General features: G+C 48.4%; 2 protein-coding genes and 1 long non-coding RNA gene across 4 annotated transcripts; 1 reads left to right on the top strand and 2 right to left on the bottom strand.

Annotated features, from left to right (window-relative positions):
- Positions 1-10,355: 10,355 nt before the first annotated feature.
- Positions 10,356-40,889, bottom strand: miso1 (mitochondrial inner membrane subdomain organizer 1). Of its 2 annotated transcripts, XM_090218959.1 has the most exons (5): positions 40,731-40,889; positions 40,516-40,575; positions 39,764-39,917; positions 13,902-14,065; positions 10,356-12,324 (listed from the first exon to the last, which is right to left on the bottom strand). In XM_090218959.1, exons 1-5 carry the CDS (start codon positions 40,839-40,841, stop codon positions 12,070-12,072), a joined length of 744 nt encoding a protein of 247 aa, XP_090075085.1. In that variant the 5' UTR covers positions 40,842-40,889; the 3' UTR covers positions 10,356-12,069. The 2 variants fall into 2 exon arrangements, with proteins under 2 accessions (XP_090075085.1, XP_090075086.1); XM_090218960.1 differs by lacking the exon at positions 40,516-40,575 and having other exon boundaries at positions 40,731-40,880.
- A 3,666-nt stretch (positions 40,890-44,555) lies between these two features.
- On the top strand, positions 44,556-45,369 carry LOC149972431 (uncharacterized). Its single transcript, XR_016491435.1, has 2 exons — positions 44,556-44,674; positions 44,722-45,369. It is a non-coding gene; the product is annotated as an uncharacterized LOC149972431 (long non-coding RNA).
- Positions 45,370-45,463: 94 nt separating this feature from the next.
- Positions 45,464-60,558, bottom strand: slc33a1 (solute carrier family 33 member 1). Its single transcript, XM_036962138.2, has 9 exons — positions 60,464-60,558; positions 59,164-59,612; positions 57,765-57,924; positions 57,415-57,610; positions 55,549-55,751; positions 47,977-48,161; positions 47,411-47,528; positions 45,908-46,123; positions 45,464-45,768 (listed from the first exon to the last, which is right to left on the bottom strand). Exons 2-9 carry the CDS (start codon positions 59,568-59,570, stop codon positions 45,580-45,582), a joined length of 1,674 nt encoding a protein of 557 aa, XP_036818033.2. The 5' UTR covers positions 59,571-59,612; positions 60,464-60,558; the 3' UTR covers positions 45,464-45,579.
- Between the last annotated feature and the right edge of the window lie 5,270 nt (positions 60,559-65,828).

Below are 65,828 nucleotides of genomic sequence, written 5' to 3'. Positions count from 1 at the left end.
TGTTATTATCTAGTGTAGTGTGTTATTATCTAGTGTAGTGTGTTATTATCTAGTGAAGTGTGTTATTATATAGGGCAGTGTGTTATAATCTAGTGCAGTGTGTTATCTAGTGCTGTGTGTTATTATCTAGTGCAGTGTGTTATTATCTAGTGCAGTGTGTTATTATCTAGTGCAGTGTGTTATTATATAGGGCAGTGTGTTATTATATAGGGCAGTGTGTTATTATATAGGGCAGTGTGTTATTATCTAGGGCAGTGTGTTATTATCTAGTGCAGTGTGTTATTATATAGGGCAGTGTGTTATTATCTAGGGCAGTGTGTTATTATATAGGGCAGTGTGTTATTATCAAGCACAGTGTGTTATTATCTAGTGCAGTGTGTTATTATATAGGGCAGTGTGTTATTATATAGGGCAGTGTGTTATCTAGTGCTGTCTGTTATTATCTAGTGCAGTGTGTTATTATTTAGGGCAGTGTGTTATTATCTAGTGCTGTGTGTTATTATCTATTGCCGTGTGTTATTATATAGGGCAGTGTGTTATTATCTAGGGCAGTGTGTTATTATCTAGTGCTGTGTGTTATTATCTAGTGCTGTGTGTTATTATCTAGTGCTGTGTGTTATTATATAGGGCAGTGTGTTATTATCTAGGGCAGTGTGTTATTATATAGTGCAGTGTGTTATTATATAGGGCAGTGTGTTATTATATAGGGCAGTGTGTTATTATATAGGGCAGTGTGTTACTATATAGGGCTGTGTGTTATTATATAGGGCAGTGTGTTATTATCTAGTGCTGTGTGTTATTATCTAGGGCCGTGGGAATCAGACAGGCTTGTAGTGATGGTGCTTCTACAGTTAACATACACAAATGGTTCTGGAATATTCTCTCCGTGGTTTCCTTCCCACAATCCCCCAGTGGCAGTTTAAAGTCTGCCAGCACAATTCATCAGTGCTCCATGCAATTTACAATTCAAACCAGCCAACCAGAGTCCACAAACAACCGCTAGTGACATTTACACAACAAAGGACACACAGGCCCCTGTCCCCCCCTCACCCCTTCTTCCTCCTCCCCCCTGGTTACAAAATCCCCTTCTGCCCCTCTCCTCCTCTCTGCGACTCCCCCTCTCTGCGAATCCCCCCCTCTGCAACTCCCCCTCTCCTCCTCTCTGCGACTCCCCCTCTCTGCGAATCCCCCTCTCCTCCTCTCTGCGAATCCCCCTCTCCTCCTCTCTGTGACTCCCCCTCTCCTCCTCTCTGTGACTCCCCCTCTCCTCCTCTCTGTGACTCCCCCTCTCCCCCTCTCTGCGAATCCCCCTCTCCTCCTCTCTGTGACTCCCCCTCTCCTCCTCTCTGTGACTTCCCCTCTCTGCGACTCCCCCTCTCTGTGACTCCCCCTCTCCCCTCTCGGTGACTCCTCCTCTCTGTGACTCCCCCTCTCCTCCTCTCTGCGACTCCCCCTCTCCCCCTCTCTGTGACTCCCCCTCTCCTCCTCTCTGTGACTCCCCCTCTCCTCCTCTCTGTGACTCCCCCTTTCCTCCTCTCTGTGACTCCCCCTCTCCTCCTCTCTGTGACTCCCCCTCTCCTCCTCTCTGCGACTCCCCCTCTCCTCCTCTCCTCCTCTCTGCGAATCCCCCTCTCCTCCTCTCTGTGACTCCCCCTCTCCCCCTCTCTGCGAATCCCCCTCTCCTCCTCTCTGTGACTCCCCCTCTCCTCCTCTCTGTGACACCCCCTCTCCTCCTCTCTGCGACTCCCCCTCTCCTCCTCTCTGTGACTCCCCCTCTCCTCCACTCTGCGACTCCCCCCCTCTGCGACTCCCCCTCTCCTCCTCTCTGCGACTCCCCCTCTCTGCGACTCCCCCTCTCCTCCTCTCTGTGACTCCCCCTCTCCTCCTCTCTGTGACTCCCCCTCTCCTCCGCTCTGTGACTCCCCCTCTCCTCCTCTCTGTGACTCCCCCTCTCCCCCGTCGCTGCGAATCCCCCTCTCCTCCTCTCTGTGACTCCCCCTCTCCTCCTCTCTGTGACTCCCCCTCTCCTCCTCTCTGTGACTCCCCCTCTCCTCCTCTCTGCAACTCCCCCTCTCCCCCTCTCTGCGACTCCCCCTCTCCCCCTCTCTGCGACTCCCCCTCTCCTCCTCTCTGCGACTCCCCCTCTCTGCGACACCCCTTATCCTCATCTCTGCGACTCCCCCTCTCTGCGACTCCCCCTCTCCTCCTCTCTGCGACTCCCCCTCTCTGACTCCCCCTCTCCTCCTCTCTGTGAGTCCCCCTCTCCTCCTCTCTACGACTCCCCCTCTCTGTGACTCCCCCTCTCCTCCTCTCTGTGACTCCCCCGCTCCTCCTCTCTGTGACTCCCCCTCTCCCCCTCTCTGCGAATCCCCCTCTCCTCCTCTCTGTGACTCCCCCTCTCTCCTCCTCTCTGCGACTCCCTCTCTGCGACTCCCCCTCTCTGCGACTCCCCCTCTCTGTGACTCCCCCTCTCCCCCTCTCTGTGACTCCCCCTCTCCTCCTCTCTGTGACTCCCCCTCTCCCCCTCTCCCCCTCTCCTCCTCTCGGTGACTCCCCCTCTCCTCCTCTCTGCGACTCCCCCTCACCTCCTCTCTGCGACTCCCCCTCTCCTCCTCTCTGCGACTCCCCCTCTCCTCCTCTCTGTGACTCCCCCTCTCCTCCTCTCTGCGACTCCCCCTCTCCTCCTCTCTGCGACTCCCCCTCTCTGCGACTCCCCCTCTCTGCGACTCCCCCTCTCCCCCTCTCTGTGACTCCCCCTCTCCCCCTCTCTGTGACTCCCCCTCTCCTCCTCTCGGTGACTCCCCCTCTCCTCTCTAATCCCCTGGTGCCCTGTAAAATTGACGATCCCTTGAATTTCACTGCCGAGCCTCACACACACACCCACGCACGCACACACACGCACACACACACACCCACGCACGCACACACACGCACACCCACAACACACACTCTTCACTGTACTTGTGCACGTGGCCATCACATCAAGCATGCTGGGAAAACACATGGTTAACACTGTCAACTGCAAGCCCATGATGGGGGAAGGTACTGGAGCAGTCTAATACATAGAGAGGAGAGAGACTGGAGCAGTCTAATACACAGAGAGGAGAGAGACTGGAGCAGTCTACTACACAGAGAGGAGAGAGACTGGAGCAGTCTACTACACAGAGAGGAGAGAGACTGGAGCAGTCTACTACACAGAGAGGAGAGAGACTGGAGACAGACACTGGAGCAGTCTAATACACAGAGAGGAGAGAGACTGGAGCAGTCTACTACACAGAGAGGAGAGAGACTGGAGCAGTCTACTACACAGAGAGGAGAGAGACTGGAGCAGTCTACTACACAGAGAGGAGAGAGACTGGAGCAGTCTACTACACAGAGAGGAGAGAGACTGGAGCAGTCTACTACACAGAGAGGAGAGAGACTGGAGCAGTCTACTACACAGAGAGGAGAGAGACTGTAGACAGACACTGGAGCAGTCTACTACACAGAGAGGAGAGAGACACACTGGAGCAGTCTAATACACAGAGAGGAGAGAGACTGGAGACAGACACTGGACAGCAAGCCCATGATGGGGGAAGGGTGGTACTTTCAAATAGTGTCTTTCCCCATCATAGATACTATCAAAAACACAGACCCACTAAAAGAGTCAAGTGCATGTTAGCAGAGTGAAGAAACTATAAAGCCTATTTGAAAAGCAGCCATACTGTAAGACTATCTCCTCTGTATGAGACTACTCCGGTGTCTGTCTCCAGTCTCTCTGTGTATGAGACTGCTCCAGTGTCTGTCTCCAGTCTCTCTGTGTATGAGACTGCTCCAGTGTCTGTCTCCAGCCTCTCTCCTCTCTGTGTAGTAGACTGCTACAGTGTCTGTCTCCAGTCTCTCTCCTCTCTGTGTATTAGACTGCTCGTGTCTCTCCTCTCTGTGTATTAGACTGCTCCAGTGTCTGTCTCCAGCCTCTCTCCTCTCTGTGTAGTAGACTGCTCCAGTGTCTGTCTCCAGTCTCTCTCCTCTCTGTGTTTTAGACTGCTCCAGTGTCTCTCCTCTCTGTGTATTAGACTGCTCCAGTGTCTGTCTCCAGCCTCTCTCCTCTCTGTGTAGTAGACTGCTCCAGTGTCTGTCTCCAGCGTCTCTCCTCTCTGTGTATTAGACTGCTCCAGTGTCTGTCTCCAGTCTCTCTCCTCTCTGTGTAGGAGACTGCTCCAGTGTCTGTCTCCAGCCTCTCTCCTCTCTGTGTATTAGACTGCTCCAGTGTCTGTCTCCAGTCTCTCTGTGTATGAGACTGCTCCAGTGTCTGTCTCCAGTCTCTCTGTGTATGAGACTGCTCCAGTGTCTGTCTCCAGCCTCTCTCCTCTCTGTGTAGTAGACTGCTACAGTGTCTGTCTCCAGTCTCTCTCCTCTCTGTGTATTAGACTGCTCGTGTCTCTCCTCTCTGTGTATTAGACTGCTCCAGTGTCTGTCTCCAGCCTCTCTCCTCTCTGTGTAGTAGACTGCTCCAGTGTCTGTCTCCAGTCTCTCTCCTCTCTGTGTTTTAGACTGCTCCAGTGTCTCTCCTCTCTGTGTATTAGACTGCTCCAGTGTCTGTCTCCAGCCTCTCTCCTCTCTGTGTAGTAGACTGCTCCAGTGTCTGTCTCCAGCGTCTCTCCTCTCTGTGTATTAGACTGCTCCAGTGTCTGTCTCCAGTCTCTCTCCTCTCTGTGTAGGAGACTGCTCCAGTGTCTGTCTCCAGCCTCTCTCCTCTCTGTGTAGTAGACTGCTCCAGTGTCTGTCTCCAGCCTCTCTCCTCTCTGTGTTTTAGACTGCTCCAGTGTCTCTCCTCTCTGTGTATTAGACTGCTCCAGTGTCTCTCCTCTCTGTGTATTAGACTGCTCCAGTGTCTCTCCTCTCTGTGTATTAGACTGCTCCAGTGTCTCTCCTCTCTGTGTTTTAGACTGCTCCAGCCTCTCTCCTCTCTGTGTAGTAGACTGCTCCAGTGTCTGTCTCCAGCGTCTCTCCTCTCTGTGTATTAGACTGCTCCAGTGTCTGTCTCCAGCCTCTCTCCTCTCTGTGTAGGAGACTGCTCCAGTGTCTGTCTCCAGTCTCTCTCCTCTCTGTGTATTAGACTGCTCCAGTGTCTGTCTCCAGTCTCTCTCCTCTCTGTGTAGGAGACTGCTCCAGTGTCTGTCTCCAGTCTCTCTCCTCTCTGTGTATTAGACTGCTCCAGTGTCTGTCTCCAGTCTCTCTCCTCTCTGTGTAGGAGACTGCTCCAGTGTCTGTCTCCAGTCTCTCTGTGTATTAGACTGCTCCAATGTCTGTCTCCAGCCTCTCTCTTCTCTGTGTATTAGACTGCTCCAGTCTCTCTCCTCTCTGTGTATTAGACTGCTCCAGTGTCTGTCTCCAGCCTCTCTCCTCTCTGTGTAGTAGACTGCCCCAGTGTCTCTCCTCTTTGTGCATTAGACTTCTCCAATGTCTGTCTCCAGCCTCTGTCTCCAGCCTCTCTCCTCTCTGTGTATTAGACTGCTCCAGTGTCTGTCTCCAGCCTCTCTCCTCTCTGTGTAGTAGACTGCCCCAGTGTCTCTCCTCTTTGTGCATTAGACTTCTCCAATGTCTGTCTCCAGCCTCTCTCCTCTCTGTGTATTAGACTGCTCCAGTGCCTGCCTCTCATTGGGTGATAGAGGGCCATAGACCAGGTTCCAGTCTTTACATTATGTGAGTGAGTACTCTAATATCTGAGTCATGTTAGCTCTAGAGACCCCTTTAATGAGCTATTCAACCCCTCTGCTCTCACCCTCTCTCACACCCTCCTGTGGTTTGCAGGGGCCCAACTACGGTCTCACCTCTCAGATTTGGTTTTACCATGGCAATGGTGATCTCAGAAGGGGGGGGGGGGGCAGTAGACCCTCACAACTCTATCGCTGGGACAATCGAAAGCCCCCCATTTCCCCCTCTCTAACACAAACACTCCTCTGGGGAAAGGGGAACAGAGGGATTTGGGGTTTAAAAGGGAAGTGAAAGCCAAGGGATTAGCATAAGGGCTTCAGACTAGTGGCGATAACGGTTCAATGTCCCCGATCCCAGAGAGACCAAGTTTACCATGGGTACATTAGAGGCCAACATAATGAATGGAAACCAGTGGTCTGTAACTGTCAATGGATGGAAACCAGTGGTCTGTAACTGTCAATGGATGGAAACCAGTGGTCTGTAACTGTCAATGGATGGAAACCAGTGGTCTGTAACTGTCAATGGATGGAAACCAGTGGTCTGTAACTGTCAATGGATGGAAACCAGTGGTCTGTAACTGTCAATGGATGGAAACCAGTGGTCTGTAACTGTCACTGGATGGAAACCAGTGGTCTGTAACTGTCAATGGATGGAAACCAGTGGTCTGTAACTGTCAATGGATGGAAACCAGTGGTCTGTAACTGTCAATGGATGGAAACCAGTGGTCTGTAACTGTCAATGGATGGAAACCAGTGGTCTGTAACTGTCAATGGATGGAAACCAGGGGTCTGTAACTGTCAATGGATGGAAACCAGTGGTCTGTAACTGTCAATGGATGGAAACCAGTGGTCTGTAACTGTCAATGGATGGAAACCAGTGGTCTGTAACTGTCACTGGATGGAAACCAGTGGTCTGTAACTGTCAATGGATGGAAACCAGTGGTCTGTAACTGTCAATGGATGGAAACCAGTGGTCTGTAACTGTCAATGGATGGAAACCAGTGGTCTGTAACTGTCAATGGATGGAAACCAGTGGTCTGTAACTGTCAATGGATGGAAACCAGTGGTCTGTAACTGTCAATGGATGGAAACCAGTGGTCTGTAACTGTCAATGGATGGAAACCAGTGGTCTGTAACTGTCAATGGATGGAAACCAGTGGTCTGTAACTGTCAATGGATGGAAACCAGTGGTCTGTAACTGTCAATGGATGGAAACCAGTGGTCTGTAACTGTCAATGGATGGAAACCAGTGGTCTGTAACTGTCAATGGATGGAAACCAGTGGTCTGTAACTGTCAATGGATGGAAACCAGTGGTCTGTAACTGTCACTGGATGGAAACCAGTGGTCTGTAACTGTCAATGGATGGAAACCAGTGGTCTGTAACTGTCAATGGATGGAAACCAGTGGTCTGTAACTGTCAATGGATGGAAACCAGTGGTCTGTAACTGTCAATGGATGGAAACCAGTGGTCTGTAACTGTCAATGGATGGAAACCAGTGGTCTGTAACTGTCAATGGATGGAAACCAGTGGTCTGTAACTGTCAATGGATGGAAACCAGTGGTCTGTAACTGTCAATGGATGGAAACCAGTGGTCTGTAACTGTCAATGGATGGAAACCAGGGGTCTGTAACTGTCAATGGATGGAAACCAGTGGTCTGTAACTGTCAATGGATGGAAACCAGTGGTCTGTAACTGTCAATGGATGGAAACCAGTGGTCTGTAACTGTCAATGGATGGAAACCAGTGGTCTGTAACTGTCAATGGATGGAAACCAGTGGTCTGTAACTGTCAATGGATGGAAACCAGTGGTCTGTAACTGTCAATGGATGGAAACCAGTGGTCTGTAACTGTCAATGGATGGAAACCAGTGGTCTGTAACTGTCAATGGATGGAAACCAGTGGTCTGTAACTGTCAATGGATGGAAACCAGTGGTCTGTAACTGTCAATGGATGGAAACCAGTGGTCTGTAACTGTCAATGGATGGAAACCAGTGGTCTGTAACTGTCAATGGATGGAAACCAGTGGTCTGTAACTGTCAATGGATGGAAACCAGTGGTCTGTAACTGTCAATGGATGGAAACCAGTGGTCTGTAACTGTCAATGGATGGAGCTGGATTGAGCTTGAACTAAAATCAAGAGTCAGACAAGGAATGGGAGACAGACAACACAGGAGTCAGACAAGGAATGGGAGACAGACAACACAGGAGTCAGACAAGGAATGGGAGACAGACAACACAGGAAGGTAAAAGTGATTTATTAGTTTAAATGTACATGTGGAAACCTTTCAGTTATAAACACTTAGAAAATCTGTCTATGCCGCTTTTCTTTGTCAGATAAAATAGATGAGTATTTTGACTCCAAAAAATAATGCCCATTTAACTATTGATTATGTTCTTGAGATGAAATAAAAATAAGTTGTTTTATTTATTTATCTAGATAAGACAGTGGGAGTTAAATAAGGCTGTTTTTTTCTCCTGCTAAAAACATCTGGACTTCTGAAACATCAAAACATGCCTCTTCAGACCGGTGAAAACAACCAATAATATTTAGACAGGAGAAAACATTATTTAGACAGGTGAAAACAACCAATAATATTTAGACAGGAGAAAACATTAATTAGACAGGAGAAAACATTAATTAGACAGGAGAAAACATTATTTAGACAGGATAAAACATTAATTAGACAGGAGAAAACATTATTTAGACAGGAGAAAACATTATTTAGACAGGAGAAAACATTATTTAGACAAGATAAAACATTATTTAGACAGAAGAAAACATTATTTAGACAGGTGAAAACCACAGATATTATTTCCTTATCCGTTATCTATAGTCCTCCATCTCTCTGTCCACCATGGCCCAGCTAAAGCCTTCTGAATATTCTGGTTTCTAGCTACAGCTCAGTCTAGTACAGGAAGACCTGGCTGACTGTTCTAGTCCACGTCGCTCTAGTCCACGCCGCTCTGGTCCACGTCGCTCTGGTCCACGCCGCTCTGGTCCACGTCGCTCTGGTCCACGTCGCTCTGGTCCACGTCGCTCTGGTCCACGCCGCTCTGGTCCACGCCGCTCTGGTCCACGCCGCTCTGGTCCACGTCGCTCTGGTCCACGTCGCTCTGGTCCACGTCGCTCTGGTCCACGCCGCTCTGGTCCACGCCGCTCTGGTCCACGCCGCTCTGGTCCACGCCGCTCTGGTCCACGTCGCTCTGGTCCACGCCGCTCTGGTCCACGCCGCTCTGGTCCACGCCGCTCTGGTCCACGCCGCTCTGGTCCACGCCGCTCTGGTCCACGTCGCTCTGGTCCACGCCGCTCTGGTCCACGTCGCTCTGGTCCACGCCGCTCTGGTCCACGCCGCTCTGGTCCACGTCGCTCTGGTCCACGCCACTCTGGTCCACGTCACTCTGGTCCATGTCAGAAGTTGTCTACCTCTTTAGCTGAACATGAGCTGGATATGAGAACCATTCAATAGTCTTCAATATTTCCATCAATCATCTGCAGAATGGAGAACAATCTACTCTGTTTTTAATAATAACAACAACAACAAATCAAATACTGACTGTACTATAGCACATAAACAATTGTTTAGAGACTGGAAATCAATAGAAGAGGGATATTTTGGTGGGACTTCAGGTATTCAATTTGAATGTGAAATATTTAAAAATACATATTCTTCGAAATTATACGTCAATGTTATTATATTGATTGAATAACTTAGAAAATAACAACTCATTTCTATTTCCAGATGGGCATAATTTAAATATATTAGCATGAAATTACCCTCTATCCAACCAGTGCTTTCTGAGGTACCTCTACAAAGAGAATTTGTAAATCGCCCCCATCACATTCTCCCATCACATTCTCCCATCACAATCCCCCATCACAATCCCCCATCACATTCTCCCATCACAATCCCCCATCACAATCCCCCATCACAATCCCCCATCACAATCCCCCATCACAATCTCCCATCACAATCTCCCATCACAATCCCCCATCACAATCCCCCATCACAATCCCCCATCACAATCTCCCATCACAATCCCCCATCACAATCTCCCATCACAATCCCCCATCACAATCCCCCATCACAATCTCCCATCACAATCCCCCATCACAATCCCCCATCACAATCCCCCATCACAATCTCCCATCACAATCCCCCATCACAATCTCCCATCACAATCCCCCATCACAATCCCCCATCACAATCCCCCATCACAATCCCCCATCACAATCTCCCATCACAATCTCCCATCACAATCCCCCATCACAATCCCCCATCACAATCCCCCATCACAATCTCCCATCACAATCCCCCATCACATTCCCCCATCACAATCTCCCATCACAATCTCCCATCACAATCCCCCATCACAATCCCCCATCACAATCCCCCATCACAATCTCCCATCACAATCCCCCATCACAATCCCCCATCACAATCCCCCATCACAATCCCCCATCACAATCCCCCATCACAATCCCCCATCACAATCCCCCATCACAATCCCCCATCACAATCTCCCATCACAATCCCCCATCACAATCCCCCATCACAATCCCCCATCACAATCTCCCATCAAATTTCACAATGGCTTTTACATGCAGCACTACTTATTCATGATTGAACATCTAGAATATAAAACACAATTGCAGAAATGAATTAACCAAATGCATATTTATTTCACAAATCAAAATACGTTTGATGTAGATATGTGGATTTCTGACAGCCACGTTTCTTTAAATGATCTAATGGAAACATCAACATATTCTGACCCCCACGAAGGGGAACACCAACTGTAAGTAGACTGGTTTCTATTCTGTCTTGTCATTGCCGTGTCAGTGCGTCTAATCTCCACCGATATATATATATCAACTTTAATAAGCAGGTGGGTCAAAAACAAATTTGTCCCATGTCTACGATTTTGTCGATACCCCCATTCGTCTGAGACATCGTTTCACACTTTTCCCCGATAGTAAAGAACAGGAGAAAAGATTGTTTGTACAGATAATCGTGTGAATATGGTCCTTTTTCTATTTAGAGAGCAATCTCTGGGCAATCAGTTGACAAATAGATGACCCACTTCACAAACACAGACACATAATGACACAGCTGTATTCTGAGACGGGCCTCATCTACTTCACAAACACAGACACATAATGACACAGCTGTATTCTGAGACGGGCCTGATCTACTTCACAAACACAGACACATAATGACACAGCTGTATTCTGAGACGGGCCTGATCTACTTCACAAACACAGACACATAATGACACAGCTGTATTCTGAGACGGGCCTGATCTACTTCTCAAACACAGACACATAATGACACAGCTGTATTCTGAGACGGGCCTGATCTACTTCACAAACACAGACACATAATGACACAGCTGTATTCTGAGACGGGCCTGATCTACTTCACAAACACAGACACATAATGACACAGCTGTATTCTGAGACGGGCCTGATCTACTTCTCAAACACAGACACATAATGACACAGCTGTATTCTGAGACGGGCCTGATCTACTTCACAAACACAGACACATAATGACACAGCTGTATCCTGAGACGGGCCTGATCTACTTCTCAAACACAGACACATAATGACACAGCTGTATTCTGAGACGGGCCTGATCTACTTCACAAACACAGACACATAATGACACAGCTGTATCCTGAGACGGGCCTGATCTACTTCTCAAACACAGACACATAATGACACAGCTGTATTCTGAGACGGGCCTGATCTACTTCTCAAACACAGACACATAATGACACAGCTGTATTCTGAGACGGGCCTGATCTACTTCACAGACACATAATGACACAGCTGTATCCTGAGACGGGCCTGATCTACTTCACAGACACATAATGACACAGCTGTATTCTGAGACGGGCCTGATCTACTTCACAGACACAGACACATAATGACACAGCTGTATTCTGAGACGGGCCTGATCTACTTCTCAAACACAGACACATAATGACACAGCTGTATCCTGAGACGGGCCTGATCTACTTCACAGACACAGACACATAATGACACAGCTGTATTCTGAGACGGGCCTGATCTACTTCTCAAACACAGACACATAATGACACAGCTGTATCCTGAGACGGGCCTGATCTACTTCTCAAACACAGACAAATAATGACACAGCTGTATTCTGAGACGGGCCTGAGCCTTGCAACATTCATGAACTTACTTTCAAGCCTAATTGAAGTCAGTCAGTCAGTCAGTCAAGCAGTCAAGCAATCAGTCAGTCAAGTAATCAGTCAGCCAGTCAAGCAAGCAATCAGTCAGTCAGTCAGTCAAGCAATCCGTCAGTCAGTCAAGCAATCAGTCAGTCAACCAACCAACCAACCAATCACGTCCACTTGAAGATCCTCCTGATGAGTCTGACCAGTGAGTTGTCCCAAACAGCCTGTGAGGTCCTCTCCCATAGGCTATCCTCTTTCCACATGCCCCGCCCCTTCCGCTCGGCCTTGACCTCTGCCTTGAGCAGCCGTTGGTGGAGCCGCAGGTAAAGGTGGGACTGAGGGTGGAGTCCAGAGACTGGGACAGTGCGTGCCAGACCCAACCTCAACACCTCCTCATTCAGACACAGACTCCTCAATGACCCCTGAGGGAGAGAGAACAGAGGGAGGTTAATAACACATCTGTAGGTTGACCACACAGCAACTGACCCAGTTACCAGAGACCAGACCGCAACTGACCCCGTTACCAGAAACCAGACAGCAACTGACCCCGTTACCAGAAAACAGACAGCAACTGACCCCGTTACCAGAAACCAGACAGCAACTGACCCCGTTACCAGAGACCAGACAGCAACTGACCCCGTTACCAGAGACCAGACAGCAACTGACCCCGTTACCAGAGACCAGACAGCAGCAAAACCTGTTACCAGAGACCAGACAGCAGCTAAACCTGTTACCAGAGACCAGACAGCAACTGACCCTGTGTTTTCCAGAAATCCTGGTGAATGACAGATTTCCTGGTTATCCTGGGAAATCTCCAACCGGAACTTTGAGAAAACCATGGAATTTATTGCAAATTCCCTGAATTTTGAAACCCTGCTGACAAACGCAGACAGCAACTGACCGCGCAGACAGACACAGACAGTAACTGACCCGGCCGACAGACACCAGACAGCTATTGACCCGACTGACAGACACCAGACAGTAACTGACCCGGCCGACAGACACCAGACAGTAACTGACCCGGCCAACAGACACCAGACAGTAACTGACCCGGCCGACAGACACAGACAGCTATTGACCCGACTGACAGACACCAGACAGTAACTGACCCGGCCGACAGACACCAGACAGTAACTGACCCGGCCGACAGACACCAGACAGCTATTGACCCGACTGACAGACACCAGACAGTAACTGACCCGGCCGACAGACACCAGACAGTAACTGACCCGGCCGACAGACACCAGACAGTAACTGACCCGGCCGACAGACACAGACAGCTATTGACCCGACTGACAGACACCAGACATTAACTGACCCGGCCGACAGACACCAGACAGTAACTGACCCGGCCGACAGACACCAGACAGTAACTGACCCGGCCGACAGACACAGACAGCTACTGACCCGACTGACAGACACCAGACAGTAACTGACCCGGCCGACAGACACCAGACAGTAACTGACCCGGCCGACAGACACCAGACAGTAACTGACCCGGCCGACAGACACAGACAGCTATTGACCCGACTGACAGACAACAGACAGTAACTGACCCGGCCGACAGACACCAGACAGTAACTGACCCGGCCGACAGACACCAGACAGTAACTGACCCGGCCGACAGACACCAGACAGTAACTGACCCGGCCGACAGACACCAGACAGTAACTGACCCGGCCGACAGACACCAGACAGCTATTGACCCGACTGACAGACACCAGACAGTAACTGACCCGGCCGACAGACACCAGACAGTAACTGACCCGGCCGACAGACACAGACAGCTATTGACCCGACTGACAGACACCAGACAGTAACTGACCCGGCCGACAGACACCAGACAGTAACTGACCAGGCCGACAGACACCAGACAGTAACTGACCCGGCCGAAAGACACCAGACAGTAACTGACCCGGCCAACAGACACCAGACAGTAACTGACCCGACCAACAGACAGACAGTAACTGACCCGGCCAACAGACAGACAGTAACTGACCCGGCTAACAGACACCAGACAGTGCAGTGTCTCCTCCTCTCTGCTGACCAGTTTGAGCCACACCGTCTGGGCCGGGCTCAGGTGCTGCTCCAGCCACACCCTCCCCTCTGGGGTCAGCTCCACCCCCGCCAGGCGCACAGCCAGTGGATACACACGACCACCACCTGAGGAGAGAAGACCTGCCAGGTGAGACACATACGGTACACCTGAGGAGAGAAGACCTGCCAGGTGAGACACACATACGGTACACCTGAGGAGAGAAGACCTGTCAGGTGAGACACACGACCACCACCTGAGGAGAGAAGACCTGCCAGGTGAGACACACATACGGTACACCTGAGGAGAGAAGACCTGTCAGGTGAGACACACATACAGTACACCTGAGGAGAGAAGACCTGTCAGGTGAGACACACATACGGTACACCTGAGGAGAGAAGACCTGCCAGGTGAGACACACATACGGTACACCTGAGGAGAGAAGACCTGCCAGGTGAGACACACATACAGTACACCGGAGGAGAGAAGACCTGTCAGGTGAGACACACATACGGTACACCTGAGGAGAGAAGACCTGTTAGGTGAGACACACGACCACCACCTGAGGAGAGAAGACCTGCCAGGTGAGACACACATACAGTACACCTGAGGAGAGAAGACCTGTCAGGTGAGACACACATACGGTACACCTGAGGAGAGAAGACCTGCCAGGTGAGACACACATACAGTACACCTGAGGAGAGAAGACCTGTCAGGTGAGACACACGACCACCACCTGAGGAGAGAAGACCTGCCAGGTGAGACACACATACAGTACACCTGAGGAGAGAAGACCTGCCAGGTGAGACACACATACAGTACACCTGAGGAGAGAAGACCTGCCAGGTGAGACACACATACGGTACACCTGAGCTAAGGAATTCCTAGCCATGGCTGTGGTCTATTGCATAGACCTGAAGGTGGCACAGTCAGGAGCTTGACAAACTGAAAGACAGACGGTTGTAAGATATAGTATCAGACATGCACTATGCAAAGATGTACAACCACAGCAGTAGAGATACTGTATTACTGAAGGCACAGGCAAGGAAACACATGCCAAAACATTATTTTTTTTAAATAACTGTGGCCAGAGGTCAAGCCTGTGTCGTAAAACTACAGCAGGTCAAAGAGACAAAGCGATAGAGAGAGTCTACTAATCTCTTTAACTAGAGGAGAGCTTTCGTCTCCCTGGTCTCAGACGGAGCTGTAAGAGCACTTTCTAATACCCTCTAAGTCAGTTTGACTGCAGGGCAGAAGCATAACGTAATACTGCAGCTAGCCCTCTTCTCTAACAGGCTTACTATGCTAACTCCGTCCGATGAAGGGAGCTAAACTAAGTCTTGTACACGTTTATGGTCCAGTGCCCTTGAAAGCGGGCAGAAGGCATGACACTCACGTCTAGAAAAAATACATGTTGGTCTAAATTAGATAAAGATGAAAAAGATGTTGACGTTTCAGTCACAATGACCTTCATCAGACATCAAGCCATGATCCAATACCTATCAAATCAAATGAATTGGATTAAAATAGTGTTTACTTTGATTTTAGGAAACTATATATAAAACTGTCTCTACAGGAGAGAACAAACATTAGGTTGACTACGACACTTCATCAAAGCCAACCGTCTCTTCCACTAAATCAAACACTAAGCACAGTTAGAGACCAGCAGACAGTCTACGGCTGACAGTTATGTTAAAGAGACCAGCCGACACAGTTATGTTAAAGAGACCAGCTGACACAGTTATGTTGAAGAGACCAGCAGACACAGTTATGTTGAAGAGACCAGCAGACACAGTTATGTTGAAGAGACCAGCAGACACAGTTATGTTAAAGAGACCAGCTGACACAGTTATGTTGAAGAGACCAGCAGACACAGTTATGTTAAAGAGACCAGCTGACACAGTTATGTTGAAGAGACCAGCAGACACAGTTATGTTAAAGAGACCAGCAGACACAGTTATGTTAAAGAGACCAGCAGACACAGTTATGTTAGAGAGACCAGCAGACACAGTTATGTTAGAGAGACCAGCAGACACAGTTATGTTGAAGAGACCAGCAGACACAGTTATGTTAGAGAGACCAGCAGACACAGTTATGTTGAAGAGACCAGCAGACACAGTTATGTTAGAGAGACCAGCAGACACAGTTATGTTAGAGAGACCAGCAGACACAGTTATGTTAGAGACCAGCAGACACAGTTATGTTAGAGAGACCAGCAGACACAGTTATGTTGAAGAGACCAGCAGACACAGTTATGTTAAAGAGACCAGCAGACACAGTTATGTTAGAGAGACCAGCAGACACAGTTATGTTAGAGAGACCAGCAGACACAGTTATGTTAGAGAGACCAGCAGACACAGTTATGTTGAAGAGACCAGCAGACACAGTTATGTTAAAGAGACCAGCAGACACAGTTATGTTAGAGAGACCAGCAGACACAGTTATGTTAGAGAGACCAGCAGACACAGTTATGTTAGAGACCAGCAGACACAGTTATGTTGAAGAGACCAGCAGACACAGTTATGTTAAAGAGACCAGCAGACACAGTTATGTTAGAGACCAGCAGACACAGTTATGTTAGAGAGACCAGCAGACACAGTTATGTTAAAGAGACCAGCAGACACAGTTATGTTAGAGACCAGCAGACACAGTTATGTTAAAGAGACCAGCAGACACAGTTATGTTAGAGACCAGCAGACACAGTTATGTTAGAGAGACCAGCAGACACAGTTATGTTGAAGAGACCAGCAGACACAGTTATGTTAAAGAGACCAGCAGACACAGTTATGTTAAAGAGACCAGCCGACAGTCTACAGCAGACACAGTTATGTTAAAGAGACCAACAGACACAGTTATGTTAGAGACCAGCAGACACAGTTATGTTAGAGACCAGCAGACACAGTTATGTTAAAGAGACCAGCAGACACAGTTATGTTAAAGAGACCAGCAGACACAGTTATGTTAAAGAGACCAGCAGACACAGTTATGTTAGAGACCAGCAGACACAGTTATGTTAGAGACCAGCAGACACAGTTATGTTAAAGAGACCAACAGACACAGTTATGTTAGAGACCAGCAGACACAGTTATGTTAAAGAGACCAGCAGACACAGTTATGTTAAAGAGACCAGCAGACACAGTTATGTTAGAGACCAGCAGACACAGTTATGTTAGAGACCAGCCGACACAGTTATGTTAAAGAGACCAACAGACACAGTTATGTTAGAGACCAGCAGACACAGTTATGTTAAAGAGACCAACAGACACAGTTATGTTAAAGAGACCAACAGACACAGTTATGTTAGAGACCAGCAGACACAGTTATGTTAAAGAGACCAGCAGACACAGTTATGTTAGAGACCAGCAGACACAGTTATGTTAAAGAGACCAGCAGACACAGTTATGTTAAAGAGACCAGCAGACACAGTTATGTTAGAGACCAGCAGACACAGTTATGTTAGAGAGACCAGCAGACACAGTTATGTTGAAGAGACCAGCAGACACAGTTATGTTAGAGACCAGCAGACACAGTTATGTTAGAGACCAGCAGACACAGTTATGTTAAAGAGACCAGCAGACACAGTTATGTTAAAGAGACCAGCAGACACAGTTATGTTAGAGACCAGCAGACACAGTTATGTTAAAGAGACCAACAGACACAGTTATGTTAGAGACCAGCAGACACAGTTATGTTAAAGAGACCAGCAGACACAGTTATGTTAAAGAGACCAGCAGACACAGTTATGTTAGAGACCAGCAGACACAGTTATGTTAGAGACCAGCCGACACAGTTATGTTAAAGAGACCAACAGACACAGTTATGTTAGAGACCAGCAGACACAGTTATGTTAAAGAGACCAACAGACACAGTTATGTTAAAGAGACCAACAGACACAGTTATGTTAGAGACCAGCAGACACAGTTATGTTAAAGAGACCAGCAGACACAGTTATGTTAGAGACCAGCAGACACAGTTATGTTAAAGAGACCAGCAGACACAGTTATGTTAAAGAGACCAGCAGACACAGTTATGTTAGAGACCAGCAGACACAGTTATGTTAGAGAGACCAGCAGACACAGTTATGTTGAAGAGACCAGCAGACACAGTTATGTTAGAGACCAGCAGACACAGTTATGTTAGAGACCAGCAGACACAGTTATGTTAAAGAGACCAGCAGACACAGTTATGTTAAAGAGACCAGCAGACACAGTTATGTTAGAGACCAGCAGACACAGTTATGTTAAAGAGACCAGCAGACACAGTTATGTTAAAGACCACCTGACAGTCTACGGCTGACACAATCGGGCTCCTGAGTGGCACAGCGGTCTAAGGCACTGCATCTCAGTGCAAGAGGCGTCACTACAGACCCTGGTTCGAAAAAAGGCTGTATTACATCCGGCCGTGATTGGGAGTCCCATAGGGCGGCGCACAACTGGCCCAGCATCGACCGTCATTGTAAATAAGAATTTGATCTTAACTGACTTGCCTCGTTAAATCTAAATAAATACATTGAAATGTTAGAGACGGTTACGTAAGAGTGCAGCAGACGGTCTATGGGCAACAGTTATGACGCTCTAATAGGGATTAGTATAGATTTAAATGACTAATTGGGGACAGCTGAGTGAATGATGAGACTAGACTTTTCAACAGCTGGGAGGTGAATTCTAATCCTCATTATCATACTGTAATTGGCCTTTACCCTGTGGGCTCTGAGTGTGTTGGTAAACTTGAAGGGCATGTGACTCCATCCATTCTTCCCATACCTTTAGCCAGTAGGGGGTCTACCATACCTTTAGCCAGTAGGGGTCTACCATACCTTTAGCCAGTAGGGGGTCTTCCATACCTTTAGCCAGTAGGGGGTCTACCATACCTTTAGCCAGTAGGGGTCTACCATACCTTTAGCCAGAGGGAGTCTACCATACCTTTAGCCAGTAGGGGTCTACCATACATTTAGCCAGAGGGAGTCTACCATACCTTTAGCCAACAGGGGTCTACCATACCTTTAGCCAACAGGGGTCTACCATACCTTTAGCCAACAGGGGTCTACCATACCTTTAGCCAACAGGAGTCTACCATACCTTTAGCCAACAGGGGTCTACCATACCTTTAGCCAACAGGGGTCTACCATACCTTTAGCCAGTAGGGGTCTACCATACCTTTAGCCAGAGGGGGTCTACCATACCTTTAGCCAACAGGGGTCTACCATACCTTTAGCCAGAGGGGGTCTACCATACCTTTAGCCAGTAGGGGTCTACCATACCTTTAGCCAACAGGGGTCTACCATACCTTTAGCCAACAGGGGTCTACCATACCTTTAGCCAGTAAGGGTCTACCATACCTTTAGCCAACAGGGGTCTACCATACCTTTAGCCAGTAGGGGGTCTACCATACCTTTAGCCAGTAGGGGTCTACCATACCTTTAGCCAGTAGGGGTCTACCATACCTTTAGCCAGAGGGAGTCTACCATACCTTTAGCCAGTAGGGGTCTACCATACATTTAGCCAGAGGGAGTCTACCATACCTTTAGCCAACAGGGGTCTACCATACCTTTAGCCAACAGGGGTCTACCATACCTTTAGCCAACAGGGGTCTACCATACCTTTAGCCAACAGGAGTCTACCATACCTTTAGCCAACAGGGGTCTACCATACCTTTAGCCAACAGGGGTCTACCATACCTTTAGCCAGTAGGGGTCTACCATACCTTTAGCCAGAGGGGGTCTACCATACCTTTAGCCAACAGGGGTCTACCATACCTTTAGCCAGAGGGGGTCTACCATACCTTTAGCCAGTAGGGGTCTACCATACCTTTAGCCAACAGGGGTCTACCATACCTTTAGCCAACAGGGGTCTACCATACCTTTAGCCAGTAAGGGTCTACCATACCTTTAGCCAACAGGGGTCTACCATACCTTTAGCCAGTAGGGGGTCTACCATACCTTTAGCCAGTAGGGGTCTACCATACCTTTAGCCAGTAGGGGGTCTTCCATACCTTTAGCCAGTAGGGGGTCTACCATACCTTTAGCCAGTAGGGGTCTACCATACCTTTAGCCAGAGGGAGTCTACCATACCTTTAGCCAGTAGGGGTCTACCATACATTTAGCCAGAGGGAGTCTACCATACCTTTAGCCAACAGGGGTCTACCATACCTTTAGCCAACAGGGGTCTACCATACCTTTAGCCAACAGGGGTCTACCATACCTTTAGCCAACAGGAGTCTACCATACCTTTAGCCAACAGGGGTCTACCATACCTTTAGCCAACAGGGGTCTACCATACCTTTAGCCAGTAGGGGTCTACCATACCTTTAGCCAGAGAGGGTCTACCATACCTTTAGCCAACAGGGGTCTACCATACCTTTAGCCAGAGGGGGTCTACCATACCTTTAGCCAGTAGGGGTCTACCATACCTTTAGCCAACAGGGGTCTACCATACCTTTAGCCAACAGGGGTCTACCATACCTTTAGCCAGTAAGGGTCTACCATACCTTTAGCCAACAGGGGTCTACCATACCTTTAGCCAGTAGGGGGTCTACCATACCTTTAGCCAACAGGGGTCTACCATACCTTTAGCCAGTAGGGGTCTACCATACCTTTAGCCAACAGGGGTCTACCATACCTTTAGCCAACAGGGTCTACCATACCTTTAGCCAACAGGGGTCTACCATACCTTTAGCCAACAGGGGTCTACCATACCTTTAGCCAACAGGGGTCTACCATACCTTTAGCCAGTAGGGGTCTACCATACCTTTAGCTAACAGGGGTCTACCATACCTTTAGCCAGAGGGAGGTCTACCATACCTTTAGCCAGTAGGGGGTCTACCATACCTTTAGCCAGTAGGGGTCTACCATACCTTTAGCCAGTAGGGGTCTACCATACCTTTAGCCAACAGGGGTCTACCATACCTTTAGCCAACAGGGGTCTACCATACCTTTAGCCAGTAAGGGTCTACCATACCTTTAGCCAGTAGGGGTCTACCATACCTTTAGCCAGTAGGGGTCTACCATACCTTTAGCCAACAGGGGTCTACCATACCTTTAGCCAGTAGGGGTCTACCATACCTTTAGCCAGAGGGAGGTCTACCATACCTTTAGCCAGTAGGGGGTCTACCATACCTTTAGCCAGTAGGGGGTCTACCATACCTTTAGCCAACAGGGGTCTACCATACCTTTAGCCAACAGGGGTCTACCATACCTTTAGCCAGTAGGGGTCTACCATACCTTTAGCCAACAGGGGTCTACCATACCTTTAGCCAACAGGGGTCTACCATACCTTTAGCCAGTAAGGGTCTACCATACCTTTAGCCAGTAGGGGTCTACCATACCTTTAGCCAGTAGGGGGTCTACCATACCTTTAGCCAGTAGGGGTCTACCATACCTTTAGCCAACAGGGGGTCTACCATACCTTTAGCCAGTAGGGGTCTACCATACCTTTAGCCAGTAGGGGTCTACCATACCTTTAGCCAGTAGGGGTCTACCATACCTTTAGCCAGTAGGGGGTCTACCATACCTTTAGCCAACAGGGGTCTACCATACATTTAGCCAGTAGCGGTCTACCATACCTTTAGCCAGCAGGGGTCTACCATACCTTTAGCCAGCAGGGGTCTACCATACCTTTAGCCAGTAGGGGTCTACCATACCTTTAGCCAGTAGGGGTCTACCATACCTTTAGCCAGAGGGGGTCTACCATACCTTTAGCCAACAGGGGTCTACCATACCTTTAGCCAGTAGGGGTCTACCATACCTTTAGCCAGTAGGGGTCTACCATACCTTTAGCCAGAGGGGGTCTACCATACCTTTAGCCAACAGGTGTCTACCATACCTTTAGCCAGTAGGGGTCTACCATAACTTTAGCCAACAGGGGTCTACCATACCTTTAGCCAACAGGGGTCTACCATACATTTAGCCAGTAGCGGTCTACCATACCTTTAGCCAGCAGGGGTCTACCATACCTTTAGCCAGTAGGGGTCTACCATAACTTTAGCCAACAGGGGTCTACCATACCTTTAGCCAACAGGGGGTCTACCATACCTTTAGCCAGTAGGGGTCTACCATACCTTTAGCCAGTAGGGGTCTACCATACCTTTAGCCAGTAGGGGTCTACCATACCTTTAGCCAGTAGGGGGTCTACCATACCTTTAGCCAACAGGTGTCTACCATACCTTTAGCCAGTAGGGGTCTACCATAACTTTAGCCAACAGGGGTCTACCATGCCTTTAGCCAACAGGGGGTCTACCATACCTTTAGCCAGTAGGGGTCTACCATACCTTTAGCCAGTAGGGGTCTACCATACCTTTAGCCAGTAGGGGTCTACCATACCTTTAGCCAGTAGGGGTCTACCATACCTTTAGCCAGTAGGGGGTCTACCATACCTTTAGCCAACAGGGGTCTAACATACCTTTAGCCAACAGGGGTCTACCATACCTTTAGCCAGTAGGGGTCTACCATACCTTTAGCCAACAGGGGTCTACCATACCTTTAGCCAGTAGGGGGTCTTCCATACCTTTAGCCAACAGGGGTCTACCATACCTTTAGCCAGTAGGGGGTCTTCCATACCTTTAGCCAACAGGGGGTCTTCCATACCTTTAGCCAGTAGGGGGTCTTCCATACCTTTAGCCAACAGGGGTCTTCCATACCTTTAGCCAGTAGGGGGTCTACCATACCTTTAGCCAGTAGGGGGGTCTACCATACCTTTAGCCAACAGGGGTCTACCATACCTTTAGCCAATAGGGGGGTCTACCATACCTTTAGCCAGCAGGGGTCTACCATACCTTTAGCCAGTAGGGGTCTACCATACCTTTAGCCAGTAGGGGTCTACCATACCTTTAGCCAGAGGGGGTCTACCATACCTTTAGCCAACAGGGGTCTACCATACCTTTAGCCAGTAGGGGTCTACCATACCTTTAGCCAGTAGGGGTCTACCATACCTTTAGCCAGAGGGGGTCTACCATACCTTTAGCCAACAGGTGTCTACCATACCTTTAGCCAGTAGGGGTCTACCATAACTTTAGCCAACAGGGGTCTACCATACCTTTAGCCAACAGGGGGTCTACCATACCTTTAGCCAGTAGGGGTCTACCATACCTTTAGCCAGTAGGGGTCTACCATACCTTTAGCCAGTAGGGGTCTACCATACCTTTAGCCAGTAGGGGGTCTACCATACCTTTAGCCAACAGGTGTCTACCATACCTTTAGCCAGTAGGGGTCTACCATAACTTTAGCCAACAGGGGTCTACCATACCTTTAGCCAACAGGGGGTCTACCATACCTTTAGCCAGTAGGGGTCTACCATACCTTTAGCCAGTAGGGGTCTACCATACCTTTAGCCAGTAGGGGTCTACCATACCTTTAGCCAGTAGGGGGTCTACCATACCTTTAGCCAACAGGGGTCTAACATACCTTTAGCCAACAGGGGTCTACCATACCTTTAGCCAGTAGGGGTCTACCATACCTTTAGCCAACAGGGGTCTACCATACCTTTAGCCAGTAGGGGGTCTTCCATACCTTTAGCCAACAGGGGTCTACCATACCTTTAGCCAGTAGGGGGTCTTCCATACCTTTAGCCAACAGGGGGTCTTCCATACCTTTAGCCAGTAGGGGGTCTTCCATACCTTTAGCCAACAGGGGTCTTCCATACCTTTAGCCAGTAGGGGGTCTACCATACCTTTAGCCAGTAGGGGGGTCTACCATACCTTTAGCCAACAGGGGTCTACCATACCTTTAGCCAATAGGGGGGTCTACCATACCTTTAGCCAGTAGGGGTCTACCATACCTTTAGCCAGTAGGGGGTCTTCCATACCTTTAGCCAGTAGGGGGTCTTCCATACCTTTAGCCAACAGGGGGTCTACCATACCTTTAGCCAGTAGGGGGTCTTCCATACCTTTAGCCAGTAGGGGTCTTCTGTACCTTTAGCCAGTAGGGGTCTTCTGTACCTTTAGCCAGTAGGGGGTCTTCCATACCTTTAGCCAGTAGGGGGTCTTCCATACCTTTAGCCAGTAGGGGGTCTTCCATACCTTTAGCCAACAGGGGGTCTACCATACCTTTAGCCAGTAGGGGGTCTTCCATACCTTTAGCCAACAGGGGTCTTCCATACCTTTAGCCAGTAGGGGGTCTACCATACCTTTAGCCAGTAGGGGGGTCTACCATACCTTTAGCCAACAGGGGTCTACCATACCTTTAGCCAGTAGGGGTCTTCCATACCTTTAGCCAGTAGGGGTCTACCATACCTTTAGCCAGTAGGGGGTCTTCCATACCTTTAGCCAGTAGGGGGTCTTCCATACCTTTAGCCAACAGGGGGTCTACCATACCTTTAGCCAGTAGGGGGTCTTCCATACCTTTAGCCAGTAGGGGTCTTCTGTACCTTTAGCCAGTAGGGGTCTTCTGTACCTTTAGCCAGTAGGGGGTCTTCCATACCTTTAGCCAGTAGGGGGTCTTCCATACCTTTAGCCAGTAGGGGGTCTTCCATACCTTTAGCCAACAGGGGGTCTACCATACCTTTAGCCAGTAGGGGTCTACCATACCTTTAGCCAGTAGGGGTCTACCATACCTTTAGCCAGTAGGGGTCTACCATACCTTTAGCCAGTAGGGGGTCTACCATACCTTTAGCCAACAGGGGTCTACCATACATTTAGCCAGTAGCGGTCTACCATACCTTTAGCCAGCAGGGGTCTACCATACCTTTAGCCAGCAGGGGTCTACCATACCTTTAGCCAGTAGGGGTCTACCATACCTTTAGCCAGTAGGGGTCTACCATACCTTTAGCCAGAGGGGGTCTACCATACCTTTAGCCAACAGGGGTCTACCATACCTTTAGCCAGTAGGGGTCTACCATACCTTTAGCCAGTAGGGGTCTACCATACCTTTAGCCAGAGGGGGTCTACCATACCTTTAGCCAACAGGTGTCTACCATACCTTTAGCCAGTAGGGGTCTACCATAACTTTAGCCAACAGGGGTCTACCATACCTTTAGCCAACAGGGGGTCTACCATACCTTTAGCCAGTAGGGGTCTACCATACCTTTAGCCAGTAGGGGTCTACCATACCTTTAGCCAGTAGGGGGTCTACCATACCTTTAGCCAACAGGGGTCTAACATACCTTTAGCCAACAGGGGTCTACCATACCTTTAGCCAGTAGGGGTCTACCATACCTTTAGCCAACAGGGGTCTACCATACCTTTAGCCAGTAGGGGGTCTTCCATACCTTTAGCCAACAGGGGTCTACCATACCTTTAGCCAGTAGGGGGTCTTCCATACCTTTAGCCAACAGGGGGTCTTCCATACCTTTAGCCAGTAGGGGGTCTTCCATACCTTTAGCCAACAGGGGTCTTCCATACCTTTAGCCAGTAGGGGGTCTACCATACCTTTAGCCAGTAGGGGGGTCTACCATACCTTTAGCCAACAGGGGTCTACCATACCTTTAGCCAATAGGGGGGTCTACCATACCTTTAGCCAGCAGGGGTCTACCATACCTTTAGCCAGTAGGGGTCTACCATACCTTTAGCCAGTAGGGGTCTACCATACCTTTAGCCAGAGGGGGTCTACCATACCTTTAGCCAACAGGGGTCTACCATACCTTTAGCCAACAGGGGTCTACCATACCTTTAGCCAGTAGGGGTCTACTATACCTTTAGCCAGTAGGGGTCTACCATACCTTTAGCCAGAGGGGGTCTACCATACCTTTAGCCAGTAGGGGTCTACCATACCTTTAGCCAGTAGGGGTCTACCATACCTTTAGCCAGAGGGGGTCTACCATACCTTTAGCCAACAGGGGTCTACCATACCTTTAGCCAGTAGGGGTCTACCATACCTTTAGCCAGTAGGGGTCTACCATACCTTTAGCCAGAGGGGGTCTACCATACCTTTAGCCAACAGGTGTCTACCATACCTTTAGCCAGTAGGGGTCTACCATAACTTTAGCCAACAGGGGTCTACCATACCTTTAGCCAACAGGGGGTCTACCATACCTTTAGCCAGTAGGGGTCTACCATACCTTTAGCCAGTAGGGGTCTACCATACCTTTAGCCAACAGGGGTCTAACATACCTTTAGCCAACAGGGGTCTACCATACCTTTAGCCAGTAGGGGTCTACCATACCTTTAGCCAACAGGGGTCTACCATACCTTTAGCCAGTAGGGGGTCTTCCATACCTTTAGCCAACAGGGGTCTACCATACCTTTAGCCAGTAGGGGTCTACCATACCTTTAGCCAGAGGGGGTCTACCATACCTTTAGCCAACAGGTGTCTACCATACCTTTAGCCAGTAGGGGTCTACCATAACTTTAGCCAACAGGGGTCTACCATACCTTTAGCCAACAGGGGGTCTACCATACCTTTAGCCAGTAGGGGTCTACCATACCTTTAGCCAGTAGGGGTCTACCATACCTTTAGCCAGTAGGGGGTCTACCATACCTTTAGCCAACAGGGGTCTAACATACCTTTAGCCAACAGGGGTCTACCATACCTTTAGCCAGTAGGGGTCTACCATACCTTTAGCCAACAGGGGTCTACCATACCTTTAGCCAGTAGGGGGTCTTCCATACCTTTAGCCAACAGGGGTCTACCATACCTTTAGCCAGTAGGGGGTCTTCCATACCTTTAGCCAACAGGGGGTCTTCCATACCTTTAGCCAGTAGGGGGTCTTCCATACCTTTAGCCAACAGGGGTCTTCCATACCTTTAGCCAGTAGGGGGTCTACCATACCTTTAGCCAGTAGGGGGTCTTCCATACCTTTAGCCAACAGGGGTCTACCATACCTTTAGCCAGTAGGGGGTCTTCCATACCTTTAGCCAACAGGGGTCTACCATACCTTTAGCCAGTAGGGGGTCTTCCATACCTTTAGCCAACAGGGGGTCTTCCATACCTTTAGCCAGTAGGGGGTCTTCCATACCTTTAGCCAACAGGGGTCTTCCATACCTTTAGCCAGTAGGGGGTCTACCATACCTTTAGCCAGTAGGGGGGTCTACCATACCTTTAGCCAACAGGGGTCTACCATACCTTTAGCCAATAGGGGGGTCTACCATACCTTTAGCCAACAGGGGTCTACCATACCTTTAGCCAGTAGGGGGTCTTCCATACCTTTAGCCAACAGGGGTCTACCATACCTTTAGCCAGTAGGGGTCTTCCATACCTTTAGCCAGTAGGGGTCTACCATACCTTTAGCCAGTAGGGGGTCTTCCATACCTTTAGCCAGTAGGGGGTCTTCCATACCTTTAGCCAACAGGGGGTCTACCATACCTTTAGCCAGTAGGGGGTCTTCCATACCTTTAGCCAGTAGGGGTCTTCTGTACCTTTAGCCAGTAGGGGGTCTTCCATACCTTTAGCCAGTAGGGGGTCTTCCATACCTTTAGCCAGTAGGGGGTCTTCCATACCTTTAGCCAACAGGGGGTCTACCATACCTTTAGCCAGTAGGGGTCTACCATACCTTTAGCCAGTAGGGGTCTACCATACCTTTAGCCAGTAGGGGTCTACCATACCTTTAGCCAGTAGGGGTCTACCATACCTTTAGCCAGTAGGGGGTCTACCATACCTTTAGCCAACAGGGGTCTACCATACATTTAGCCAGTAGCGGTCTACCATACCTTTAGCCAGCAGGGGTCTACCATACCTTTAGCCAGCAGGGGTCTACCATACCTTTAGCCAGTAGGGGTCTACCATACCTTTAGCCAGTAGGGGTCTACCATACCTTTAGCCAGAGGGGGTCTACCATACCTTTAGCCAACAGGGGTCTACCATACCTTTAGCCAGTAGGGGTCTACCATACCTTTAGCCAGTAGGGGTCTACCATACCTTTAGCCAGAGGGGGTCTACCATACCTTTAGCCAACAGGTGTCTACCATACCTTTAGCCAGTAGGGGTCTACCATAACTTTAGCCAACAGGGGTCTACCATACCTTTAGCCAACAGGGGGTCTACCATACCTTTAGCCAGTAGGGGTCTACCATACCTTTAGCCAGTAGGGGTCTACCATACCTTTAGCCAGTAGGGGGTCTACCATACCTTTAGCCAACAGGGGTCTACCATACATTTAGCCAGTAGCGGTCTACCATACCTTTAGCCAGCAGGGGTCTACCATACCTTTAGCCAGCAGGGGTCTACCATACCTTTAGCCAGTAGGGGTCTACCATACCTTTAGCCAGTAGGGGTCTACCATACCTTTAGCCAGAGGGGGTCTACCATACCTTTAGCCAACAGGGGTCTACCATACCTTTAGCCAGTAGGGGTCTACCATACCTTTAGCCAGTAGGGGTCTACCATACCTTTAGCCAGAGGGGGTCTACCATACCTTTAGCCAACAGGTGTCTACCATACCTTTAGCCAGTAGGGGTCTACCATAACTTTAGCCAACAGGGGTCTACCATACCTTTAGCCAACAGGGGGTCTACCATACCTTTAGCCAGTAGGGGTCTACCATACCTTTAGCCAGTAGGGGTCTACCATACCTTTAGCCAACAGGGGTCTAACATACCTTTAGCCAACAGGGGTCTACCATACCTTTAGCCAGTAGGGGTCTACCATACCTTTAGCCAACAGGGGTCTACCATACCTTTAGCCAGTAGGGGGTCTTCCATACCTTTAGCCAACAGGGGTCTACCATACCTTTAGCCAGTAGGGGTCTACCATACCTTTAGCCAGAGGGGGTCTACCATACCTTTAGCCAACAGGTGTCTACCATACCTTTAGCCAGTAGGGGTCTACCATAACTTTAGCCAACAGGGGTCTACCATACCTTTAGCCAACAGGGGGTCTACCATACCTTTAGCCAGTAGGGGTCTACCATACCTTTAGCCAGTAGGGGTCTACCATACCTTTAGCCAGTAGGGGGTCTACCATACCTTTAGCCAACAGGGGTCTAACATACCTTTAGCCAACAGGGGTCTACCATACCTTTAGCCAGTAGGGGTCTACCATACCTTTAGCCAACAGGGGTCTACCATACCTTTAGCCAGTAGGGGGTCTTCCATACCTTTAGCCAACAGGGGTCTACCATACCTTTAGCCAGTAGGGGGTCTTCCATACCTTTAGCCAACAGGGGGTCTTCCATACCTTTAGCCAGTAGGGGGTCTTCCATACCTTTAGCCAACAGGGGTCTTCCATACCTTTAGCCAGTAGGGGGTCTACCATACCTTTAGCCAGTAGGGGGGTCTACCATACCTTTAGCCAACAGGGGTCTACCATACCTTTAGCCAATAGGGGGGTCTACCATACCTTTAGCCAGCAGGGGTCTACCATACCTTTAGCCAGTAGGGGTCTACCATACCTTTAGCCAGTAGGGGTCTACCATACCTTTAGCCAGAGGGGGTCTACCATACCTTTAGCCAACAGGGGTCTACCATACCTTTAGCCAGTAGGGGTCTACTATACCTTTAGCCAGTAGGGGTCTACCATACCTTTAGCCAGAGGGGGTCTACCATACCTTTAGCCAGTAGGGGTCTACCATACCTTTAGCCAGTAGGGGTCTACCATACCTTTAGCCAGAGGGGGTCTACCATACCTTTAGCCAACAGGGGTCTACCATACCTTTAGCCAGTAGGGGTCTACCATACCTTTAGCCAGTAGGGGTCTACCATACCTTTAGCCAGAGGGGGTCTACCATACCTTTAGCCAACAGGTGTCTACCATACCTTTAGCCAGTAGGGGTCTACCATAACTTTAGCCAACAGGGGTCTACCATACCTTTAGCCAACAGGGGGTCTACCATACCTTTAGCCAGTAGGGGTCTACCATACCTTTAGCCAGTAGGGGTCTACCATACCTTTAGCCAACAGGGGTCTAACATACCTTTAGCCAACAGGGGTCTACCATACCTTTAGCCAGTAGGGGTCTACCATACCTTTAGCCAACAGGGGTCTACCATACCTTTAGCCAGTAGGGGGTCTTCCATACCTTTAGCCAACAGGGGTCTACCATACCTTTAGCCAGTAGGGGTCTACCATACCTTTAGCCAGAGGGGGTCTACCATACCTTTAGCCAACAGGTGTCTACCATACCTTTAGCCAGTAGGGGTCTACCATAACTTTAGCCAACAGGGGTCTACCATACCTTTAGCCAACAGGGGGTCTACCATACCTTTAGCCAGTAGGGGTCTACCATACCTTTAGCCAGTAGGGGTCTACCATACCTTTAGCCAGTAGGGGGTCTACCATACCTTTAGCCAACAGGGGTCTAACATACCTTTAGCCAACAGGGGTCTACCATACCTTTAGCCAGTAGGGGTCTACCATACCTTTAGCCAACAGGGGTCTACCATACCTTTAGCCAGTAGGGGGTCTTCCATACCTTTAGCCAACAGGGGTCTACCATACCTTTAGCCAGTAGGGGGTCTTCCATACCTTTAGCCAACAGGGGGTCTTCCATACCTTTAGCCAACAGGGGTCTACCATACCTTTAGCCAGTAGGGGTCTACCATACCTTTAGCCAGTAGGGGTCTACCATACCTTTAGCCAGAGGGGGTCTACCATACCTTTAGCCAACAGGTGTCTACCATACCTTTAGCCAGTAGGGGTCTACCATAACTTTAGCCAACAGGGGTCTACCATACCTTTAGCCAACAGGGGGTCTACCATACCTTTAGCCAGTAGGGGTCTACCATACCTTTAGCCAGTAGGGGTCTACCATACCTTTAGCCAACAGGGGTCTAACATACCTTTAGCCAACAGGGGTCTACCATACCTTTAGCCAGTAGGGGTCTACCATACCTTTAGCCAACAGGGGTCTACCATACCTTTAGCCAGTAGGGGGTCTTCCATACCTTTAGCCAACAGGGGTCTACCATACCTTTAGCCAGTAGGGGTCTACCATACCTTTAGCCAGAGGGGGTCTACCATACCTTTAGCCAACAGGTGTCTACCATACCTTTAGCCAGTAGGGGTCTACCATAACTTTAGCCAACAGGGGTCTACCATACCTTTAGCCAACAGGGGGTCTACCATACCTTTAGCCAGTAGGGGTCTACCATACCTTTAGCCAGTAGGGGTCTACCATACCTTTAGCCAGTAGGGGGTCTACCATACCTTTAGCCAACAGGGGTCTAACATACCTTTAGCCAACAGGGGTCTACCATACCTTTAGCCAGTAGGGGTCTACCATACCTTTAGCCAACAGGGGTCTACCATACCTTTAGCCAGTAGGGGGTCTTCCATACCTTTAGCCAACAGGGGTCTACCATACCTTTAGCCAGTAGGGGGTCTTCCATACCTTTAGCCAACAGGGGGTCTTCCATACCTTTAGCCAGTAGGGGGTCTTCCATACCTTTAGCCAACAGGGGTCTTCCATACCTTTAGCCAGTAGGGGGTCTACCATACCTTTAGCCAGTAGGGGGGTCTACCATACCTTTAGCCAACAGGGGTCTACCATACCTTTAGCCAATAGGGGGGTCTACCATACCTTTAGCCAGCAGGGGTCTACCATACCTTTAGCCAGTAGGGGTCTACCATACCTTTAGCCAGTAGGGGTCTACCATACCTTTAGCCAGAGGGGGTCTACCATACCTTTAGCCAACAGGGGTCTACCATACCTTTAGCCAGTAGGGGTCTACTATACCTTTAGCCAGTAGGGGTCTACCATACCTTTAGCCAGAGGGGGTCTACCATACCTTTAGCCAGTAGGGGTCTACCATACCTTTAGCCAGTAGGGGTCTACCATACCTTTAGCCAGAGGGGGTCTACCATACCTTTAGCCAACAGGGGTCTACCATACCTTTAGCCAGTAGGGGTCTACCATACCTTTAGCCAGTAGGGGTCTACCATACCTTTAGCCAGAGGGGGTCTACCATACCTTTAGCCAACAGGTGTCTACCATACCTTTAGCCAGTAGGGGTCTACCATAACTTTAGCCAACAGGGGTCTACCATACCTTTAGCCAACAGGGGGTCTACCATACCTTTAGCCAGTAGGGGTCTACCATACCTTTAGCCAGTAGGGGTCTACCATACCTTTAGCCAACAGGGGTCTAACATACCTTTAGCCAACAGGGGTCTACCATACCTTTAGCCAGTAGGGGTCTACCATACCTTTAGCCAACAGGGGTCTACCATACCTTTAGCCAGTAGGGGGTCTTCCATACCTTTAGCCAACAGGGGTCTACCATACCTTTAGCCAGTAGGGGTCTACCATACCTTTAGCCAGAGGGGGTCTACCATACCTTTAGCCAACAGGTGTCTACCATACCTTTAGCCAGTAGGGGTCTACCATAACTTTAGCCAACAGGGGTCTACCATACCTTTAGCCAACAGGGGGTCTACCATACCTTTAGCCAGTAGGGGTCTACCATACCTTTAGCCAGTAGGGGTCTACCATACCTTTAGCCAGTAGGGGGTCTACCATACCTTTAGCCAACAGGGGTCTAACATACCTTTAGCCAACAGGGGTCTACCATACCTTTAGCCAGTAGGGGTCTACCATACCTTTAGCCAACAGGGGTCTACCATACCTTTAGCCAGTAGGGGGTCTTCCATACCTTTAGCCAACAGGGGTCTACCATACCTTTAGCCAGTAGGGGGTCTTCCATACCTTTAGCCAACAGGGGGTCTTCCATACCTTTAGCCAGTAGGGGGTCTTCCATACCTTTAGCCAACAGGGGTCTTCCATACCTTTAGCCAGTAGGGGGTCTACCATACCTTTAGCCAGTAGGGGGGTCTACCATACCTTTAGCCAACAGGGGTCTACCATACCTTTAGCCAATAGGGGGGTCTACCATACCTTTAGCCAGCAGGGGTCTACCATACCTTTAGCCAGTAGGGGTCTACCATACCTTTAGCCAGTAGGGGTCTACCATACCTTTAGCCAGAGGGGGTCTACCATACCTTTAGCCAACAGGGGTCTACCATACCTTTAGCCAGTAGGGGTCTACTATACCTTTAGCCAGTAGGGGTCTACCATACCTTTAGCCAGAGGGGGTCTACCATACCTTTAGCCAACAGGTGTCTACCATACCTTTAGCCAGTAGGGGTCTACCATAACTTTAGCCAACAGGGGTCTACCATACCTTTAGCCAACAGGGGGTCTACCATACCTTTAGCCAGTAGGGGTCTACCATACCTTTAGCCAGTAGGGGTCTACCATACCTTTAGCCAGTAGGGGTCTACCATACCTTTAGCCAGTAGGGGGTCTACCATACCTTTAGCCAACAGGTGTCTACTATACCTTTAGCCAGTAGGGGTCTACCATAACTTTAGCCAACAGGGGGTCTACCATACCTTTAGCCAGTAGGGGTCTACCATACCTTTAGCCAGTAGGGGTCTACCATACCTTTAGCCAGTAGGGGTCTACCATACCTTTAGCCAGTAGGGGGTCTACCATACCTTTAGCCAACAGGGGTCTAACATACCTTTAGCCAACAGGGGTCTACCATACCTTTAGCCAGTAGGGGGTCTTCCATACCTTTAGCCAACAGGGGTCTACCATACCTTTAGCCAGTAGGGGGTCTTCCATACCTTTAGCCAACAGGGGGTCTTCCATACCTTTAGCCAGTAGGGGGTCTTCCATACCTTTAGCCAACAGGGGTCTTCCATACCTTTAGCCAGTAGGGGGTCTACCATACCTTTAGCCAGTAGGGGGGTCTACCATACCTTTAGCCAACAGGGGTCTACCATACCTTTAGCCAATAGGGGGGTCTACCATACCTTTAGCCAACAGGGGTCTACCATACCTTTAGCCAGTAGGGGGTCTTCCATACCTTTAGCCAACAGGGGTCTACCATACCTTTAGCCAGTAGGGGTCTTCCATACCTTTAGCCAGTAGGGGTCTACCATACCTTTAGCCAGTAGGGGGTCTTCCATACCTTTAGCCAGTAGGGGGTCTTCCATACCTTTAGCCAACAGGGGGTCTACCATACCTTTAGCCAGTAGGGGGTCTTCCATACCTTTAGCCAGTAGGGGTCTTCTGTACCTTTAGCCAGTAGGGGGTCTTCCATACCTTTAGCCAGTAGGGGGTCTTCCATACCTTTAGCCAGTAGGGGGTCTTCCATACCTTTAGCCAACAGGGGGTCTACCATACCTTTAGCCAGTAGGGGTCTACCATACCTTTAGCCAGTAGGGGTCTACCATACCTTTAGCCAGTAGGGGTCTACCATACCTTTAGCCAGTAGGGGGTCTACCATACCTTTAGCCAACAGGGGTCTACCATACATTTAGCCAGTAGCGGTCTACCATACCTTTAGCCAGCAGGGGTCTACCATACCTTTAGCCAGCAGGGGTCTACCATACCTTTAGCCAGTAGGGGTCTACCATACCTTTAGCCAGTAGGGGTCTACCATACCTTTAGCCAGAGGGGGTCTACCATACCTTTAGCCAACAGGGGTCTACCATACCTTTAGCCAGTAGGGGTCTACCATACCTTTAGCCAGTAGGGGTCTACCATACCTTTAGCCAGAGGGGGTCTACCATACCTTTAGCCAACAGGTGTCTACCATACCTTTAGCCAGTAGGGGTCTACCATAACTTTAGCCAACAGGGGTCTACCATACCTTTAGCCAACAGGGGGTCTACCATACCTTTAGCCAGTAGGGGTCTACCATACCTTTAGCCAGTAGGGGTCTACCATACCTTTAGCCAGTAGGGGTCTACCATACCTTTAGCCAGTAGGGGGTCTACCATACCTTTAGCCAACAGGGGTCTACCATACATTTAGCCAGTAGCGGTCTACCATACCTTTAGCCAGCAGGGGTCTACCATACCTTTAGCCAGCAGGGGTCTACCATACCTTTAGCCAGTAGGGGTCTACCATACCTTTAGCCAGTAGGGGTCTACCATACCTTTAGCCAGAGGGGGTCTACCATACCTTTAGCCAACAGGGGTCTACCATACCTTTAGCCAGTAGGGGTCTACCATACCTTTAGCCAGTAGGGGTCTACCATACCTTTAGCCAGAGGGGGTCTACCATACCTTTAGCCAACAGGTGTCTACCATACCTTTAGCCAGTAGGGGTCTACCATAACTTTAGCCAGAGGGGGTCTACCATACCTTTAGCCAGTAGGGGTCTACCATACCTTTAGCCAGTAGGGGTCTACCATACCTTTAGCCAGTAGGGGTCTACCATACCTTTAGCCAACAGGGGTCTAACATACCTTTAGCCAACAGGGGTCTACCATACCTTTAGCCAGTAGGGGTCTACCATACCTTTAGCCAACAGGGGTCTACCATACCTTTAGCCAGTAGGGGGTCTTCCATACCTTTAGCCAACAGGGGTCTACCATACCTTTAGCCAGTAGGGGGTCTTCCATACCTTTAGCCAACAGGGGTCTACCATACCTTTAGCCAGTAGGGGGTCTTCCATACCTTTAGCCAACAGGGGTCTTCCATACCTTTAGCCAGTAGGGGGTCTACCATACCTTTAGCCAGTAGGGGGGTCTACCATACCTTTAGCCAACAGGGGTCTACCATACCTTTAGCCAATAGGGGGGTCTACCATACCTTTAGCCAACAGGGGTCTACCATACCTTTAGCCAGTAGGGGGTCTTCCATACCTTTAGCCAACAGGGGTCTACCATACCTTTAGCCAGTAGGGGTCTTCCATACCTTTAGCCAGTAGGGGTCTACCATACCTTTAGCCAGTAGGGGTCTACCATACCTTTAGCCAGTAGGGGTCTACCATACCTTTAGCCAGTAGGGGTCTACCATACCTTTAGCCAGTAGGGGGTCTACCATACCTTTAGCCAACAGGGGTCTACCATACATTTAGCCAGTAGCGGTCTACCATACCTTTAGCCAGCAGGGGTCTACCATACCTTTAGCCAGCAGGGGTCTACCATACCTTTAGCCAGTAGGGGTCTACCATACCTTTAGCCAGTAGGGGTCTACCATACCTTTAGCCAGAGGGGGTCTACCATACCTTTAGCCAACAGGGGTCTACCATACCTTTAGCCAGTAGGGGTCTACCATACCTTTAGCCAGTAGGGGTCTACCATACCTTTAGCCAGAGGGGGTCTACCATACCTTTAGCCAACAGGTGTCTACCATACCTTTAGCCAGTAGGGGTCTACCATAACTTTAGCCAACAGGGGTCTACCATACCTTTAGCCAACAGGGGGTCTACCATACCTTTAGCCAGTAGGGGTCTACCATACCTTTAGCCAGTAGGGGTCTACCATACCTTTAGCCAGTAGGGGGTCTACCATACCTTTAGCCAACAGGGGTCTAACATACCTTTAGCCAACAGGGGTCTACCATACCTTTAGCCAGTAGGGGTCTACCATACCTTTAGCCAACAGGGGTCTACCATACCTTTAGCCAGTAGGGGGTCTTCCATACCTTTAGCCAGCAGGGGTCTACCATACCTTTAGCCAGTAGGGGTCTACCATACCTTTAGCCAGTAGGGGTCTACCATACCTTTAGCCAGAGGGGGTCTACCATACCTTTAGCCAACAGGGGTCTACCATACCTTTAGCCAGTAGGGGTCTACCATACCTTTAGCCAGTAGGGGTCTACCATACCTTTAGCCAGAGGGGGTCTACCATACCTTTAGCCAACAGGTGTCTACCATACCTTTAGCCAGTAGGGGTCTACCATAACTTTAGCCAACAGGGGTCTACCATACCTTTAGCCAACAGGGGGTCTACCATACCTTTAGCCAGTAGGGGTCTACCATACCTTTAGCCAGTAGGGGTCTACCATACCTTTAGCCAGTAGGGGGTCTACCATACCTTTAGCCAACAGGTGTCTACCATACCTTTAGCCAGTAGGGGTCTACCATAACTTTAGCCAACAGGGGGTCTACCATACCTTTAGCCAGTAGGGGTCTACCATACCTTTAGCCAGTAGGGGTCTACCATACCTTTAGCCAGTAGGGGTCTACCATACCTTTAGCCAGTAGGGGGTCTACCATACCTTTAGCCAACAGGGGTCTAACATACCTTTAGCCAACAGGGGTCTACCATACCTTTAGCCAGTAGGGGTCTACCATACCTTTAGCCAACAGGGGTCTACCATACCTTTAGCCAGTAGGGGGTCTTCCATACCTTTAGCCAACAGGGGTCTACCATACCTTTAGCCAGTAGGGGGTCTTCCATACCTTTAGCCAACAGGGGGTCTTCCATACCTTTAGCCAGTAGGGGGTCTTCCATACCTTTAGCCAGTAGGGGTCTTCCATACCTTTAGCCAGTAGGGGGTCTACCATACCTTTAGCCAGTAGGGGGGTCTACCATACCTTTAGCCAACAGGGGTCTACCATACCTTTAGCCAATAGGGGGGTCTACCATACCTTTAGCCAACAGGGGTCTACCATACCTTTAGCCAGTAGGGGGTCTTCCATACCTTTAGCCAACAGGGGTCTACCATACCTTTAGCCAGTAGGGGTCTTCCATACCTTTAGCCAGTAGGGGTCTACCATACCTTTAGCCAGTAGGGGGTCTTCCATACCTTTAGCCAGTAGGGGGTCTACCATACCTTTAGCCAGTAGGGGGTCTTCCATACCTTTAGCCAGTAGGGGTCTTCTGTACCTTTAGCCAGTAGGGGTCTTCTGTACCTTTAGCCAGTAGGGGGTCTTCCATACCTTTAGCCAGTAGGGGGTCTTCCATACCTTTAGCCAGTAGGGGGTCTTCCATACCTTTAGCCAACAGGGGGTCTACCATACCTTTAGCCAGTAGGGGTCTACCATACCTTTAGCCAGTAGGGGTCTACCATACCTTTAGCCAGTAGGGGTCTACCATACCTTTAGCCAGTAGGGGGTCTACCATACCTTTAGCCAACAGGGGTCTACCATACATTTAGCCAGTAGCGGTCTACCATACCTTTAGCCAGCAGGGGTCTACCATACCTTTAGCCAGCAGGGGTCTACCATACCTTTAGCCAGTAGGGGTCTACCATACCTTTAGCCAGTAGGGGTCTACCATACCTTTAGCCAGTAGGGGTCTACCATACCTTTAGCCAGAGGGGGTCTACCATACCTTTAGCCAACAGGGGTCTACCATACCTTTAGCCAGTAGGGGTCTACCATACCTTTAGCCAGTAGGGGTCTACCATACCTTTAGCCAGAGGGGGTCTACCATACCTTTAGCCAACAGGTGTCTACCATACCTTTAGCCAGTAGGGGTCTACCATAACTTTAGCCAACAGGGGTCTACCATACCTTTAGCCAACAGGGGGTCTACCATACCTTTAGCCAGTAGGGGTCTACCATACCTTTAGCCAGTAGGGGTCTACCATACCTTTAGCCAGTAGGGGTCTACCATACCTTTAGCCAGTAGGGGGTCTACCATACCTTTAGCCAACAGGGGTCTACCATACATTTAGCCAGTAGCGGTCTACCATACCTTTAGCCAGCAGGGGTCTACCATACCTTTAGCCAGCAGGGGTCTACCATACCTTTAGCCAGTAGGGGTCTACCATACCTTTAGCCAGTAGGGGTCTACCATACCTTTAGCCAGAGGGGGTCTACCATACCTTTAGCCAACAGGGGTCTACCATACCTTTAGCCAGTAGGGGTCTACCATACCTTTAGCCAGTAGGGGTCTACCATACCTTTAGCCAGAGGGGGTCTACCATACCTTTAGCCAACAGGTGTCTACCATACCTTTAGCCAGTAGGGGTCTACCATAACTTTAGCCAACAGGGGTCTACCATACCTTTAGCCAACAGGGGGTCTACCATACCTTTAGCCAGTAGGGGTCTACCATACCTTTAGCCAACAGGGGTCTAACATACCTTTAGCCAACAGGGGTCTACCATACCTTTAGCCAGTAGGGGTCTACCATACCTTTAGCCAACAGGGGTCTACCATACCTTTAGCCAGTAGGGGGTCTTCCATACCTTTAGCCAACAGGGGTCTACCATACCTTTAGCCAGTAGGGGGTCTTCCATACCTTTAGCCAACAGGGGTCTACCATACCTTTAGCCAGTAGGGGGTCTTCCATACCTTTAGCCAACAGGGGTCTTCCATACCTTTAGCCAGTAGGGGGTCTACCATACCTTTAGCCAGTAGGGGGGTCTACCATACCTTTAGCCAACAGGGGTCTACCATACCTTTAGCCAATAGGGGGGTCTACCATACCTTTAGCCAACAGGGGTCTACCATACCTTTAGCCAGTAGGGGGTCTTCCATACCTTTAGCCAACAGGGGTCTACCATACCTTTAGCCAGTAGGGGTCTTCCATACCTTTAGCCAGTAGGGGTCTACCATACCTTTAGCCAGTAGGGGGTCTTCCATACCTTTAGCCAGTAGGGGGTCTTCCATACCTTTAGCCAACAGGGGGTCTACCATACCTTTAGCCAGTAGGGGGTCTTCCATACCTTTAGCCAGTAGGGGTCTTCTGTACCTTTAGCCAGTAGGGGTCTTCTGTACCTTTAGCCAGTAGGGGGTCTTCCATACCTTTAGCCAGTAGGGGGTCTTCCATACCTTTAGCCAGTAGGGGGTCTTCCATACCTTTAGCCAACAGGGGGTCTACCATACCTTTAGCCAGTAGGGGGTCTTCCATACCTTTAGCCAGTAAGGGTCTACCATACCTTTAGCCAGTAAGGGTCTTCCATACCTTTAGCCAGTAGGGGTCTTCCATACCTTTAGCCAGTAAGGGTCTTCCATACCTTTAGCCAGTAGGGGTCTTCCATACCTTTAGCCAGTAAGGGTCTACCATACCTTTAGCCAGTAAGGGTCTTCCATACCTTTAGCCAGTAGGGGGTCTACCATACCTTTAGCCAACAGGGGTCTAACATACCTTTAGCCAGTAGGGGGTCTACCATGCCTTTAGCCAGTAGGGGGTCTTCCATACCTTTAGCCAGTATGGGGTCTACCATACCTTTAGCCAGTAGGGGGTCTACCATACCTTTAGCCAGTAGGGGTCTTCCATACCTTTAGCCAACAGGGGTCTACCATACCTTTAGCCAGTAGGGGGTCTTCCATACCTTTAGCCAACAGGGGAGAGAGGACAGGGATGTAGATGGGGATGTGCTCCACCTCCAGTCCCGTCTCTGTGATGGTCTGGACTCTCCCTCTGAGGCTCACATTCTTCTCTATGAACCTCGCTGGGATCTCGGAGGCCAATCCAAACCTAGAGATCTGACGATGGGCGGTGAGGCACAAAAGACCTGGTTAGAAAAGCATTCATAACCGCTGGAAGTACAACGTGTTGTACTCTGTTACGCTGTACCTTCCTATGAAGTCACCGTGACATAATTGTTTCGGGCAACACAAAATTGGAACCAATTACTAGTATTCTATTAAGTAAACAAAACGACGTATTAGCTGAACACAACAACAGATAAGCAAGACCTTTCTAACGCCAAGGGGTGGTCTGGTTGATCTGGTTAAGAAGAAAATGCTAACTAAACAACATCAACTAGGATAAACACATCAGGCAAATAGCTCATCAACTGCCACCCTCCATCCTAAATAGACCCTGACCGTATGATCTATCCAGCCATATGGCATTTAAATTGAACAAGGGGGAATGGATCATCTCATCTCCAGTTTGGTAAAAAAAATTTAAAAAAAACGCCACAATCTGTTGGCGTCTTCGAGATAATTCCCTTGACATTGGGCAGATAATTTAGCCCGTCTTTAACATGGGTTTGTGTGAAACTCGACTCGCTACCTCCTCCTGGTGGAACATACCTGCATCACAGCTTGCGTTATATGAATAGGCTAAAGTACGTACCAATTTAATACTCCTTGATATTACTATTACCCCGGCAATTGCTAGTCCAGTACTGATGTTCTAGAAGAGAAAACAGATAGAGGTTAGCCAAAGATGTGTTAGCTAACGTTGGATCTTTATTCCATTTTAACATCTAATCTGCGGTCTCATTTGAATGAACCGTCTTATCCCCTTCAATGGTTGCAACTGCCATTTGTATCCCATTTGGTTCTTACCCGGACAATGGTTAAATTATCGTCAGCGAACTGAGAAATTACTGAAATTATATTTTTAGACGGTGTTTCTCCTTTCTCGTCCGTCTCTGCCTCACTTCTGGACTCCGGCATGTTGTTGACATGTCTAAAAGACTACAACAGTCGCCCCGCCCACTAAGTACTGTAGGTAGCGTGGACCAAAAAACCCTACAGTACCGTCTGGTGTGGCGTTTTCATTAATGTTTCATTATCTAGTCCTATTGCTGCTAAACCGAATGTTATAGATGTTGTGTATAGAAAGAAAATATGATGCAATAGCATCAATTAGGTGTGGGATATGTACAAACATTCTCACGGTGTCACAAAGTACAGTATGTTATTGGAGTAATCTGACACAAAACCATTTTGAAACCACTATGTGCATATATTTACACGTATTCAATATTTTCCATATATATCTTGGGAATGTTGGTACAAAAGTTTCTCAGACCATATTACAGCATAGCATGTGTACAAGTCCCATAGGGTCCAGAGTTGGGGTCCATTCCGTAGAAAATAATACCGATTTAGAAAGTAAAGCAAGTGTCAATTCCAAATGTTCCTCGTTGAACTACTGAAGAGAAATGGATTGCAATTTTAGTGTACTTCCCAAACTGACTGGAATTTCAATGGAATTGAACCCCAAACTCTGGTACGGTCACCCTGTAATGTCTGATTTTTTTCAAACTTAAAAGGGGTCACGTGAACACTGGCCTCAGAGGGGGTAAGGACAACTCCAACACCAAAGCAGGTTGTTTAAAACCAGCTTTTCTTGTTGTGTTGGGTATCAAATATTTTTCAGCAACCCATCACAAATTATTTCTATTCCATGTGAAAGTCAATAGCTGAACAATCTTTTTTTAAAAACCCTCTCTGGCGGTAATCTTGGAAAATAATGTACAAACTGAAATTAAGAAAGAAAAAAAAAGAAGTTAATATTAATTTAATTTAAATATTTAGTAAATCAAACAAATCATAGCTGCAGTCAAGGTCCATAAATATTTGGACATTAACCAAGTTATTATTATTTTAGCTGTTTAACCACAGCATATTGGGGTTTAAATTCAATCATGAATATGAGCTGAAAATGCAGACTTTTAGCTGTAATTTGAAGGTTTTTACATCCAAATGAGGTGAACAGTGTAGGAATTACAGCACTTTTTTTATATATATATTTATGGACCTGACTGTATACATACATTTCCTTATGTAAGTGAATGCTGGTCTTGTATAGTTGTATAGGTCATATTAAAATAACTGTAAATAGTACTGGCACAGACCATGTACAAACAGCAGCATCACTATCACAAGTTGTAAAATAAACAGAAAATTTAAAAACTATATGTTCAAGGATAACAAAAGTCTCACAGTATGAAGGCTTTACATCGGTGTGGAAACTCACTTACAGTATGAAGGCTTTACATCCGTGTGGAAACTCACTTACAGTATGAAGGCTTTACATCGGTGTGGAAACTCACTTACAGTATGAAGGCTTTACATCGGTGTGGAAACTCACTTACAGTATGAAGGCTTTACATCGGTGTGGAAACTCACTTACAGTATGAAGGCTTTACATCCGTGTGGAAACTCACTTACAGTATGAAGGCTTTACATCCGTGTGGAAACTCACTTACAGTATGAAGGCTTTACATCCGTGTGGAAACTCACTTACAGTATGAAGGCTTTACATCCGTGTGGAAACTCACTTACAGTATGAAGGCTTTACATCCGTGTGGAAACTCACTTACAGTATGAAGGCTTTACATCCGTGTGGAAACTCACTTACAGTATGAAGGCTTTACATCCGTGTGGAAACTCACTTACAGTATGAAGGCTTTACATCCGTGTGGAAACTCACTTACAGTATGAAGGCTTTACATCCGTGTGGAAACTCACTTACAGTATGAAGGCTTTACATCCGTGTGGAAACTCACTTACAGTATGAAGGCTTTACATCCGTGTGGAAACTCACTTACAGTATGAAGGCTTTACATCCGTGTGGAAACTCACTTACAGTATGAAGGCTTTACATCCGTGTGGAAACTCACTTACAGTATGAAGGCTTTACATCCGTGTGGAAACTCACTTACAGTATGAAGGCTTTACATCGGTGTGGAAACTCACTTACAGTATGAAGGCTTTACATCCGTGTGGAAACTCACTTACAGTATGAAGGCTTTACATCCGTGTGGAAACTCACTTACAGTATGAAGGCTTTACATCCGTGTGGAAACTCACTTACAGTATGAAGGCTTTACATCGGTGAGGAAACTCAGTGTGCAATTTTTTTGTTGTTGTTGTCCCCCACAAAGGAGAAACACCTGATTTAGGATCATCTCATTTTACCCCCCCCCCCCCCCCCCCCCCAACCCTGACTTTCACATTTAGAAACTGAGCCGCATCTGAATTTGGACCTGTGGTTAGGGACAGAAATGAAGGGAGAAACAGAGAAGCTGAATGATCAGGTTTCCACACATGGATCAATGTTGTTTTTTTGTGCAGCCTGATGTGGAACACAGCAGAGACCCCCCCCCCCCAAAAAAATAAAAATAACTCTTGTTCATTTCAACAAATACACAGAAAAATGATCATTTCTATCACACAATCCAAACAGAACCATTATAAGTGATCCCAGATCCGGACCTGACTGGTCCCTTTCACACAACCTCTGACCTCTCATTGCTGGTTTAGAGAAAAATACTGTTGTAATCCCCAAAATGACAGACATCTATTAAAACAGTACTGTTATAGTTTAGGCATTTCTGTCGAAGGGGCTATGGATTCCCGTCAACAATACAGTTGGCATTTCTGACTCCATGCTACAGACACATTCGACCTGTTAATCAAGCAGGCCGACATCTCACCGTTTAATGTGGGTGTGCTTTTTGATGACCATTGATTAAAGTCTTTTCAAATGTCATCCAACTTTATAATGACAATCTGAAGAACCTAGCAAAGGCACAAATTATGACAAGTCTAATGAAAAAGTTTAAGATACCGAGAATGTGGTACGAGAAGAAGGATCAGCGATTTCCCAGAGTAAATGTCTACTGTAAATATTCCCTAGCAAGAACAATAGTTCCTTCTTAGTTTTCTTTCCAATGGGACATAAAGTAGTTGAAGGGGCAGAAGTCCTGGTGAAGACGTGGATGGTACAAGCAGGAAGTGGACTGTTGTTGTTGACTGTTATGGTCCATAGTCATGTGGTAGCCAGACCACAGCTACAGGTATTTCAAAGAAATAAGTGCTGAACGACAATGTACACACACCGGGCAGAGAAAGAGAAGGGAGATGGATAAGTCATCAGAGAAGGTTGGGAAGAATGGAGACTGATAAGAGTCATCAGAGAAGGTTGGGAAGAATGGAGACTGATAAGAGTCATCAGAGAAGATTGAGAGAGGGACTGAGAGGGACTGTGAGGGACAGAGAAAGAGAAGGTTGGGAAGAATGGAGACTGATAAGAGTCATCAGAGAAGATTGGGAAGAATGGAGACTGATAAGAGTCATCAGAGAAGATTGAGAGAGGGACTGAGAGGGACTGTGAGGGACAGAGAAAGAGAAGGTTGGGAAGAATGGAGACTGATAAGAGTCATCAGAGAAGGTTGGGAAGAATGGAGACTGATAAGAGTCATCAGAGAAGGTTGGGAAGAATGGAGACTGATAAGAGTCATCAGAGAAGATTGGGAAGAATGGAGACTGATAAGAGTCATCAGAGAAGGGTGAGAGAGGGACTGGGAAGGACAGTGAGGGACAGAGGGACAGTGAGGGACAGAGGGACAGTGAGGGACAGAGAAAGAGAAGGTTGGGAAGAATGGAGACTGATAAGAGTCATCAGAGAAGGGTGAGAGAGGGACTGAGAGGGACAGTGAGGGACAGAGAAAGAGAAGGTTGGGAAGAATGGAGACTGATAAGAGTCATCAGAGAAGGTTGAGAGAGGGACTGGGAAGGACAGTGAGGGACAGAGAAAGAGAAGGTTGGGAAGAATGGAGACTGATAAGAGTCATCAGAGAAGGGTGAGAGAGGGACTGGGAAGGACAGTGAGGGACAGAGAAAGAGAAGGTTGGGAAGAATGGAGACTGATAAGAGTCATCAGAGAAGGGTGAGAGAGGGACTGGGAAGGACAGTGAGGGACAGAGAAAGAGAAGGTTGGGAAGAATGGAGACTGATAAGAGTCATCAGAGAAGGGTGAGAGAGGGACTGGGAAGGACAGTGAGGGACAGAGAAAGAGAAGGTTGGGAAGAATGGAGACTGATAAGAGTCATCAGAGAAGGGTGAGAGAGGGACTGGGAAGGACAGTGAGGGACAGAGAAAGAGAAGGTTGGGAAGAATGGAGACTGATAAGAGTCATCAGAGAAGGGTGAGAGAGGGACTGGGAAGGACAGTGAGGGACAGAGAAAGAGAAGGTTGGGAAGAATGGAGACTGATAAGAGTCATCAGAGAAGGGTGAGAGAGGGACTGGGAAGGACAGTGAGGGACAGAGAAAGAGAAGGTTGGGAAGAATGGAGACTGATAAGAGTCATCAGAGAAGGGTGAGAGAGGGACTGGGAAGGACAGTGAGGGACAGAGAAAGAGAAGGTTGGGAAGAATGGAGACTGATAAGAGTCATCAGAGAAGGGTGAGAGAGGGACAGTGAGGGACAGTGAGGGACAGTGAGGGACAGTGAGGGACAGTGAGGGACAGTGAGGGACAGAGGGACAGTGAGGGACAGAGAAAGACCAACATAGACCAACTGAAAGTGAGCGAGAGGAAAAGATAAGAGAGGAAGCGTTTATATCAGACTGTAGCTGTCTGGCGATTGGCCTGGCTGGAGTCAGGAAAGGGGTTGTGCAGGTCAGGAGCTGGGTGAACGTTGTCGTTGGCCGATCCTGCACCTCCAAGCTGCGGGGCTCTGGTCCTGTAGCCTTCTCATCCTCTTCCCTAGCCACACCCACCACGTTAGTCCTATCAACACACACACCACCGACTCCACATAGTAACCATCCAACGACGTCACACACACACCGCCCTCCTTTACACACAGCTGTAGCGGGGAGGAGAGGGAGACAGAAAGAGACACTTTTAACACAAGTGTTTCCAAAAAAATTCACATCATAGCTATTCAATGAACTACGACATTATAAATGAGATATAATTGTCAGGTAATTCTCTCTCTCACATACCCCAGCCTCCTCTGAGGAGCCACAGCTCTGTCCGGCGGCTCCCTGGCACTCCTTAGAGGTGAGTGGGTCAACCATCCACAGTGCCAGGGTGGAGGGCCAATTGCCCCCTAGGTTGGTGACCGTGTTCAGCAGGGTCATGTAGGTCCCACCGATCACTGGGTCACTCACTTTAGCATGGAAAGCCATACAGGCCACATACATGCTGTACAGCGCCACCTGTGGGTAAGGAGGGGAAAGGCAGGAGTGGGTGGTGTCCCAAGCTGGATCAAGCGGTTATATAGTGGCCTTATTTCACATTGAAGAGCAGGAGAGAAAGGCAGGGGTAGGGAGGGAGTGAGGGAGAGAGCAGAGAACGGGAGGGAGAGAGAGAGCAGAGAAAGGGAGGGAGAGAGAGAGAGCAGAGAAATGGAGGGGGAGAGAGAAAGCAGAGAAAGGGAGGAGAGGGAGAGAGAGCAGAGAAATGGAGGGGGAGAGAGAGAGAAGAGAAGGGGAGGGAGGGAGGGAGGGAGAGAGAGCAGAGAAAGGAAGGGGGAGAGAGAGAGAGAGCAGAGAAAGGAAGGGGGAGAGAGAGAGAGAGAAGAGAAAGGGAGGGAGGGAGAGAGAGCAGAGAAAGGAAGGGGGAGAGAGAGAGAGAGCAGAGAAAGGAAGGGGGAGAGAGAGAGAAGAGAAGAGAAATGGTAGTAGAGACAACAGAGATGGATAGATAGTGTGAACAGTATTACCTGATGCAGTACTATAGTGTAGTAGAGACAACAGTACTATAGTGTAGTAGAGACAACAGTACTATAGTGTAGTAGATACAACAGTACTATAGTGTAGTAGAGACAACAGTACTATAGTGTAGTAGAGACAACAGTACTATAGTGTAGTAGAGACAACAGAGATGGATAGATAGTGTGAACAGTGATACCTGATGCAGTACTATAGTGTAGTAGAGACAACAGAGATGGATAGATAGTGTGAACAGTGTTACCTGATGCAGTACTATAGTGTAGTAGAGACAACAGTACTATAGTGTAGTAGAGACAACAGTACTATAGTGTAGTAGAGACAACAGTACTATAGTGTAGTAGAGACAACAGAGATGGATAGATAGTGTGAACAGTGTTACCTGATGCAGTACTATAGTGTAGTAGAGACAACAGAGATGGATAGATAGTGTGAACAGTGTTACCTGATGCAGTACTATAGTGTAGTAGAGACAACAGAGATGGATAGATAGTGTGAACAGTGTTACCTGATGCAGTGCGTAGCTGAACAGGACTATAGTGTAGTAGAGACAACAGTACTATAGTGTAGTAGAGACAACAGTACTATAGTGTAGTAGATACAACAGTACTATAGTGTAGTAGAGACAACAGTACTATAGTGTAGTAGAGACAACAGTACTATAGTGTAGTAGAGACAACAGAGATGGATAGATAGTGTGAACAGTGTTACCTGATGCAGTACTATAGTGTAGTAGAGACAACAGAGATGGATAGATAGTGTGAACAGTGTTACCTGATGCAGTGCGTAGCTGAACAGGACTATAGTGTAGTAGTAGAGGGGGAATCCCCCTTCCTGCTTTAAACTGGGAGTCCACCACACCAACACAGCATACCCCAGACCTATCAACAACCTACACAGGAAAACACACATGTAAGAGTGTGTGTGTGTGTGTGTGCGTGTGTGTGTGTGTGTGTGTGTGTGTGTGTGTGTGTGTGTGTGTGTGTGTGTGTGTGTGTGTGTGTGTGTGTGTGTGTGTGTGTGTGTGTGTGTGTGTGTGTGTGTGAGTGAGAGAGAGAGAGTGTGTGAGTGAGAGAGAGAGAGAGACAGAGAGAAAGACAGAGAGAGAGAGAGAGAGAGAGACAGAGAGAAAGACAGAGAGAGAGACAGAGAGAGACAGAGAGAGACAGAGAGAGAGGGAGAGACAGAGAGAGAGAGCGAGAGAGAGAGACAGAGAGAGTGTGTGTGTGAGTGTGAGAGAGAGAGAGCGAGACAGAGAGACAGAGAGAGAGAGTGTGTGTGAGTGTGAGAGAGAGAGAGACAGAGAGAGAGAGTGTGTGTGAGTGTGAGAGAGAGAATACCTGAAGGGAAAGGCCTTGTAGAAGACGTCTAGAGGTCGTGGTCCCGCTGTGTATTTACTGATGATGAGAGGTAGTAGTATCTGCAGTGGAACCATGGGGACTGCCAGTAATGCCAGCTGCTCTTTAGGAACACCTGCCTCAACCAGCTTCAGACCGGTCACTGCATCTGCTGCAGAGAAACCTATCTGGAGACAGACAGACAGACAGACAGAAACAGACACAGACAGAGAGACAGACAGACACAGACAGACAGACACAGACAGACAGACAGACAGACAGACAGACAGACAGAAACAGACACAGACAGAGAGACAGACAGACACAGACACAGACAGAGAGACAGACAGACACAGACAGACAGACACAGACAGACAGACAGACAGACAGACAGACAGACAGAAACAGACACAGACAGAGAGACAGACAGACACAGACACAGACAGAGAGACAGACAGACACAGACAGACACAGACAGACAGACAGACAGACAGACAGACAGACAGACAGACAGACAGAAACAGACACAGACAGAGAGACAGACAGACACAGACAGAGAGACAGACAGACGCAGACAGACAGACAGACAGACAGACACAGACAGACAGACAGACAGACAGACAGACAGACAGACAGACAGACAGATACAGACACAGAGACAGTCAGATACAGATACAGACAGATACAGACAGAGAGACAGACAGAAACAGATACAGACAGAGACAGACAGAAACAGACAGAGAGACAGACAGACAGAAACAGATACAGACAGATACAGACAGAGAGACAGACAGACAGAAACAGATACAGACAGAGAGACAGACAGAAACAGACAGAGAGACAGACAGACAGAAACAGATACAGACAGATACAGACAGAGAGACAGACAGACAGAAACAGATACAGACAGAGAGACAGACAGAAACAGACAGAGAGACAGACAGACAGACAGGACAGAGACAGACAGACAGACAGACAGACAGAGACAGACAAAGACAGACAGACAGACAGAAACAGATACAGACAGATACAGACAGAGAGACAGACAGACAGAAACAGATACAGACAGAGAGACAGACAGACAGACAGACAGACAGACAGACAGACAGGACAGAGACAGACAGACAGACAGAGACAGACAAAGACAGACAGGACAGAGACAGACAAAGACAGACAGACAGGACAGAGACAGCTAAGTCAGGTACAGGTACCTTTACAGTGAGTGGGGTTAGACACAGCAGATGAGTTACGCTAGTTGTCCAGGCAGGTTGGTTAAGATGTGGGCACCTCGGAGGTTAGTGACAGGCTACACAGGGTGACCCCAGTCCGTGGACCTAGATGTAGTCACCTCGGAGGTGAATGACAGGCTACACAGGGTGACCCCAGTCGGTGGACCTAGATGTAGTCACCTCGGAGGTGAATGACAGGCTACACAGGGTGACCCCAGTCCGTGGACCTAGATGTAGTCACCTCGGAGGTGAATGACAGGCTACACAGGGTGACCCCAGTCCGTGGACCTAGATGTAGTCACCTCGGAGGTGAATGACAGGCTACACAGGGTGACCCCAGTCCGTGGACCTAGACGTAGTCACCTCGGAGGTGAGTGACAGGCTACACAGGGTGACCCCAGTCCGTGGACCTAGATGTAGTCACCTCGGAGGTGAGTGACAGGCTACACAGGGTGACCCCAGCCCGTGGACCTGTTTAACCTGACTGGGTTACAGAGAGCACTAGCATGCAGGGATGTTGTAAATAAACCTTAACAGTGAGCAGGAGAGGATGAACAGGGTGGGACAGTCTGGCTTTCTTAAAGGGAGACTTCGGGATGTTGGCAATGAATTCCATCTCTGTGTCCAGTATGAAGGAAGTTATGAGGTAGTTTCAAAAGCCAATGCTATCTATCGTTAGTGCAATGACTGGAAGTCTATGGTATCTGTTAGCATGCTACATTAAAATGGTATCCACGAGGTCATCAGACTGAGGGAGTAGATAAAGGAATTCATATGCAAAATCCCGAAGTATCCCTTTAAGAAAGCCAGACTGTAACTGACTGGGTGTCAGTTAAAGGTTGAGTCAGGTGCAGTAAACTGTCGGGTACCTTAGCAGTGAGCAGCAGGCTACAGAAGGTGACCCCAGTCCGTGGACCTGTTTAACCTGACTGGGTTGCAGTAAACTGTCGGGTACCTTAGCAGTGAGCTGCAGGCTACAGAAGGTGACCCCAGTCCGTGGACCTGTTTAACCTGACTGGGTTGCAGTAAACTGTCGGGTACCTTAGCAGTGAGCTGCAGGCTACAGAAGGTGACCCCAGTCCGTGGACCTGTTTAACCTGACTGGGGTGCAGTAAACTGTCGGGTACCTTAGCAGTGAGCTGCAGGCTACAGAAGGTGATCCCAGTCCGTGGACCTGTTTAACCTGACTGGGTTGCAGTAAACTGTCGGGTACCTTAGCAGTGAGCTGCAGGCTACAGAAGGTGACCCCAGTCCGTGGACCTGTTTAACCTGACTGGGGTGCTGTAAACTGTCGGGTACCTTAGCAGTGAGCTGCAGGCTACAGAAGGTGACCCCAGTCCGTGGACCTGTTTAACCTGACTGGGGTGCAGTAAACTGTCGGGTACCTTAGCAGTGAGCTGCAGGCTACAGAAGGTGACCCCAGTCCGTGGACCTGTTTAACCTGACTGGGTTGCAGTAAACTGTCGGGTACCTTAGCAGTGAGCAGCAGGCTACAGAAGGTGACCCCAGTCCGTGGACCTGTTTAACCTGACTGGGGTGCTGTAAGCTGTCGGGTACCTTAGCAGTGAGCAGCAGGCTACAGAAGGTGACCCCAGTCCGTGGACCTGTTTAACTTGACTGGGTGTCAGTTAAAGGTGAGTCAGGTGCAGTAAACTGTCGGGTACCTTAGCAGTGAGCAGCAGGCTACAGAAGGTGACCCCAGTCCGTGGACCTGTTTAACCTGACTGGGGTGCAGTAAACTGTCGGGTACCTTAGCAGTGAGCAGCAGGCTACAGAAGGTGACCCCAGTCCGTGGACCTGTTTAACCTGACTGGGGTGCTGTAAGCTGTCGGGTACCTTAGCAGTGAGCAGTAGGCTACAGAAGGTGACCCCAGTCCGTGGACCTGTTTAACCTGACTGGGTGTCAGTTAAAGGTGAGTCAGGTGCAGTAAACTGTCGGGTACCTTAGCAGTGAGCAGCAGGCTACAGAAGGTGACCCCAGTCCGTGGACCTGTTTAACCTGACTGGGGTGCAGTAAACTGTCGGGTACCTTAGCAGTGAGCAGCAGGCTACAGAAGGTGACCCCAGTCCGTGGACCTGTTTAACCTGACTGGGGTGCAGTAAGCTGTCGGGTACCTTAGCAGTGAGCAGCAGGCTACAGAAGGTGACCCCAGTCCGTGGACCTGTTTAACCTGACTGGGGTGCTGTAAGCTGTCGGGTACCTTAGCAGTGAGCAGCAGGCTACAGAAGGTGACCCCAGTCCGTGGACCTGTTTAACCTGACTGGGGTGCTGTAAGCTGTCGGGTACCTTAGCAGTGAGCTGCAGGCTACAGAAGGTGACCCCAGTCCGTGGACCTGTTTAACCTGACTGGGTGTCAGTTAAAGGTGAGTCAGGTGCAGTAAACTGTCGGGTACCTTAGCAGTGAGCAGCAGGCTACAGAAGGTGACCCCAGTCCGTGGACCTGTTTAACCTGACTGGGGTGCAGTAAACTGTCGGGTACCTTAGCAGTGAGCAGCAGGCTACAGAAGGTGACCCCAGTCCGTGGACCTGTTTAACCTGACTGGGGTGCAGTAAGCTGTCGGGTACCTTAGCAGTGAGCAGCAGGCTACAGAAGGTGACCCCAGTCCGTGGACCTGTTTAACCTGACTGGGGTGCTGTAAGCTGTCGGGTACCTTAGCAGTGAGCAGCAGGCTACAGAAGGTGACCCCAGTCCGTGGACCTGTTTAACCTGACTGGGGTGCTGTAAGCTGTCGGGTACCTTAGCAGTGAGCTGCAGGCTACAGAAGGTGACCCCAGTCCGTGGACCTGTTTAACCTGACTGGGTTGCAGTAAACTGTCGGGTACCTTAGCAGTGAGCTGCAGGCTACAGAAGGTGACCCCAGTCCGTGGACCTGTTTAACCTGACTGGGTTGCAGTAAACTGTCGGGTACCTTAGCAGTGAGCTGCAGGCTACAGAAGGTGACCCCAGTCCGTGGACCTGTTTAACCTGACTGGGGTGCTGTAAGCTGTCGGGTACCTTAGCAGTGAGCAGCAGGCTACAGAAGGTGACCCCAGTCCGTGGACCTGTTTAACCTGACTGGGGTGCAGTAAACTGTCGGGTACCTTAGCAGTGAGCTGCAGGCTACAGAAGGTGACCCCAGTCCGTGGACCTGTTTAACCTGACTGGGGTGCTGTAAGCTGTCGGGTACCTTAGCAGTGAGCAGCAGGCTACAGAAGGTGACCCCAGTCCGTGGACCTGTTTAACCTGACTGGGTGTCAGTTAAAGGTGAGTCAGGTGCAGTAAGCTGTCGGGTACCATAGCAGTGAGCAGCAGGCTACAGAAGGTGACCCCAGTCCGTGGACCTGTTTAACCTGACTGGGGTGCAGTAAACTGTCGGGTACCTTAGCAGTGAGCAGCAGGCTACAGAAGGTGACCCCAGTCCGTGGACCTGTTTAACCTGACTGGGTGTCAGTTAAAGGTGAGTCAGGTGCAGTAAGCTGTCGGGTACCTTAGCAGTGAGCAGCAGGCTACAGAAGGTGACCCCAGTCCGTGGACCTGTTTAACCTGACTGGGGTGCTGTAAGCTGTCGGGTACCTTAGCAGTGAGCAGCAGGCTACAGAAGGTGACCCCAGTCCGTGGACCTGTTTAACTTGACTGGGTGTCAGTTAAAGGTGAGTCAGGTGCAGTAAACTGTCGGGTACCTTAGCAGTGAGCAGCAGGCTACAGAAGGTGACCCCAGTCCGTGGACCTGTTTAACCTGACTGGGGTGCAGTAAACTGTCGGGTACCTTAGCAGTGAGCAGCAGGCTACAGAAGGTGACCCCAGTCCGTGGACCTGTTTAACCTGACTGGGGTGCTGTAAGCTGTCGGGTACCTTAGCAGTGAGCAGTAGGCTACAGAAGGTGACCCCAGTCCGTGGACCTGTTTAACCTGACTGGGTGTCAGTTAAAGGTGAGTCAGGTGCAGTAAACTGTCGGGTACCTTAGCAGTGAGCTGCAGGCTACAGAAGGTGACCCCAGTCCGTGGACCTGTTTAACCTGACTGGGGTGCAGTAAACTGTCGGGTACCTTAGCAGTGAGCAGCAGGCTACAGAAGGTGACCCCAGTCCGTGGACCTGTTTAACCTGACTGGGGTGCAGTAAGCTGTCGGGTACCTTAGCAGTGAGCAGCAGGCTACAGAAGGTGACCCCAGTCCGTGGACCTGTTTAACCTGACTGGGGTGCTGTAAGCTGTCGGGTACCTTAGCAGTGAGCTGCAGGCTACAGAAGGTGACCCCAGTCCGTGGACCTGTTTAACCTGACTGGGTGTCAGTTAAAGGTGAGTCAGGTGCAGTAAACTGTCGGGTACCTTAGCAGTGAGCAGCAGGCTACAGAAGGTGACCCCAGTCCGTGGACCTGTTTAACCTGACTGGGGTGCAGTAAACTGTCGGGTACCTTAGCAGTGAGCAGCAGGCTACAGAAGGTGACCCCAGTCCGTGGACCTGTTTAACCTGACTGGGGTGCAGTAAGCTGTCGGGTACCTTAGCAGTGAGCAGCAGGCTACAGAAGGTGACCCCAGTCCGTGGACCTGTTTAACCTGACTGGGGTGCTGTAAGCTGTCGGGTACCTTAGCAGTGAGCAGCAGGCTACAGAAGGTGACCCCAGTCCGTGGACCTGTTTAACCTGACTGGGGTGCTGTAAGCTGTCGGGTACCTTAGCAGTGAGCTGCAGGCTACAGAAGGTGACCCCAGTCCGTGGACCTGTTTAACCTGACTGGGTTGCAGTAAACTGTCGGGTACCTTAGCAGTGAGCTGCAGGCTACAGAAGGTGACCCCAGTCCGTGGACCTGTTTAACCTGACTGGGTTGCAGTAAACTGTCGGGTACCTTAGCAGTGAGCTGCAGGCTACAGAAGGTGACCCCAGTCCGTGGACCTGTTTAACCTGACTGGGGTGCTGTAAGCTGTCGGGTACCTTAGCAGTGAGCAGCAGGCTACAGAAGGTGACCCCAGTCCGTGGACCTGTTTAACCTGACTGAGGTGCTGTAAGCTGTCGGGTACCTTAGCAGTGAGCAGCAGGCTACAGAAGGTGACCCCAGTCCGTGGACCTGTTTAACCTGACTGGGGTGCTGTAAGCTGTCGGGTACCTTAGCAGTGAGCAGCAGGCTACAGAAGGTGACCCCAGTCCGTGGACCTGTTTAACCTGACTGGGTGTCAGTTAAAGGTGAGTCAGGTGCAGTAAGCTGTCGGGTACCTTAGCAGTGAGCTGCAGGCTACAGAAGGTGACCCCAGTCCGTGGACCTGTTTAACCTGACTGGGGTGCAGTAAGCTGTCGGGTACCTTAGCAGTGAGCAGCAGGCTACAGAAGGTGACCCCAGTCCGTGGACCTGTTTAACCTGACTGGGGTGCTGTAAGCTGTCGGGTACCTTAGCAGTGAGCTGCAGGCTACAGAAGGTGACCCCAGTCCGTGGACCTGTTTAACCTGACTGGGTTGCAGTAAACTGTCGGGTACCTTAGCAGTGAGCTGCAGGCTACAGAAGGTGACCCCAGTCCGTGGACCTGTTTAACCTGACTGGGTTGCAGTAAACTGTCGGGTACCTTAGCAGTGAGCTGCAGGCTACAGAAGGTGACCCCAGTCCGTGGACCTGTTTAACCTGACTGGGGTGCTGTAAGCTGTCGGGTACCTTAGCAGTGAGCAGCAGGCTACAGAAGGTGACCCCAGTCCGTGGACCTGTTTAACCTGACTGGGGTGCTGTAAGCTGTCGGGTACCTTAGCAGTGAGCAGCAGGCTACAGAAGGTGACCCCAGTCCGTGGACCTGTTTAACCTGACTGGGGTGCTGTAAGCTGTCGGGTACCTTAGCAGTGAGCTGCAGGCTACAGAAGGTGACCCCAGTCCGTGGACCTGTTTAACCTGACTGGGTTGCAGTAAACTGTCGGGTACCTTAGCAGTGAGCAGCAGGCTACAGAAGGTGACCCCAGTCCGTGGACCTGTTTAACCTGACTGGGGTGCAGTAAACTGTCGGGTACCTTAGCAGTGAGCTGCAGGCTACAGAAGGTGACCCCAGTCCGTGGACCTGTTTAACCTGACTGGGGTGCTGTAAGCTGTCGGGTACCTTAGCAGTGAGCAGCAGGCTACAGAAGGTGACCCCAGTCCGTGGACCTGTTTAACCTGACTGGGTGTCAGTTAAAGGTGAGTCAGGTGCAGTAAGCTGTCGGGTACCATAGCAGTGAGCAGCAGGCTACAGAAGGTGACCCCAGTCCGTGGACCTGTTTAACCTGACTGGGGTGCAGTAAACTGTCGGGTACCTTAGCAGTGAGCAGCAGGCTACAGAAGGTGACCCCAGTCCGTGGACCTGTTTAACCTGACTGGGTGTCAGTTAAAGGTGAGTCAGGTGCAGTAAGCTGTCGGGTACCTTAGCAGTGAGCAGCAGGCTACAGAAGGTGAACACGGCAGGCATCTTGACGATGGAGAGCAGCAGTTTGTATGTTTCCATGACGCTCTGCGTCTCCTCCCGGACCTTCTTCCTCCCGTGCTGTCCCCTGGCGTTCTCCTTCTTCATAACAGCCACCAGCGTGGTCGACACCAGGAACACCACGCCCCAGAAAAACAGGAAGTCTGCGCCACGGGAGCCAATCACAGACAACGACAATGTCACAGAGTGATTATAACAGCAGAGAAATGGGATATGAAACAGTGCAATGATTATCATGGGTTATTCTCCCATCACAGCTGTTACTGAAAATCATCAGCCAAAAGTTCACTCCAAAATAACAGTTTATTTTCTCTCACTTCAGCTCAAAAACCACTAAGTTAATCACATGACCAATATCTGCACTCTGAAGGATTGACCACCAGATGGCACTGTCACTCAGATCTTTCCAGATAATAAGAAGTTGTTTGGCTGAAGAAAATGCACGCCTGGTACGCCCTAGCGAGGTTCAGACTGACAGGACAAAGCCAACTTTGACTATAGCATTATATGTAAATATGGTAATCATGAGAACACAAAATCACTCATTTTCCTACAATTCTGAGACCATTGTCTTTAGTGCACATTGTTATTCAGGGCAAGATGAAAGAATGCAAAACGTGGCCAACGGACTTTCCCTCTTCAGTAGGGAAGGGTGCATCGAGCTTTGCATGTCTGTAATTGTGCTTAATACCAGCTGACCATAGCAAGGTTCAACTAGATATATGGATTACCACTTCCTGCTTCATAGACAACCTGCTTCATAGACTACCTTCTTCCTGTTTCATAGAAGACCTTCCAGCGTAATAGACTACCTTCTTCCTGTTTCATAGAAGACCTTCCAGCTTCATAGACTACCTTCTTCCTGTTTCATAGAAGACCTTCCAGCGTAATAGACTACCTTCTTCCTGTTTCATAGAAGACCTTCCAGCTTCATAGACTACCTTCTTCCTGTTTCATAGAAGACCTTCAGGCTTCATAGACTACCTTCTTCCTGTTTCATAGAAGACCTTCCAGCTTCATAGACTACCTTCTTCCTGTTTCATAGAAGACCTTCCAGCTTCATAGACTACCTTCTTCCTGTTTCATAGAAGACCTTCCAGCTTCATAGACTACCTTCTTCCTGTTTCATAGAAGACCTTCAGGCTTCATATACTACCTTCTCTGCTTTCTCATCTTTTTTACCTTCCACCCTGACAGTATAACAATGCCAGTCTCTCCCTCCCTCCCTGACAGTATAACGATGCCAGTCTCTCCCTCCCTCCCTGACAGTATAACAATGCCAGTCTCTCCCTCCCTGACAGTATAACAATGCCAGTCTCTCCCTCCCTGACTGTATAACAATGCCAGTCTCTCCCTCCCTGATGGTATAACGATGCCAGTCTCTCCCTCCCTGACAGTATAACGATGCCAGTCTCTCCCTCCCTGACAGTATAACAATGCCAGTTTCTCCCTCCCCGATGGTATAACGATGCCAGTCTCTCCCTCCCTGACAGTATAACGATGCCAGTCTCTCCCTCCTTCCCTGATGGTATAACGATGCCAGTCTCTCCCTCCCTACCTGACAGTATAACGATGCCAGTCTCTCCCTCCCTCCCTGATGGTATAACAATGCCAGTCTCTCCCTCCCTGACAGTATAACGATGCCAGTCTCTCCCTCCCTGACAGTATAACAATGCCAGTCTCTCCCTCCCTGATGGTGTAACAATGCCAGTCTCTCCCTCCCTCCCTGATGGTGTAACAATGCCAGTCTCTCCCTCCCTCCCTCCCTGACAGTGTAACAATGCCAGTCTCTCCCTCCCTCCCTACCTGAAAGTGTAACGATACCAGTCTCTTTAGGCTCTGCTCTCAGGTATTTGTTGCAGAAGTCAGCTGACTCCAGGGCCAGGAAGAGGACGTTGCCTAGGAAGTAGCCAGCCGTCTGTCCCACAGAGTTACATGTGGAGGCATAGCCCACGTTCTCCCTAGACAGCATGGTCAGAGCCCAGCCATCCACTGCTATGTCCTGGGATCAGGGAAGGGAATATAACAGAGTCATGTATCACAATAACATGTGTGTGTGTGTGTGTGTGTATGTGTGTGTGGTGTGTGTGGTGTGTGTGTGTGGTGTGTGTGGTGTGTGTGTGTGTGTGTGTGTGTGTGTGTGTGTGTACGTGCACCTGGGTGGCTGCCAGAAAGGCCAGCATGAAGAACACCGCCGTCAGGGTCACCACGTCGGGGCCCCGCCCCTTGTCACTTTTCAGCAGCGTATCCACGGTAACCGACAGGTACAGCATGAAGAGACCCAGCAGGTATTGGGTGGGCACCAGCCACGACTTCCTGAGAGGGAGAGAGGAGATCATGAGCCTTTAACTAATTTGATTCCAACAGTCAACATTTTAGACACGCAATACATGAGGTAAACATACACTGACCATACAAAACATTAAGAACACCTGCTCTTTCCATGACACACTGACTGACCATACAAAACATTAAGAACACCTGCTCTTTCCATGACACACTGACTGTACAAAACATTAAGAACACCTGCTCTTTCCATGACACACTGACCGTACAAAACATTAAGAACACCTGCTCTTTCCATGACACACTGAACATACAAAACATTAAGAACACCTGCACTTTCCATGACACACTGACCATACAAAACATTAAGAACACCTGCACTTTCCATGACACACTGACCATACAAAACATTAAGAACACCTGCTCTTTCCATGACACACTGACCATACAAAACATTAAGAACACCTGCTATATCCATGACACACTGACCATACAAAACATTAAGAACACCTGCTCTTTCTATGACACACTGACCATACAAAACATTAAGAACACCTGCTCTTTCCATGACACACTGACCGACCATACAAAACATTAAGAACACCTGCTCTTTCCATGACACACTGAACATACAAAACATTAAGAACACCTGCACTTTCCATGACACACTGACCATACAAAACATTAAGAACACCTGCTCTTTCCATGACACACTGACCATACAAAACATTAAGAACACCTGCTCTTTCCATGACACACTGACCATACAAAACATTAAGAACACCTGCTCTTTCTATGACACACTGACCATACAAAACATTAAGAACACCTGCTCTTTCCATGACACACTGACCGACCATACAAAACATTAAGAACACCTGCTCTTTCCATGACAGACTGACTGACCATACAAAACATTAAGAACACCTGCTCTTTCCATGACACACTGACCAGGTGAAAGCTAGGTGCCTTTTCTCTGCAGTAGGGAGGAGAGAGAGACAACGTGCGCCAGTCACACAGTGTGACCATCAGACTCTTTTTTTAAGTCATTTGTGAGTCTTAATTATTTAATCAAACAGTGTGCTTAAAGCCTCAGAGACAAGCTCAGCTCATCTGTCGCTGATTGTATTCAAACTCATAACGGTGTGTGTCTTGTCTTTCTAGAAAAAAAAATATGTTTAAACATTTCAACCAATCAATTGGTCAAAAGAACAGAATGACTCTCTGGGACTTGTCAGTGTATATCAGTGGTATAAATCCTTGTCTTACCTGCGTCCAAACCGGCTCAGGTAGAGCGCGTCCACCAGCGGGGCCCACAGCAGCTTGAGACTGAAGGGCCAGAAGACAAAGCTGAAGAAGGCCTGGTCCTTGTAGCTGACGTTCTTACTCTGCAGGATGAGAGGGATGCTCCCAGCCAGGCCCAGAGGGATACCCTGAAGGACATAAAGGAAGAACAGCAGAGATACGTTCCCCAGCTCCCCTCTGATCCCAGGCCGCAACCTGGGATGTCCGTTGTCCTCCGCGTCGTATCCTCGGTGGAGCGCCTCCCCCTCCCCCTCCACCTCCATGTCAGGGGTAGTGTTGAGAACCCTGTCCCCGTCCCTCATGTCCCCCTGGGGGACAGCGGGCTTCCTCTGCCTCCCGTTCTTATGTGTGACTGAGTCCGAGAGCTGCATTGTGGCGCTGCGTGCATCAAACCAGCTCTACCCTCTGGAAACCTGGAGAGGAAGGAAGCAGGCGTTCGTCAATGTCTAGTAGGAAAATATCTGCTGTGTTCTACCCCTCACACACGTGTTTTCAGATGGGTTACTCTAGGCAGCAAGACCTTCCTTTAAGAATGTTCATTGTTGACACATTTCTGAGATATTCTCTTTTTGTCCTGGTTGAGGTCCTAACAACACCAGCTATCATCAAAAGAGCTCAGCTTCTGCATAAACAAGGTTGCTAGCTAGAAGTCTTAATCCAGACCAATGGGAGAGAGAATGTTACTAGCTAGAAGATTTAATCCAGACCAATGGGAGAGAGAATAATCATCGTGACAACGCATGTTCAGCTGTACTGTCAAACACCTCCTCAAACAGTTACCCGTTGACTCAGCCCGGGCAGACACCAGCAAACTCATGACGTAGTGGGAATCAAAACAACGCAGTAGTTTAGCTTATTATTATTTTTGTTGTCTAAGGAAATTCGGATTATTCGGATTGCTAGAATACACGATAAAGCCTCACTGGCATGAGAGCAGAGCAACCAAATTAATGCTTTAGTTAGCTAACAGTAACGTTACCATCTGGATCAGAATAGCAAAGTCACAGGATAGGAAGTCACAAAACATCGGCGAACAAAAAAGACAATGTGAATTTAATAAATATTGGTTAAAATGGTAATTGGAGCTCAAATGATGTTGAATGAGATAAGATAAACACGTTAGCGAGCTACAATGACGCCACATACCCATATCTAATAATGATTGTGTATCACCATTCAAGCAATGCGTTGTAGTTCATTAGACAGCAAACATTGCCTTGCACTATGTATGAATTACATTTAATAAGGTAACAGAAATAGCTACCTATTTAGCCTTCACCCGCTAACATCGGCAGATTGTTTTGCTGAGAGCGAGGACGTGTATTTGTGTAACGTCGAAATGTGTCCGAGTGCTTCGGCTGACGTGTCAAACTTCAGTTCATTTCTGTTCCACTAGGATCTGAATACACATTATTATGTCGTTATTGTGGTTCCATATGCACTCATGCCACACAGTACAGTTGCAAACGTTATAATAACAAAACATTGAGTAATAAAAAAATGGCATATATATAATGATGATGGAGGGGATGGCAGCCATATATATAATGATGATGGAGGAGATGGCTGCTATATACAGTGCCTTGCGAAAGTATTCGGCCACCTTGAACTTTGCGACCTTTTGCCACATTTCAGGCTTCAAACATAAAGATATAAAACTGTATTTTTTTGTGAAGAATCAACAACAAGTGGGACACAATCATGAAGTGGAACGACATTTATTGGATATTTCAAACTTTTTTAACAAATCAAAAACTGAAAAATTGGGCATGCAAAATTATTCAGCTCCTTTACTTTCAGTGCAGCAAACTCTCTCCAGAAGTTCAGTGAGGATCTCTGAATGATCCAATGTTGACCTAAATGACTAATGATGATAAATACAATCCACCTGTGTGTAATCAAGTCTCCGTATAAATGCACCTGCACTGTGATAGTCTCAGAGGTCCGTTAAAAGCGCAGAGAGCATCATGAAGAACAAGGAACACACCAGGCAGGTCCGAGATACTGTTGTGAAGAAGTTTAAAGCCGGATTTGGATACAAAAAGATTTCCCAAGCTTTAAACATCCCAAGAAGCACTGTGCATGCGATAATATTGAAATGGAAGGAGTATCAGACCACTGCAAATCTACCAAGACCTGGCAGTCCCTCTAAACTTTCAGCTCATACAAGGAGAAGACTGATCAGAGATGCAGCCAAGAGGCCCATGATCACTCTGGATGAACTGCAGAGATCTACAGCTGAGGTGGGAGACTCTGTCCATAGGACAACAATCAGTCGTATATTGCACAAATCTGGCCTTTATGGAAGAGTGGCAAGAAGAAAGCCATTTCTTAAAGATATCCATAAAAAGTGTTGTTTAAAGTTTGCCACAAGCCACCTGGGAGACACACCAAACATGTGGAAGAAGGTGCTCTGGTCAGATGAAACCAAAATTGAACTTTTTGGCAACAATGCAAAACGTTATGTTTGGCGTAAAAGCAACACAGCTCATCACCCTGAACACACCATCCCCACTGTCAAACATGGTGGTGGCAGCATCATGGTTTGGGCCTGCTTTTCTTCAGCAGGGACAGGGAAGATGCTTACAATTGATGGGAAGATGGATGGAGCCAAATACAGGACCATTCTGGAAGAAAACCTGATGGAGTCTGCAAAAGACCTGAGACTGGGACGGAGATTTGTCTTCCAACAAGACAATGATCCAAAACATAAAGCAAAATCTACAATGGAATGGTTCAAAAATAAACATATCCAGGTGTTAGAATGGCCAAGTCAAAGTCCAGACCTGAATCCAATCGAGAATCTGTGGAAAGAACTGAAAACTGCTGTTCACAAATGCTCTCCATCCAACCTCACTGAGCTCGAGCTGTTTTGCAAGGAGGAATGGGAAAAAAATTCAGTCTCTCGATGTGCAAAACTGATAGAGACATACCCCAAGCGACTTACAGCTGTAATCGCAGCAAAAGGTGGCGCTACAAAGTATTAACTTAAGGGGGCTGAATAATTTAGCACGCCCAATTTTTCAGTTTTTGATTTGTAAAAAAAGTTTGAAATATCCAATAAATGTCGTTCCACTTCATGATTGTGTCCCACTTGTTGTTGATTCTTCACAAAAAAATACAGTTTTATATCTTTATGTTTGAAGCCTGAAATGTGGCAAAAGGTCGCAAAGTTCAAGGGGGCCGAATACTTTCGCAAGGCACTGTATATAATGATGATGGAGGGGATGGCTGCCATATATATAATGATGATGGAGGGGATGGCTGCTATATATATAATGATGATGGAGGGGATGGCTGCCATATATATAATGATGATGGAGGAGATGGCTGCCATATATATAATGATGATGGAGGAGATGGCTGCCATATACAGTTGGGCAAAAAAGTATTTAGTCAGCCACCAATTGTGCAAGTTCTCCCATTTAAAAAGATGAGAGAGGCCTGTAATTTTCATCATAGGTACACTTCAACTGTGACAGACAAAGTGAGAAAAAAAATCCAGAAAATCACATTGTAGGATTTTTAATGAATTTATTTGCAAATTATGGTGGAAATAAGTATTTGGTCACTAACAAAAGTTTATCTCAATACTTGGTTATTTACCCTTTGTTGGCAATGACAGAGGTCAAACGTTTTCTGTAAGTCTTCACAAGGTTTTCACACACTGTTGCTGGTATTTTGGCCCATTCCTCCATGCAGATCTCCTCTAGAGCAGTGATGTTTTGGGGCTGTTGCTGGGCAACACGGACTTTCAACTCCCTCCAAAGATTTCTATGGGGTTGAGATCTGGAGACTGGCTAGGCCACTCCAGGACCTTGAAATGCTTCTTACGAAGCCACTCCTTCGTGTGTTTGGGATCATTGTCATGCTGAAAGACCCAGTCACGTTTAATCTTCAATGCCCTTGCTGATGGAAGGAGGTTTTACTCAAAATCTCACGATACATGGCCCCATTCATTCTTTCCTTTACACGGATCAGTCGTCCTGGTCCCTTTGGCTGCTTTTCCTTCACTCTGCGGTCCAACTCATCCCAAACCTCCCAATTGAGTTGAGGTTGGGTGATTGTGGAGGCCAGTTCATCTGATGCAGCACTCCATCACTCGCCTTCTTGGTAAAATAGCCCTTACACATCCTGGAGGTGTGTTGGGTCATTGTCCTGTTGAAAAACAAATTATAGTCCCAGTAAGCAGAAACCAGATGGGATGGCGTATCGCTGCAGAATGCTGTGATAGCCATGCTGGTTAAGTGTGCCTTGAATTCTAAATAAATCAGACAATGTCAACAGCAAAGCACCCCCATACCATCACGCCTTCTCCTACATGCTTCACGATGGGAACCACACATGCTGAGATCATCCGTTCACCTACTCTGCGTCTCACAAAGACACGGCGGTTGGAAGCAAAAATCTCAGATTTGGACTCATCAGACCAAAGGACAGATTTCCACTGGTCTAATGTCCATTGCTCGTGTTTCTTGGCCAAAGCAAGTCTCTTCTTATTATTGGTGTCCATAAGTAGAGGTTTCTTAGCAGCAATTTCTTGTTTCTTGAACTCTGTGAAGCATTTATTTGGGCTGCAATTTTTGAGGCTGGTAACTCTAATGAACTTGTCCTCTGCAGCAGAGGTAACTCTGGGTCTTCTTTTCATGTGGCGGTTGTCACGAGAGCCAGTTTCATCATAGTGCTTGATGGTTTTTGCAACTGCACTTAAAGAAACGTTCAAAGTTCCTGAAGTAATGATGGACTGTCGTTTCTCTTTGCTTATTTGAGCTGTTCTTGCCATAATATGGACTTGGTCTTTTACCAAATAGGGCTTTCTTTGTGCTTTCTTCGGTATACCAAACCCTACCTTGTCACTACACAACTGATTGGCTCAAACACATTAAGAAGGAAAGAAATTCCATTCAGAAGGGAACATTTTGACATTTGCCATATGGTTGTTGAGAAACTCCATATTGCAAATGTACGATCCCTTACTAGACTAGCCATTTTTCTGGGATTAAAGGTCAAAAGCGAAAATAGAGCGCTAATTTGACGGCTTCACTTCAAAGTACATAAACCTACGGTGTCAGGAAAAAAAAGAACCAGACATTTATCTATCATCATTTAAGAGAAATCGTATATTGTACACTTGGTGATGTTAACTTTTCAAAAAAGTTACAGATCCAGTTGCAGGGTGTTCAGACGAATCATTTTTAAGTGGGTTTCGGAGTTCTGCGAGATTTCTGTGATTTTCTGTGATTTTCTGAAATAACACACACTCATTCAACCTTCTGTAAATAAGTCAGTTCTTAACATAAATACTTAAAACTCAAAATTCTATAAGAGCCTACACCAAGGAGGTATATGTGTTCACTTTCAGCTTCCTCTGTCAACCGGAAGTACCTTAAAATGGTGACATGGTGGCTTTTTTGAAGGGTTAAAAATATCAGATATTTTCAAAACTTCATATGTGTGATTAGGCAACCCTCATGAACTGTAAATCAGTCATTTCTCCCAACAGTGGAAGAACCGTTAAGGTTATAAGCACAATTTGACCTCAGGAACATTCCTGAGGTCCTCCCGATCTATGCAAACCTAACCTTGACCGTGAGGCATTAACCCTTAACAGTTAAAAGAAGGTGTTTACATCAAACAGTTTGCATTGACTTCTCTCCCCATAGGAATACATTGCCTAATCCCCTAAATTCAACCTGAAGCCTATGTAGGTTATGAAATCCTTATGAACCTGTCTTCGATGACAATCCATCAGGCCACTATGAGGTCTACCTGTGTCGATTCGAAGCTTCCTGAAGCAACCGGAAGTGGTTAAAATCAAACTGAGTAATTCTAGGGAGAAGGGCCTTGATCAGGGAGGTGACCATGATCCCGATAGTCACTCTGACAGAGCTTCAGAGTTCCTCTGTGGAGATGGGACTGGGAGTACCTTCCAGAAGGACAAGTGTCTCTGCAGATCTCCACCAATCAGGTCTTTATTGTAGAGTTGCCAGGCGGAAGCCACTCCTCAGTAAAAGGCACATGACAGCCCGCTTGGAGTTTGCCAAAAGGCACCTGAAGGACTCTCAGACCATCAGAAACAAGATTCCCTGGTCTGATGAAACCAAGATTGAACTCTTTGGCCTGAATGCCAAGGGTCACATCTGGAGGAAACCTGGAACCATCCCTACAATGAAGCATGGTGGTGGCAGCATCATGCTGTGGGGATGTTTTTCAGCGGCAGAGACTGGGAGACTAGTCAGGATGAGGGAAAGATGAACAGAGTAAAGTACAGAGAGATCCTTGATGAAAAGCTGCTCCAGAGCGCTCAGGAGCTCAGACTGAAGTGGCTTCGGGATAAGTCTTTGAATGTCCTTGAGTAGCCCAGCCAGAGCCCGGACTTGAACCTGATCGAACATCTCTGGAAAGACCTGAAAATAGCAGTGCAGCGACGCTCCCCATCCAACCTGACAGATTGCGAGGATCTGCAGAGAAGAATGGGAGAAACTCCCCAAATACAGGTGTGCCAGGCTTGTAGTGTCATACCCAAGAACACTTGAGGCTGTAATCGCTGCAAAAGGTGCTTCAACAAAGTACTGAGTAAAGGGTCTGAATACTTATGCAAATGTGATATTTCAGATTAATTTTTAAAA

Source organism: Oncorhynchus mykiss, chromosome 24, assembly GCF_057628025.1.
Source record: "Oncorhynchus mykiss isolate SJ-2025 chromosome 24, ASM5762802v1, whole genome shotgun sequence".
NCBI lineage: Eukaryota > Metazoa > Chordata > Actinopteri > Salmoniformes > Salmonidae > Oncorhynchus > Oncorhynchus mykiss.
Note: the sequence above shows the minus strand (reverse complement) of the source record. Positions and strands in the feature narration are given on the sequence as shown.

Excerpts from the sequence above, each read along its gene's own strand:
- miso1 (XM_090218959.1), bottom strand. The coding sequence starts at position 40,841 with ATGCCGGAGTCCAGAAGTGAGGCAGAGACGGACGAGAAAGGAGAAACA. Across the intron at positions 39,918-40,515 it reads TATCAAGGAGTATTAAATTG|ATCTCTAGGTTTGGATTGGC; the intron begins GTACGTACTTTA and ends GCCCATCGTCAG. Across the intron at positions 14,066-39,763 it reads CTCTCCCCTGTTGGCTAAAG|GTGGTGGTCGTGTGTATCCA; the intron begins GTATGGAAGACC and ends TTCTCTCCTCAG.
- slc33a1 (XM_036962138.2), bottom strand. The coding sequence starts at position 59,570 with ATGCAGCTCTCGGACTCAGTCACACATAAGAACGGGAGGCAGAGGAAG. Across the intron at positions 55,752-57,414 it reads TGGTATCGTTACACTTTCAG|ACTTCCTGTTTTTCTGGGGC; the intron begins GTAGGGAGGGAG and ends CCCGTGGCGCAG. Across the intron at positions 48,162-55,548 it reads GCCTGCTGCTCACTGCTAAG|ATAGGTTTCTCTGCAGCAGA; the intron begins GTACCCGACAGC and ends GTCTGTCTCCAG.